At 33.7% G+C, this 72,089-nt stretch overlaps 4 protein-coding genes and 1 long non-coding RNA gene across 6 annotated transcripts; 2 read left to right on the top strand and 3 right to left on the bottom strand.

Annotated features, from left to right (window-relative positions):
* The first annotated feature begins 14,544 nt into the window (after positions 1-14,544).
* Positions 14,545-15,388, top strand: LOC120262398 (early nodulin-like protein 3). Its single transcript, XM_039270499.1, has 2 exons — positions 14,545-14,827; positions 14,916-15,388. Exons 1-2 carry the CDS (start codon positions 14,644-14,646, stop codon positions 15,281-15,283), a joined length of 552 nt encoding a protein of 183 aa, XP_039126433.1. The 5' UTR covers positions 14,545-14,643; the 3' UTR covers positions 15,284-15,388.
* A 4,756-nt stretch (positions 15,389-20,144) lies between these two features.
* On the top strand, positions 20,145-26,059 carry LOC120262509 (zinc finger CCCH domain-containing protein 34-like). Of its 2 annotated transcripts, none has more exons than XM_039270645.1 (7): positions 20,145-20,645; positions 20,734-20,763; positions 21,628-21,699; positions 23,044-23,160; positions 24,088-24,381; positions 25,352-25,594; positions 25,725-26,059. In XM_039270645.1, exons 1-7 carry the CDS (start codon positions 20,178-20,180, stop codon positions 25,734-25,736), a joined length of 1,236 nt encoding a protein of 411 aa, XP_039126579.1. In that variant the 5' UTR covers positions 20,145-20,177; the 3' UTR covers positions 25,737-26,059. The 2 variants fall into 2 exon arrangements, with proteins under 2 accessions (XP_039126579.1, XP_039126580.1); XM_039270646.1 differs by having other exon boundaries at positions 25,352-25,585.
* A 197-nt stretch (positions 26,060-26,256) lies between these two features.
* Positions 26,257-30,839, bottom strand: LOC120262508 (BUD13 homolog). The gene is made up of 8 exons (XM_039270644.1): positions 30,595-30,839; positions 29,641-30,520; positions 29,480-29,544; positions 29,324-29,382; positions 28,780-28,883; positions 28,624-28,696; positions 28,371-28,551; positions 26,257-26,651 (listed from the first exon to the last, which is right to left on the bottom strand). Exons 1-8 carry the CDS (start codon positions 30,800-30,802, stop codon positions 26,566-26,568), a joined length of 1,656 nt encoding a protein of 551 aa, XP_039126578.1. The 5' UTR covers positions 30,803-30,839; the 3' UTR covers positions 26,257-26,565.
* A 1,448-nt stretch (positions 30,840-32,287) lies between these two features.
* On the bottom strand, positions 32,288-40,781 carry LOC120262197 (golgin subfamily A member 3). Its single transcript, XM_039270273.1, is given in 9 exon segments — positions 32,288-32,561; positions 32,563-32,593; positions 32,900-32,981; positions 33,055-33,196; positions 34,173-34,822; positions 34,921-35,764; positions 36,907-39,906; positions 39,996-40,169; positions 40,250-40,781. Coding segments are annotated over 9 exon segments (5,151 nt in total). The 5' UTR covers positions 40,406-40,781; the 3' UTR covers positions 32,288-32,489.
* Positions 40,782-43,447: 2,666 nt separating this feature from the next.
* Positions 43,448-47,663, bottom strand: LOC120262333. Its single transcript, XR_005536757.1, has 4 exons — positions 47,621-47,663; positions 46,532-46,675; positions 44,029-44,158; positions 43,448-43,958 (listed from the first exon to the last, which is right to left on the bottom strand). It is a non-coding gene; the product is annotated as an uncharacterized LOC120262333 (long non-coding RNA).
* Positions 47,664-72,089: the final 24,426 nt, after the last annotated feature.

Below are 72,089 nucleotides of genomic sequence, written 5' to 3' on the forward strand. Positions count from 1 at the left end.
AATGGAAAGCCTGCTTATTTCTACAACAAAGATCAACAAGGGCTCTAATACCAATTGTTGGAAACTATAGTGAGTACTACTACCTCAAGCTTGTGGGCTTGAATGGGTACAGGCTGTGCGAATTTCAGCCCAACAAAAGCTTTCTTAGGTAGGGATGGCACATGTTATGCTGATTCGCACAAGTTGTGTCGGAACTCAATTACAAGGACTATTCTACAACCGAATACTTTCTAGACTAAACAAAACCCTATTGAGCAGACCCAAAATAGGGAACAAAACCAAGGAAAGGTTCTTAGTATTACACTCTAACCCCCTTAAAGAAAGTTCATCTTCTAAATTTCTAGCTTACCTCAAACTTTAACCAAATGGAAGCAACTGCTCCACGAGGCATCCGCAGTGTTGTGCTGGCATAGCTAACTGGAAAGAACACCTAAAAGATTCTTAGACTCAATCTCTATATGCACCTATGCTACATGCTTGACTCTAACTGAATCACTAGATACTATAGGAGCCAATTGAAGACAAGAACAAAAGTACAGCTATTAGTTTAAACCAATAGCTCTTATATCGCTATAATTGTCACCCCTGTCCCACAGGACCCGGCACACTACAACCACTGCGATAACCTGAGGAGGGAAACACACCACTCAACTCTCGAGTCATAACAAGGCTTATAAATTCCTGTACATATACACAATCTAAACAAGAATCACAAATATGAATTTCACAAGGTATGGAACACAACAAATACACCCTAAAGCAAGAATATCAATAGGTAGGCCAACCGAGTTCTAAAGGACATACAAGTCACAAATACACCCAAGGTTTCCAAGGAAATGAGAAAGTGTTCAAGTAATACAAATACATAGTTCATTACACTAGTGGATCCATGTTCCTTGTGCAATGCAACTATGCTACAAAATAAATAAAACACAAAACTCAAAATGAAGATGAAAGAGGCATGCAGTTGCCAGCACTTCACCTCACCATGACGACTGTAAATACTAAAAACTTGAAAAAGGGGAGATGGGTGAGTAACTAATGTCACTCAGTGACTGGATAAGCGAAATTCAAAAATGATATAAACCCACAACAAATAAATCCACATAAACAAGCTTTCACATGTATATATATATATATATATATATATATATATATATATATATATATATATATATATATATATATATATATATATATATAACTTCAAAACATTTCAGCATATATGAACATATCCACATAAGTATATCTATATAGATTCTAAAATAAGCATAAGAACCAATTTAACCAAATAAGGCTTTCAATATTCAAAAATAACAATTTTGACAAAATACAATGATTCAAATGAGATTATAACAGAATTCGTCTCAAAACTCATAACTAAAACCATCTTTCAAGAAAGATATTTAAAGACATAAAAGGAGTTTTCAATTCAATGACCTAATTAAAGAAATCATGGTTTTGCAAAAAACTAAAATGTAAAGCCATTCTCAAAACAATAGCCTGAAAAACCTCTCTGCCATTAGTTGCCATAGCGACTAAGTTGAGAGCCGTCAAGGTCTTCATACCCTTGACGTTGACCCACTGAGACCCCATGTAGTGACTCCAATTTCTCGGTATTACCCTGTCGGGACTTCTTCACACCTCTCGAAAAGGGCATTATAAATGGAACCCTGCACCATTTCTACAGGCTAGCCCATAAGGAATCCCTTTACTTCAGTAGGTTAGGTCCAACCCTATCACCATCAAAACTACACACCATCCGACATTAAGACTGTAGCCCAACACTTCAGTGTATATGTCCAGACCAACGAGTGTCCAAATAATACAATTTAGATTCAACATATCAAAATGTCAATATTTAGGGCAAGCATTCACATTTCATAAATGAAAGTCATTTTCATAACCATAAATGTCATAGCACAAATATCTTTGGGCTAAGGCCTCCGATCACCATCATCAAAATCAAATGATATATATATATATATATATATATAATTATAGGTCGGAATACCTCAAGCCAAGTTTTTTCACATTTCAAAGTCTAACCAACCAAATCCATGGTTCCATGACCCACATTAACTATGTTTTGCAAAATCAATCATGTTTAACAAATCATTCAATTCCATGAATACAAGTAGAATCACATTCAAAAATACCAAAAGCATGATCGTACAAGCAAAAGGGGGTTCCCAACCATTTTTCCAGAGTAAATACCAAAAGTGTCAAAAGAGGACATTGAGCATACTTTTGAAATACATTGCACATATCTTTGAAAATGTAATGATAATTCACCAAAAAAAAAATATGGCTTTTGGCCCAAGTAAAACCCATAACTCAGCATGGCAAGGGATCCAACTTTAACTTGAATGCAAACCTAAACTATGAAATCATTCCAGTTTACAGTTCAAAAGTAATTGCATCAATCGACTTTATAAAACCTCTCATCAAGGTCCTTTCCTTCTATAATAATTCCCAACAACTCACCACGGCACAACACATAGATTTTTTTTTCATTGATAACATTGCTTTTAAGATCATGAAAACCATAAGGTTCCATCATCAAATAAACTAAATAAATTCCTTTTCATCAATCATCAAATAGAATTAATTAATTACCCAAATGTAATCCTCACAAGTTCAATAGATACCTCATCAAGAAAAGAATATGATCTCCAACTAAAGACAACAAGTACAAGATCAGGTATATGACCTCAACTATTTCGATGGAGCATTGTACTTACTACCAAAAAACATCTCTTTAGAATTACCTCCTGACTAGTGAAGAGATATATCATACCCTTAGTGTTATTCTTTTCTCATATCATAGACGCCATTTCAACATTATTTTTAATACCCATAAAATTGTTTCTTAACTCGTTGGGTACATGCATATAGATATCATAACTTAGGTCTATCTAACCTTCCCCACATGGACAATATATACCAAATTTCCACTATTATCAAAAATATACACATCAAGCTTATGAACTTCAACTCAAAAATAATTATGTTTGCTAACATACATCTTTCAGATTAATTATAGCATCAAACTACATTGAAGCTCCATGCACCTTTTTCATAACATCATACCTCAAAACTTTAACAATTCTATAATACAATAGTAATTAGAATCTTCCTAGTTCATACATAGTGCTAAGCAAGTTCTAAACATCAACCTCATATAGACTACCCAATAGCATACATCATTTACACCCATTATTCCTCCTCATTAATTTCACGATTTATAGCCACACATTGTCTTGTTGACATAACAATATAATTCATCAAAACATATTTGATCAACCTCATTTATATCAAATAAGCTCATCATAGTCATTGTAATATTCAAAAATTTCTATTCATTCAAAAGGCATATATTCCAACAGGTTCAAATTCAACCATCACAACTCAAAATCACAATAAAATTTCTAAAGAATTAAGACAATATGCCCAAAGTCATTCTCATAGTAAATGTAGCCTATAGCAACTAAATTAACACCATTTAAAACCAACTAAAACATTAATTTAAAATACAATAAAGGCAAGGAAAACAATTTCATCAAGCAATTAAAATCAATGGTGTAGTAAACCCTTTCAATCAATGAAACATCAATTTGGACAAGATCAAATAGTAAAACATGTTCATTGAATAATTAAAACAATTTAAAAATCCAAAATAGAATTATGCAATACAATTTAACCCACTCACGAACTGTAGGAGGTTAAACTATACAAAGATGTTACTCCTCCGCATGCTCCTTGTCTCGAGCTGAGCTTTCACCATCTAACCAAAACACATACACAACAAGACCCAACCAATAAGAAGCATGAGCAACAAGGAAAACAAGAAGGACAGATGCATAGAGAAGGAAATCCTAAACTTATATGTAATGTAACTCTACTAGAAGCTTAGGTTGACTCAAACTTGAGTCCGATGAATTCCAAAGAATTGCCATGAAGGATAACTTCATTCCAAACCAAGGAAATATAATAAAGGAGTAAGATTCATCAAAGCTACATTATTGCTACAGTGCAATCTAAAGCACAATAGAGTTCATGGATTCAACAAATCTTGGAGGACAAGGAAATACAAACACTCTTCTCAAGTTTCTAATACTCAATATACAAGAATAGCAACTAGAAATCTCACCAATTTCAACAAGTTTAAACCCTAGATCTAACATTCAAGAAATTAAATTCAAGTAGGAGGAAATGGAAGGATTTAGCTTGAATCTACAATCCTACCCTCTCACAAACAAGTTTAGAGCAACAAATCAAGCTCCTCAAGTTCATCAATCACAACCCTAGTCTCATTCCACTAAGGATGAAGAATAAAAAGAAAAACAAGTAAGTAAGATGGTATTACCTCTCTAAACCCTAAAGAGAAGGAGAAAGCACCAACAGAGTTTCTTCCAAAGATGTGGATGAAGGGATTCATGTGGAGATTCTCTTATTCAAGGGAGGATGAAGCTAAGGAGATGAGAAGGAAATAAGGGAGGAGAAAGATAAAGGGTTTATAGGTGAAAATTGACAAGAATACCCTTATAACAACAATAAAGAAGTGTGCGTGAAGCTTCGCATCGGCTTCTCGGAGCTTAGCCCAACAAAAGAAGCTATGGGTGGAATTGGTACAAGCTATGCCATTTTACACAGACTGTGCAGATTTTAGTCTTTACCAAAGCTTGTGAGCTTGAATTGGCATAGGCTGTGTAAATTTTATCCCAACAAAAGCTTTCTAAGCTAGGGATGGCATAGGTTGTGCGAATTCACATAAGCTGTGTCAGACTTGATTACAAGGACTATTCGACAACCAAAAACTTCCCAGACCCAAAGTAGGGAATAAAACCAAGGAAAGGTTCTTGGTATTACAATAGGCATTCTTTCCAATCTCCTGCCTAAAGATCAATGGTGAAACCGAGGGCGAACAAGCAAGGGATCAACCCCTCCTTCCCCTTGGCGCTGAAAAGGCCGCAGTCAGGCTAGCCTCATCAGAGCTTGCCTTGTCTGAACCATACTCTTTTAATGGTAATTTTAGATGTGACACATTTTTTATTGAAGCAAGGTTTGGCTTTCTGCAGACACAATGAGTCCATGAGCTCATTGAGCAAGGGCAATTTCCTTGAGCTACTCGAGTGATATAGCCTACGGAATGATAAGATTTTAGGACAATCAATCAAAATGCTCATGAAAACAATCAAATGAGTTCCCCAAAGATTCAGAAGGAGTTAGCAAATGCTTATGTAGTAGAGATTACATGTGCTATTGTTGATGATATTGGAGATAACTATTTTTTCCTTATGATTGATGAAGCCCGGGATATATTAGTAAAGCGGTAAATGGGAGTTTTCCTGCAATATATGAATAAGAATTAATATGTGATAGAGCGATTCCTTGCTATGGTTCATGTACTGGATACATCAGCCATTTCATTGAAGATTGCCAGTGATTGTCTATTTGTGAAACATGGGTTATCTCTTTCAAGGTTGAGGGGACAAGGATGTGATGAATTTCAAATATGCCAGATCAATTCAATGGTGTGAAGGCATTTATTGTTGTACCTTGTCCTGATTTAGACCTCGGGCCTATTTAGATTTTTATGCTTGCATTAGGGGTAAAATGGTCATTTAGCAGTAGTGGCATTTTGCATGTTTGCATAGTAGCTTTTATGTGAAAAATCGGGGGCAATTCTGTCATTTGGATCCATTTTCTATGATTTTTTTATTAAGAGGGCAATTAGGTCATTTTCTATATATATTAAAAAAATGAATGAGAGAAACAACCTGGCTTCTTCTCCTTCTTCATTTCTTTTCCTTCTTCATTTCTTGTTCGGCTGACCCTAACCTTAGAAGAAATTTTTTTTTCCCGGCGAGAATTTCCGCCGAACTCAAATACCAAACTCCTTCCTCCCTCACTACTGAATCTGGTAAGAATTAGATCCAATGTTTTTATTTTGTATTTCTCCCGTATTTCCTTGTTTTTATAAATGTATAAAAACTTTGAATTCTCCATGGATTTGGTGATTTATAGGCTCAAATTGAAGCCAATGATTTATGATTTATGTATGAGAATGTTATTGAAGAAATTTTTTTGATTTAGTGTTGTAAATTGGGAGAAAACCATAGTATAAGGTTCGGGGGTTACTGTAGCAACCTTGAAGTACTGTAGTACCGAAAATTTTGAGTCTTTTATGGTATTTCTTTGGTCCACATTGAAGATCTCCTTGCCCTGAACTCATTGGAACTAGGTTTACTCCATTCTGATGTCGTTTGGATCCAAAATGATGATGTTTTGCCCTAAAACCCTAAGGTTTCGTATTAGACATGTATAATTGTATTTTCATGCATTTTCTTTTGGCCATCATTCTTATGTTCATTAGAATTTGGATTTCCTGCTTGTATTTAGGTGGCGAAGCATCCTCTAAGGGGAAGGAACTCGCTGAACAGTGAGCGCGTCTCAGGACGAGACGACTGGTTCTGTGAGTGGTTAAATTTATAATTGCATAGATTTAATAAAAGTACTAAAGTATTTCTTCATGTGTTTAATCACATAAATTTGATGATAAATTGGTTTCCTTGATACATATTTTGAGTACGAATTTACTTGAAATGGTTAAACCTAGAATGCTTATACCTATTTATTTTGAAAGAAACATATTTACTTGCATTCCCATATTTATATGCAAATGAAATATGGTTTGATGTATATTTCCGTATTTATGTGCAAATGGAACATGGTTTGATGTACATTTCCTGGTTTAAACATTGTATGATGGATTCTTTGAATTGGAAATTGGAAAGAATTATATTGTGGCATTCAGTTTTGATGGTGACGGCGGACTTTAGTCCGACACTGCAGTGTGGGGTTCCACGGTCCGGCCTGATGGGAGGCGGCGTGGTTAACCCTGGTTTACCCTGGTCAAGAGGTGCACAGAGCCATTGACAAGGGGTTCTTTTATGTGAGAAACCCGGGGCCACCACACGGGGATCTCAGTGGTCAACACCAAGGAAAGACAACCTTTTTAAATTTTTAAAAAGTTTTAAAAACTTTTTGGTGGTCTCATAGCTAGTCGCGGCCATGATTAGCGTGGGAATTATTTTAGGTCAGCCTGTGTTTTGGAGCTATGTTCATTGTGTTTTAAAATGTTATTTGCTTTTGATGAACCTTGTGTTATTTGTTAATATGTTGAATACTTGGAATTGATTTTATATGTTATTATTCGTGTGGAATTACTATTTGAAATACTTTATCACTCTATTACATCTATGCTGACACCACTCACTGGGTAACATCTGTTACTCACCACTCCCTTTCTTTTATCTTTTCAGACTGTGATGATGGACAGAGTTGTGTTGTGCAGCAGTAGAGTGATTTATCTGTACTTTTTATTTAGGTTTGTTATAGTATGCATGTAAAATTTATGGATCCACTAGACTTGACCTTTATATGTTGTTCATGTATTTGTATTTTTTGGTTGCATCTGAAACCTTGGTTTGTACTGTTGTTGATGCTACTTGTGTTAGAGTCCCTAATATCAGGGAACCCTATTGTGATCTTATTATTATTTTGTCATCTAGCTATGTAATTGTGATAACAGGTTTATATTGAGCCTTACGGCGACCTGAAGATGGGGCCATTTTGGGACCCACTTCTTGCCATCGTGGCGGTTGCCACGTGCCCGATTAGGTTCGGGGCGTGACATTTATCTTTAAAGAAATCTATATGCAAGGTATATCCAATGTTTTTCTCATAAGATCCAATTAGTGATTTTTGCTATTGGTAAAGACAAACGAATTGACAATGATTTTTTTCAATATGTTACTATGACTGTTAACGGGGTCGAAGAATTATGCAGAAGGAAAAATCAACTTCTACAACATCACCATAATAGGTTGGTTGAACAATTAGAGAGGGTAGAGATAGTCAATAACAGAGGAAAAAAATCAAGAATCTAACTTAGCAACATCAAGGGATACTTGTTGAGGATCAGACTATACTACTAGTCTCTGGCTAATCTCAAGTGGACTTCAGTGTTAGAGATACTCCAAAATGTGTATAATGATGGTGCTTCTAATGATAATAGGTGTATAACGGCCAGTTTGATTGAAAAATTGGGGAATTGTCAATTTGTGTTTGTGAAACATTTGATGAGGCCTTTGTTGGAAATAACAAATTAGTTATCATTTGCCTTACAACAAAAGGATCAAAATATTGTTCAAGTAATGCGTTTGAATGAAGATGTAAAGCTCGGCGTCAAGACTTTAGGGAGACGGGACGGGAAGTATTTTTGGAGGAAGTTAACTTTTTTGTGGGAGAAACTCAATCATGGTGTCTAATATGGAGGATAATATGTGAATCCATGGTCGTTCTAGACAGGAGAGGCAAGTCATTACTCATGTTCACCATTAACGTATCAAAATATTCTGTGAGGTTAGTATTCTTTATATTTATTATATTTTTGTAAATCTCATTAATTTAGTTTTTTAGTAATATTTGTGATTTTATCATTGTTGCAATGTCAGGTCATTGATTTGATTCCACAAGAAATAAAAAACCACTTTTCAGAAGTTAGCACAGAGTTACTTTTCCTTGTGGCATGCCTTAATCCAAGGGACTCAATTTCCAAATTCAACATCTACAAGCTATTTCATCTTGCAGAACTTTATCCCAAAGATTTCACAATGACTGAACGCATAATGCTTCAGGATCAACTTGCTACTGTCATTTATGATGTGTGGCATAATAAAGATTTTATAAATGTTGGGGACTTAGGAGGTTTTGCTAAGAAGATGGTTGAGACAAGTAAATGTGCTATTTTCCACTCATTTATCTCCTTATCAAGTTAACATTGGTTTTACCAGTTGTGATAACTACTATTGAGAGGATGTTTTGGTGATGAATTTTGTGAAAACTGACTTACGTAACAAAATAGGAGACGAGTGGATGAACAATAGCCTAGTTGTCTATATCCAGCGGGAGGTTTTTGCAACTATTGATAATGAAATGATTCTACAACGTTTTTAGAAAATGTAAACTTAGCATATGCAGCTACCTCCTCTTAATCACTTGCCTCACATTTCTAGCACTAATGTTGTAATTGGTTCTAGTTCAAGGGTGCATAAATAGCTATTGAATGCTTTTTTTTTCCCAATTATGCATTCAAAGTGTTGTTTTAATCAAAAGTTATATTATCTCAATATTTTACATTTCAGAAAAATGCTTATTTAGATGTATTTTTTTATATACTTTGAATTAGCTCCCGTACTAGTAAATCCTGGTTCCACCACTACCAAAGACCCTCACCATCCAAAAAAAACCCAAGTTTCAGGCAGTTACTCATGCAACTTAACTCGCCATGTATGTCCTTTGCATTCTCTCTTTCTGCTCTACAAACTCTCCTTCATGCTTACTGTTTTCTCACAAACATCTCCTTACTGAATTAGGTGGTGTTTGTTTGGAAGGGTTTTAAGTTACATTAAGTTACTACGTTTTTTGAAATCCAGTATTTGGTTCACTGGATTTCAAAAACCCATGTAACTCAATATATATCAAATAGAGTATTTTGTTTTATAATCAAACTAGTTGTAAAACAAAATCTCAGATTCACAAATCCTTCACATGTTTAACACGTGCGGGATACAAATAACCAAAATTATACTCACAAAGGTAACCATAAGCTATCCCCGATCATTCATTTCCTTCAACCCTAACCGCCCTTACCTCCTTCCGGGCATTACCACCGCTCACCTTGTTTCTACTCCTTAGACCCTAATCCAGAAATCCCTACCACCATCGTCCACTGCAGACGAGGATAATTGGAAGCACACAATTATTCCTCCCATTCAACCATGTAGGGCCCTTGGCCCCTCTGACCTATTGTTGTCGCCACCACCCTAGTCATCCACTGCCTGCTATTTCCTCCTGCTTCTTTGAATCCTAATGGGAATCATCCCCGAGGGTGAGCAGAGTGAGAGTAAAATTTATGTTTTTATAATATTAATGAAATTTTGGGGTTTTTCATTTTATCAATTGTTTTTTTTTTTTTATAGTTATCTATGCAGAAGTTAATTGTTGTTTAAATAACTTAATCATTATTTGATTTGGTTGATTGAGATTTTTAAATTTGGTTTTCAAATGTTTCAAATTTGTAGATCGGATTAGCCATCCAACTATATCCAACAACATCCAAAAACATCCAACCACTACAAGTATTCGAAAAAAAAAAAATACTTAGGAGATATATAATACTTGATTTGTGATGGGGTTTCTCCACATGAAATGCTTCCTAATCAATGGGATGTTTTTTTTTTTAAAAAAAAAACATCATCACAGTGTGTGTTCATGTAATACCAACTTATCAATACTGATTTCGTACATTTGAAAACTTATAAGAGGCCTTTTTATTGGATTGGTAACTAAACTTTAAAAAAATTACAACATCTAATAATTAATTAATTAATTTTAATAAAGAATAGATTGCATAATTAATTCATTGAAAAATATAGTAATACGATAGTTAAAATAATAAAAAATAATATAAAAAGTAACACGGAGGGGATAAGAGAATTCTTATTAATTAATAGATTAATAATTTAATAATAATGTTTAATAATAAATTAATTAAATACTATAAGAAAATTAATAATTAATTTAATTATAAAATGATTACTTAAATTAAATTGATAAATAATTTTATTAAAATAACATTAAAAAAAAATTTGGCATGCAGAGTGGTTAGGGTAATCTCACCTTGGGTATACACATTCGTCAAATATATCACCAAATACATGTTTTCTTTTCCAATATTTTCAAATCCATTCATGCAAACACAAAATCTTACTCCCTAGATTTCTTTTTTTTTTTTCCTTTTTTATCTGTCATTTTTTTAAATCAAGAAGCATTTATTATTATTTATTTTAAAATTATCCTTTAACACTTTATTTAATTCTTTTTTGAAATTAAATATAAGAAAAATGTGAAAAATATAAATTAGGGATAATTTTGAAAATATAAGTAATTTTGTATAAAATTTTGTGAAATAACTAAATTTCTTAGTATGTGAGATTCCATTAACCACGACAGATACAAAGGAACAAATAGAGTAAAATACAACATCTACTATTACATTCAACCAAATTTGTATTTAAAAATCCATGTATTTTCAGTTATATTATCTATACATATAAGATGTATGATATGCTTTGAAAGCATTTCAAAGAATAATTATAATTTTTAAAAATATTATTGCACTTAAATATTTGTTTGCATTAATTATAAAATAAGTAATATAAAAGTTTAATTACTTTCATTAATTTTGCATTAAATACTCCATAAAACCTTTTAAAACCAATTATAGCGATTGAAAAATATTTTGTTTTGTGATAAATGTATGCCAATAGGGAGTTTTCAAATCATAATATTTTTTAGTCAATTTGCAAGTCATAATTGAAAATGGCCATTTATCTTATATTATAACTAAACAAATTAGAAAAAATTGAAGATATCAAAATATAGAATATTAAAGAATAAAAGATATTGAAATTTCAGAAACTAGATGTATTTCTTCCCGAAATTAGATATATTTCTAAAATATGATTTTTAATTTTAATTTTTTTTAATGAGCTGTAAAAGAGGTTGTGATATCTATTATTACTCAATTTAAATTTTTTACCCTTTAATTTATATTCTATTTTTTATTTTTTTAATACTTCTTCTCCTGGGTATTGTTCCATTTGAATTTGCTTTATTTATTTCCTCTTAAAAACTTTGTGTATGATGTTATAATCTCATTAATTAAAATATTTTATTTCAAATTATGTATATATGTAATATTGCCTTATAACCATCAAAATTGTAAAAAAAAAAAATAAATAGAAGCGAAGCAAGGGAATTGTAAAAAAAACTAAAGTAGATCCATAATCTATTCCCATGTGTTTCAAAGAGCAAATTTAAATATATATTTTTTATTATATTTAAATTTGTATTTATATTATTTATGATATTAATAATTGAAAATTTTAATCGCATTTATTTATTTATGCATTAATGTCTATAAAACTTTTGACATCCAAGGTATACAAGAGTTTCCATTGTAGAAATTGTTTAATTATATATATATATATATATATATATATGATATTACCTTAAAAAACCCTCACAAAATTTTAAAAACTCTGATGCGAAACTGAAGAGAATGCCTAGTATAATTAAAAATCTACTGTATTCATAATTACATCAAACCAAACGACACTTACCAAGATTGTTATATTGAAACTTGGAAAGAAATTAACCTATATATCTTTAATATGTTTTCATTAACAATGAATGGACATAGGCATGTCAACCAGAAATTGCTATACCACTGGGAGTGTTTTTGAGTTATAAATGTTGGGACTTTGATGAACTACTTGGAGTGTGGGTTGGGACGTGCACGGTGGAACAACCAAAGGTAACTTATTCGTTGTTTGGGTTCGTTGGAGTGGCATTGAAGAAGATAGCATGGGATTATTTGAGACCATCTTTGAGGTCACTAGGAAGGACCAAAGCTCAGGTAATGAGGGTGATGGCCATTTGTTAGATGGCTCTTTGGAAAGAAAAGGTATGTGGTCCCCTTCGGTTACTGTTTAATTTCGTCCAAATATTTGCCAATTAAGTATAGCTCTGACTTTTTATTTCACTGTTTTTATAAGTCACGTGAGTATAAATGCTTGTTAGTATTTTTATTTAAATGTTTTGTACAGTGAGTATATTTTAATATATTATCATGTTTGTTTATCTTCTTGGCTTTAATTATTCCTTCACCCATTGACGTACAATTAGAATGAAGCCACGAAAGTGGGTCAACAAAGTAGCTAGTGGCACTGAATTGGTGATAGTGATAATTAATATATATATGCCAATGGACAAATTAATTGTGTATATATACGCATTTATAGACTATTTGATAATATATATGGAATAAAACTATTCCATATATTATACTCTCTCCTTTTTTTTAAATTATCAATTTTATTTAATTTACACCGATTGAGAAAATCAATTAAAATTAATTAACTACTTAAATTTATAAAAAATTTCATTTATTTTTCAAAACTATTCTTATTTAAAACTCCATTAAAAATTTAAAACTACCTTTATTTCATTTTTTTACCCATTAGTAGTATACATATATGTGCATGTGTTGGAGTGAGTCAATTAAGCGATAAGACTAATGGGACAAAGTGATGAGTAGTAAATATGATGCATAAGCGGAAGCCTTTTACCTAAAACAAGCATAAGAAATTTATTTCTTTTTATTTTTATTTGTATTTTTTTTTTATAGTGTGGAAAAACCATTAAATTTTCTGACAAATTAAATACAGAAGAAAAAAAATCACAATTCAGCTTTGGCTTATATAGCTTAAGCATAATTTTTTTAATTAAAAAATTATTTCCATCCCTAATAATTCTAAATATAAATTTTCTTAAAATATTAGATTACTTATTACACAAAATATAAACATCTTAATATTACAATTCTAAATATATTTTTACATGTAAAAAAAAATAATCTGATATTTTCATAAAAAATAACTTTAATAACCTAATCGAAGATAGTAACCCAAAAATAATTTCATTAAAGAACCAAGGCATAGACTAGTGGTTTTCTACCTTACTTGTGTTTGAAAGATCTTAAATTCGAAACTTCTCAAACACAATGCAATAAAAATAAAAAGGTGTTTATAATCAAGTTGTGAAAATAATAATAATAATAATTTCATGATTATATTATAAATTTCAGCTTTGCATATTGACCCTCTCATCATTTATATTTCATTAGCTCTCTGCTTTTGGCAAGCCACCTAATTCCAAGTTCCAACCCAATTCATGTACATCAATTACACTCAAAAGTCAATATTCAAACTTTATAACAGGATGATTGACCACCTAAAATGAAAGAGACAAAAGAACACATATATACTTAAATTGTGATAATATTATTTATTTTATGTTAATTTATGAATTATAGTTATTCTTGTTAAACTAATTTTTCAATAGACAAATATAAAATATAGACAAAACAATTGTAGTCAATATTATTTATTAATAATTTTTACAGACTTTCTCAAATTAAAACTTATTCCTGGTTTCTTATTTATTTTTAAACTTTACCTCTATATGAAATATTATTGTGCTTTCATATTAGCTTTTTGAATTTTAAATAAAATTTGATTTTTAAACAATTTACCTGCTCTTGAAAACAAAAATAAAGACAAATTTTCTCAAAAAAAAATCCCAATCATTTTCACAAATATATATATATATATATATAATGGCTAAAACAACTAAAATTACTAATCATTTTCTTAGAAAAAAAAAAAACACTTTTCTGCTCAACGATCACCACTTCAAAAATTTATAAATTTAAAAGTCAAAGCAACTCCCCGCTTTCTCAAAACTTGATCTAAGTGAGACCAAGTCCAAGATACACTCAAAACTACCTCCCCCATCTTCTTCTCCCATGATCTCCACTTCTCACTCTCTTCCCTCCTTATTAACTCATCAACATACAAACTCTTCACTCTATTTTCACCTTCACAGAACTATCCATCCAACCAACCAAACCCTAAACACTCTTTCAAACAACACACAAACAAAACAACCATGCCTTCCTCTCCTTTCTCCTTTCTCCTCCTCCTAACTCTTCTCTCCTTCATCCACCCAACACCAATCTCCTCTTTTGAGTTTGAAGTTGGTGGCAATGCTGGCTGGGCTGTTCCTTCCAAAGACACTCAATTCTACAACCATTGGGCTTCCGACAACCGATTCAAGATCGGCGATACCATTAGTAATATCACACACATTTATACATGCATATATTTATCTATGTATATTAATGTTTTGTAACTTTGATTTTATGTGTTTTTTGAGGTTAGATTTCAAGTATGATAAGGACTCAGTATTGGTGGTTGAAGAGGGGGACTATGACAAGTGTGATTCAGCTCATCCAATATTTTTCTCAAACAATGGGAATACAGTGTACACTCTTGATCATTCTGGTGCATTTTACTTCATCAGTGGAATTGCTGAGCACTGCCAGAAAGGCCAGAAGATGATTATTAGAGTTATGGGGCACTCGGAGGGGCCGGGGAGTTCACCGGATGCTGGAAACCACACCGGAACTCATAATGTTCCTTCATCTTCTCCTAATGGTTCTGGGGGTGGTCTTTATGAGGGTTTTCATGCCATGCATGTTTCTCTTCTTTGGGTCTTTTTTATGTTCTTAGGGTCCCTCTTGTTTTAAACTTAGGTGTATGTTGAACATGTTGTGGTTCTCTCTGTGTTAGTGCTGTTGCATGTTTAGTTTATTTTGCAAATAAATTGTTTTTAGGGTGTCTTTTTGCTTAAATTATTGCTATTCTTATTCTATGGTTTGATTACCTCTTAGAAATAGTATTGAGGAAAATAAGATTCCATATGTACGTCATCCACTTTTCTTATTTCAATTATTAAAAGAACTCAAGTGATCTTTGATTTTAGATATTAATTAGGAGTTTTTGCTTTTTTATGTTTTTTTTTCCTTGAAAGAGTTTGAATAACTCTTATGTAAAGATGAGAAATATTTTGGCAAATTAAAGATAAAATTGTAAATGAATTTTTTTTTAAAGAAAAAGTTTTTTTGATAGAATTTGAAGTTTTAGAATATTTATAGTTTAATACTCATCATAAATAGCTCCTAGTGCCAGGGTTGAATAAGTTTAATTTTGTATATTTTATAATTTCTAATTCTGATTAAATTTAAAAAATCTTGAACCAACAGCGAAGCTAGTTTTAGAAATTTTTACCCACCAATTTAGTCAAAATTTAATAAAAAATCATATAATTCAAGTGGTTTCATGGAAAAAGATAACTGAAAACATGACCATCATTTTACTTAGTTGGGGGATTTTGGAGGGGTAGCAAAGGGTGAGAAGGAGTGATGGTTGTTTGGTTGTGACCGTAAAGAGGAGGAGGAGTTTGGAGGGTGCTTCACCCCTCCAAACCCCCTCACATCCTATCCCTCCAAATCGGGGTCTTTTAGAGGGGGTGAAATTATTCAACAAATATTTTAAACTTTAAATGCATATAAAAAGCCCAAAATACATTTTATTAATTTGAGAAATTACCATAATATCTTTTTAAAACTTAATTTCATATCTCATATTAATTTTTGTTCTCTCTTATTTTTTTAATGTGTTAATTTAATAATAATAATAATAGTAATAATATTTTTTAAATAATATATATATATATAATGAGTGATTATAGTATAGGGGTGAGCATTATTTGGAAGAACCGAATACCAAACCCAAAACCAAATTGAATAAGAAGGTTTGGTTCGATTACCGAATTTTTTCAGGTTTGGTTTGGTAACAATTCTATTTAAAATTTGGTATTCGGGTTCGGTTTGGTTTTTTTTTGGGAAAAAAAGTTCGGTTTAACTGAAACCAAACTGAATTATGCTATATAAATAAAACAAAAATTATATGTAGGCAAGGCTTTTGTATAAGTTATACATGATTGATTTATAAGACCATTACTTAATATTTTATAATCAGTCTAAAATGATAGAATAATGAATTAAAAAAAATTATGAATTAATAGTTAAATTAATTGCCCTAGAAATTATTTAAAAACTTTTTTTTATATAATTTCAGTTAAATAACAAATTTTGGTTAATAACCTAACCAAACCGAAAAATTTCGGTATGCTCTCCCCTATTATAGTATTAGTTTAATAATAATATTATTATTTATATAATATTATTAATATTATACAAATAATATTATTACTAATGTTAAAATTAATATTATAAAACTTTGTACAAAATAATCCTAGGTATGTATAAAAAAATAGGAAAAATTACTGTTTACCCCTCAAGAATTTCAAAACTTCCCAAACAGCCCCTGTGAGTTTTGAATACCTCGGACAGCCCTTCCTTTATTGTTTCACTGCCTTTTTGCACCTTGTATTATGAAATTCCATCATTGCCCTTAAACTTTTTTGCATACATTTTTTCATTCTTTTTGCATTTCTTTTTGCTTGTACTCATTTTTTAAACAGAGAACTCATTTCTTAAACAGAGAGTTCATTTCTTTGAACAAAAACCTCATTTCTTAAACAGAAAAACTCATTTCTTAAATAGAAACCTCATTTTGTTAAACAGAAAACTCATTTTTTAAACAGAAACATTGATATTTAAACAGAAAAACTAATATTTACGTGATAAATTAATCCTGGTATAAACACCAATTAATCGTGGTCACTCGTATATATTTAAATAGAAACAACCATATTTAAGCAATTTTTTAAACGTAAACGCGATATATTAAACAGAAACATCGATAGTTAAACAAAAACAACCAAGCATAAAGACGGTCGTTCTTCATTATACGGAGATAACGATATTTACATTAAAAATTTAATAAGTTTGTGAAAAAGAATTTAGGTTAGCATGATTACATTATAACTACAAACAAACTTATAACTACAAACAAAAGAATTTAAGTTAGCATGAAAAGTAATACATGTACTCATTTCTTAAATAGAAAACTCATTTCTTAAACAGAGAACTCATTTCTTAAACAGAGAGTTCATTTTTTTAAATAGAAGCCTCATTTTTTAAACAGAAACCTAACAGAAATCTCATTTGTTAAACAGAAACCTCATTTTTTAAAGAACAAACTCATTTTTTTAAACAGAAACATTGATATTTAAACAGAAAGCCAATATTTACATGACAAATTAATCCTTGGTATAAAAACCAATTAATCTTGGCCACTCGTACATATTTAAATAGAAACAACGATATTTAAGCACTTTTTTAAACGTAAACACAATATATTAAACAGAAATATCGATAGTTAAACAAAAGACAATCAAGCATAAAGACGGTCGTTCTTTATTATACGGAAATAACGATATTTATATTAAAAATTTAATAAGTTTGTGGAAAAGAATTTATGTTAGCATGATTACATTATAACTACAAACAAAAGAATTTAGGTTAGCATAAATAGTAATACATGCACTCATTTCTTAAATAGAAAACTCATTTCTTAAACAGAGAGTTCATTTCTTAAACAGAGAGCTCATTTTTTTTAAACAGAAACCTCATTTCTTAAACAGAAAACTCATTTCTTAAACAGAAACCTAACAGAAATCTCATTTCTTAAACAGAAACCTCATTTTTTTAAATAGCAAACTCATTTTTTAAACAGAAAAACCAATATTTACGTGACAAATTAATCCAGGGTATAAAAACCAATTAATATTGGTCACTCGTACATATTTAAATGGAAACAATGATATTTAAGCATTTTTTTAAACGTAAACGCAATATATTAAATAGAAACATCGATAGTTAAACAACGACAAACAAACATAAAGATGGTCGTTCTTTATTATATAGAGATAACGATATTTACATTAAAAATTTAATAAGTTTGTGGGAAAAAATTTAGGTTAGCATGATTACATTATAACTACAAATAAAAGAATTTAGGTTAGCATGAAGAGTAATGCATGTACTCATTTCTTAAACAGAAAACTTATTTTTTAAACAGAACCTCATATTTTAAACAGAAGCTTCATGTTTTAAATAGAAACTCATTGCACCCAAGGGCATTATAGTCAAATCCTGTCACACTTGCCACAACTTCCCACGCAAGGGACAATTTCGTCCAAAAAAATCCAAATTAACTCTATCAATCACTGTTAGATGCTTGGGGGTTTAAAAAATCATTGTATTCAAAAGGAAGGGGTTTTTATGGATATTCAAATTTAGGGGAGAATATGTGCATATTGCAAACTTTGGGGGTGTTTTTAGCAATTTCCACAAAAAAATATTGTCAATTTTATATAAAAGGACAAATTGGTAAAATGCACACACCTCTCCCCACCACTCCTAACTCCTCCTTCTGACCAAACAAAAAAAAAAAAATATTACCCCTCCACACTCCTCCAGGGAATACCCATGTTAGTCCATGTACTTATTTTATTTTGCCCTTTTAGTCCTCCTACTTCAATTTTAAGCTCTTTCAATCCCTCTACTCTTTGAATGAGTGCAATAAGTCCCCTAAGACTGTTCTAATCATAAAAATAATTAATATACTACACAATTCATCCATAATAATCATTGTAATATACACAATTCAGGGAAATAATACAAATTCTTTATTTTTTTTTATATAATTCATAGAATATATGAACAATAAAAATTAGTAATTGGTATGTTCAAAGTGTATATAGGAGACTTGATTGCACTCATTCAAAGAGTAGAAGGATTAAAAGGGCTTAAATTGAAATAAGAGGATTAAAAGGGCAAAGTGAAAAAAGTATAGGGACTAATATAGGTATTCTTCCTAAAATTTTTTCAAACCCTCCATTCTCCTCTCCTCCTTTACTCCCCCTCACTCCTTCCCTCTCCCTTTGAACCAAACAAAGTCTAAACTTTTTGCTGGTTTAAAACCCTACTAGTAATCAAATTTTTTTTACTTCTTTCAACTGTTCAATCGCCATTTTAATAATGCGGATAACCCACTCTTTTTATTGAAAGATGGTTGATTCTTCAATTTTTCTAGGGTTATCATGATGGTTGTTCAATTTTGCTTAGTATATATATTTTTTATTTTGTACTGTATTCTGTTTGATAATTGATAATTAATTTAAACTTATTTTTTAACATCAAAAGTATATAAATTACAAAAATTTTATAAATCAGGTCAATGATGTGATAGTGGGTTTACAATCCAATTTCCTATTGTGCAAGACAATAATAAACAGTATGATCCATCAATTTTCAATAGTGAACATGACTTTTTACTGTTGGGTTTATTGCATTTGTAGAAAATAAAATCTATCAATCAAATGTACTTTGTCATGTTATTAAAAATATATATATATATATAATAAAAAATAAAACAAATTCATACAATCATATCTGTCACCCCCAACTACTAAACAACCCTTCCACCTTAATAAAAAAATAAATAAATAAATAAAAAGGAAAAAAAAAAAGAAAACTTCATTAGTAAGTTTAATAAACCAATAAAAAGCCTTGACTCATTATAGATTCAGCTAGCCGCCTTCTACACACACTCTTTTTCTCTCTCAAAATTAAGAAGAGAAAGAAAGAAAGAAAGAAAAAAAGAGAATATATGGAAGCTTTCCTCTCTGTAGCACAGAGTACACTCTCCTTCGCACTCCGAGGCCGCTCCAATCCCTCCTCTCATGCCAAAATGGCGGATTTTGTATCAGAACCCACCTTGACCACTGCTGCTCCTTCTCCTGAAGCCATCAATGCCGGATTGAAGGACCTTTGCCTTGATAAAAAGACCCAGCAAGAGCCGGAGGATGTGATTGGGGATCAGGAGGACAATGAGCCCGAGGATGAGGATGGAAAGCCTGATCATGGTGATGATGGTGATGATGGTGATGATGATGCGGAGGAAGAGGAACTGGAGGAGCAGGAGGAGCCTGTGCTTGCCAAAGAGGAAGGGGGCAAGAAGTTCCGATACCCTGTAAGGCCTGGTGAGCCGGCTTGCTCGTACTATATCAAGACTGGGACTTGCCGCTTTGGATCCAATTGCAAGTATAATCACCCCAGACGAAGGAGGAGGACTTTGGTATTGGTTTTTCTGTTTAGGGTTTTGGAGCGGAGACATGATTCATGACTTCTCTTTTGTTTTTGTTTTCTTTTTGGGACTTGGGAAGACAAAGGATTCATTGGAAGCCAATCATCAGGTCAAATTTGGTTTTTTTTTTATTGTTAATTTATGTTGATTATTATTTGTGCCTGATTATGTGAAGTTAAATCTGTTCATCCATTGCTTTGTTTGGATATATGTCTAAACTATGCTGAGTGATCATGTCTTGTTTGTTCGCTTTTCAAGTAATTATTTTTGTGTGAAATATGAGATCCTGATAGAGATTGTTTTACTTGGTGATTTTTTTTTTTTTTATATAATTCTATGATTGTAATTTTGTGTTGAAGATGTTGCAAAGATATGATGCATTGCTTATCGTACCTGTATTGGTTTTATTTTTGAAGGTTGTAGTTTAGCATATCATCACATTTTTTGTCAATGAATTAATGCATAATAAATGTTTGGATAAACTAGGACATAATAGGACAAAAATTTTGTGCAACCTGTTTGGTATTCACAAGGACATAACAAAGAGCCAAATTTTTCCATGTCCTTTTAATTTCTTGAATGAAACAAACCATTTTTATCCATCCTCATCCTTGGGATAAATTTTTCCCAAACACTGGGTGATTTCATATATATATATATATGTCGGTATATTTACCCTTTGTACTTTACAAAGATGTGATACTATAGGGGATTTTGTGTTATCTTGGTATGCATGTTGCAAAAAACATGATACAGCACAACTATTCTGACTCATACATGGCATACCCAAACAAAAACATGACATACAATATGTTTTCTAGGCTAAGAAGGATCACATAAGTTATTTATTTATTTTTTATAATTGTTTATTCTATTTTTGTTCATGTGCATGTGCACTTGTGAGTGTGTCTTTCATTTAGTTGGCTTCTATAAACAAATCCCTGTTTTCCTCTTTTTGAAATTCATCTGAAAGGCTGTTAAAGAAAAGGAAAGGGAAATTGGGAAGGAAACTCTACCAGAGAAGGCCGGACATGGAAAATGCAAGGTTAGCATCTCCTTAACCAACTTGGTGTAATTGTTACATTACATTTTTTTTTTCTTTTTTATAAGACAAAAAATTTGTAATGCTATTGTGATGACATCAAATTGTCCTAGTTTTTCAGTTGTCTAACATATTGTTTAAATTCAACATTTTCAGTTGTCTATTAACCCATATTGTGCTCCTTTTAATTTATACTGGAAGAAAATAGTTTCTTGGTATTTATTTTCAAGCTCCTCTTACATAGGATTCCATTAACAGAGGTTGTGTGCATTGCATTGATTGGCTTCATTATACCATGAGGAAATATTCATTATAAAAAAAGGGTGATCTCGCTAATGACCACTATAACATTCCTTGTGTATCTATGAGAGACAACCCTTGCAAAATGTTTTCCACTGGAAGTCAAATTTTCAAATATTTGTTTCCATAAAAAAAAATAGTTTACAGCTACCTAGTGGCTTTGAAAAAGAGGATTCACATTTTACCACCTTAAAACTCATTGAGGATTTGTCACATATTTTTGGTATCTTCCTGTGTTGCTAGAAAAAGAAAGAACCACAATGATAAAGCATCTGGGAAAGTACATTTTCGACCAAGCCACGAGCTTTAATTTCCGTCATATTTTACTTACCTCCATTTCCCGTCATCTTAAGTTCATCCCAAAGCAATCTTAGTTTCATAAAGGTGTATGTGGATAATCAACTTAGCTGGATCTGTGGTAAATGCGCCATTCTTTTGATTTTTTGGTTTGAATCCTTGAAAATGGGTAAAAGTATACGTTTTAGTTAGCTGAAATGGGAGAAGTGAATTAATCTTATGGACAACATCTGGTAGTGGCAAGTGATCGTAGGTTTTATACTTAGATATTTGAAGCATGCGGATTTGATGCTTTCCTGATTACTTTGACAGAAAAATGGTATAAACTGGTGTCTTTGAACAGAGGCTCCTCATTTTTATGTGTACTTGAGTGTTATGGTTGGTTATTTGGTTGTAAGGTTACATCCTAGCTAGCATAGTTCATTTAAGAAAGTTATTGCACAATTTGGTGGGTGGGAGGATGGTTTTGGAAATAAATGTCTTATACCATCTTCTTTTCCATCCTCTTTGAAGCATCTGCAATCCCACTGTCAAGAGCCTCAACATTGCAAGATATTGAATCTCCACTTCAGCTTGTCATAACCTCTTAGTGGATCTATTTATCTGTATTCTGTTTTCTGATACTCTCTTTTTTCAAGGGTGTTTGCGTTCTAGGTTACAGTTGTTTTTCTGTTTCAATGTCATCTTATTATTATAGTGATAGTGATCATGGCTCATGAGATTCATGACAATGGACGATGGATTGTGCAGTATTTCTTGATGCCAGGAGGTTGTAAGTTTGGGAAAGACTGCAAGTTTGCTCATGATCAAGAAATGAATGAAGAAGGTTCAGTGGAGCTAAACTTTTTGGGGCTTCCAGTGCGACCTGTGAGTCCACTAACCTTCTCTCTCCTTACAATTTAAGTAATATAAAATTTTAGCAAACTCAACTTTTCAAAATTAACCCAGTTGAATGTATTCATTTCTTAGTGAATTTTTACGTTTGAATGCCCAGATAAACACCCTTCACATGATAGCTATCAAGCCTGTTGCACGTTTTGACATTTCAAAACTTCTGCTGAAAAAAAAAGAAAGAAAAGCCTATTGAATTGTTTGCTTACCTCTGTCAATGAAGTATTTTGCATCCCTGCTGTAAGCTAAGTCTTCCGATTCTGTTATAATTGGCAGCTGACCACACAAAGTGCTGGTTGTACCTTATGTGAATCATTGAAAACTTAGATGCTTATTTTTGTTTTATTTTTATATTTTATATTTTTATTTTTTTGTTTGTATGTGTAACTCCAGACCTGACACATCATCCCTACTGGTTATTTGATCATCACTGTTATTTCATACTGTATATGAGGTGTATATCTAACTATCTAAGACTTAAATAAAAGTGGAATGCAAACTAAACATATTATCAAGACTTGATTCAAGCCAAAAGCTTATATTTTCCAAATTAATCGCTATAGCACTACTAGGTACTTTAATATACTCCCTTAATATGTGGTAGTCTATTTTAACTAGTTTTGTTGCAAATAAACTAAACAAATGAAGCTCCAATATCACATTAGATGTAAACTAAATATTTTATCTAGGCCTAATTCAACCCAGAAGCTTAAGTTGGCTCGATTCAACCCAAAAACTTGAGCTGATAGGATGAGAGACCTAGGCTTATATATTCAAATCTATAATTTTTCAAATTAGTCATTGTGGGACTATTAGTTAATAAGATAGATTTAATTGTTAATTCATGGTTATCTATCTGAGCCTTTCAAATTTGAACTGATTTTTGGTTCTTCCCTTTTGTAGGGGGCAAGAGAGTGCTCATATTACATGCGCACAGGTGGTTGTAAGTACGCAAATAATTGTAAGTTTCACCATCCTGATCCTATTGCTGTTGGTGGGCGAGAGCCACGAGACCACCCTTCAAAGTATAATCAAGGACATACTCCAGTGGTATCACAGCTCCCTGCAACTTCTTGGCCCATGCAGATCGGCTCAAATGAACCAGTTACCTTCTTAAATCCGTCACCACATTTCATGCCTGGGATGATTTTACCACCTCAAGGACTACACCCTACCCCAGAATGGAATGGGTTTCAGGTACATATCGCTAACTAATAGCTTATACAAGAGGAAATTATGACAAAATGTTTAGATGTCTTTGCTATTCTGTAAGGAGCTTTTTGATTCATACTGTTGTTTTCTGACAGAATTTTCTTTAAACAAAAGAGTATTTATAACTGATATTATTTAAACATGGTTATGATGGAATTTCTTTTCTCGATAATTAGTGAAATTATTAATGTGAAATATTAGAAACAGTGATAAATGATATTGTAGTATTGATATTCTTTTATGTATGAGTAAATTGGAGAACATGTTAGTTAAACCTTAAAAAATTTGCTGGGCTGTTGCCATCTCTGTCAAATTCTCTTTAAACACATATAACAATCATCTTGAAGTATAGGAAACATGTCTGATATATGCTACTCATTTGGTTACTTATTAATTTGAAATATTACTGATGATATTAATGAATTATATTGTAGTATTAACATCCTCCCATGCAGGATTAAATTTGGAAAATGTCGTTAAATCTTAAAAACCTGTAGTGGACAAAAAATAATCTTGAGATTTTGGCATATATGTTGACATATACTAGTTATTGTCAGTTCCAGCGAATATTCAAATATTCAACACCTAATTTACTAGATATTTTGTCATTGTAAGCATGTAAACTCTAGATCTAGCTCTACCTTGTTTTAGTAGGGTTTAGTGCATCATGTAACCTTAAGGAAAGACCATCCGTAGAATTCTTTCATTTGATGGCCGTTCTTGAAGATGTAGTTATTAAATTGTTAAATGAAAAGCTTTGATTATTTTCTTTGATACCTCTGATTATTTGTGCAAAGTAAAAGGGATGCAATTATTTGAATTCTTATGCAGTTATATAAAAAGTTATACCTGTGATTATTAATTGCCACCATGTATGCTCAAACTGCAAAATGAATAATGGTATGAAGATAAATTAACTTTCCTTTTTTTTTTTCCTCTGAATTTTCTTCCTCAGGCTCCAGTAAATCCTTTTTATCTACAGCCGGCACCACCACCACCACATCCTGAAATGTTTGTACAATATGCTCCCCCAAACCCTGTGCATCAGCAGGTATATATTGATGAATTTCCGGACAGGCCTGGCCAACCAGAATGCCAGCATTTCATGAAAACTGGCTCTTGTAAATTCAAATCATCATGTAAGTTTCACCATCCAAAGAGTCGATCCGTCAAAGCATCACCAAGCATGGTAAGACCTGTGAGTTCCGTCCTTTAGTTGTCCTAACACGAATCAAGCACTGAATTTTACAATTTTTCACGTGTTTTCATTCTTTTATAACAACACTAATGGCGGAACTATTACTTACTTTCGAACTTCTTCATTCCAGCATGCAGCCTAATGAATGTGTTTCTCAGAGGAGGATTAATTCAACTATACCTCCTCGAACATTCCTTGAGATTTTTCCTGGATTTGCTGCTGGAGCTTAAAGCTGTTCGGAACAATGGCTTGGTCTTGCACTCTGAAAAGGGGCATGTGATTTCATCTGTTGTAAAAGTACACAGTTAAAGAATGATGACCGACCTTGTTATGTTTCTCATGTAGATTACTCGTTTCTAAGTAACAACATTATGCTGATATGTGGAACACAACACTTTCGTGCAATATGTCCTATGTACGATACAGGGAAGGACAATAAACACAACTCTTGACATTTCAGTTCAACTTTACTTGAACCCAGTTGTTGTGTTGTAGCATTTGCTAACCTCAAATGATGAATTGTCAAGATCATAAGTGTATCATCAATCAATGGCATATTGTTCGAGCATGAATGAATTACTAGTCTGACCAAATTTCAACTCTGAAGAATAATATGTGGAAATGTAATTATTAGTCTGACCAAATTTCAACGCTGAAGATTAAATATGTGGAAATGTTCTCTAACTTTCATTTATTTCTGAATAATAATGGTACATCAAAAACACCTTTTGTTACAAAGCCACGTTTCAATTTTCATAGATCCCATGCAGTGCTTTGCTCATTGATGGTCTGTTTAACAGCTCCAAATGGCCCTTCACAATGAAGTTAAAACAGGACACTTATGTACAGCACAAGGTTTGAGGCTGAAAAATAAATTGAGTGTACTTGTGAAATACAAATTTCCGAATAGTGGAAGAAACTGAAGATGACATCCTGATTGAAGTTGCAGATGGACATAATTGTGTCATTTTTCACATATCAGATACAGACCAAAGATAAGCTTCACTCTCTGTGGCTCGTTTCTCATTCTGTCTCTTGAAAAATTCCTTCTCAGATCCTGTAAAAGAAAGGAAAATAATTAAGCACTCATGTACAATGCCTATGAAGCCCATGACGCAATTTCAAAACATATGCTTTGTAGTGCTAAAATAACAAAACAAATCAATTTTTAAACAACTAAATATTCACAACTGAAAACCCGACATGACAAGTGCTGTGTTTCTCCGCAAGTTGGTCATTGTTGGTCATTGGCATACCATCAAGGCATTTCAAACTACAAAAAAGGACTGGGCAGCGCTATAACAAAGCAATGAAACTTAAACATGTAGAGGACTGTTTTCTGGATCATGATTCTTGCTGTTTTCAATGTGTCTCAGACTTTTCACTGCACCAATTCAGACTCTTCATAATGTTGTCACAAAGGCTTTTTCATATACATAGACCAAATCTATTTTTTTCAACTGTAGGAGCTTCATAACTTCCCATGAATAAATTCACTTCTATATGTAACTTGTATTATTTTACCGTCATCAAAGTATTTTGTACCTACCATTTTATTTATATTCTATTTTTTATATTATAACAATTGTTTAAAGAACTACCTCTAAAACTTGAATTTTAGAAATGGTTATTCATAAGTAAGACAAACTTTATTATGGGTTAAACCTTCAGTCTATGGTCTGTCTATTTCAAAGCAAAATAATTTTCTGTTTATATGCACACCTGATATTGAGGTATATACATCTAGTTGGCATTAAAATTATGTGTCTTTTAATGAGAGTTTAAATATATACCCTTTTACAAGATCAAAATTGCAATATATACATGCTACAAACCATTTAACTATTTGCATAAACTCTAATGTTTTATAATGGCACAATAGCAAATATAGAATTTTGAGGAACATACATGGAATTGAACGATTTTGCAGATGACACACACACACACACACAAAAAAGCCATTTTCAAAGCATACAACATTTCTAAATTCCCTCCATGTTAATAATTTGCAAGGGTGATTTTGTCTAATCTACCCTCAATATTAATAATAGATGCTTCTCCATGATAGAGGCAAAGGCATATATATGCAAAACAAAACACATTTTCCCATGGAAACCATTCAGCTTCATGTAGCTCTTATGGAATAGTGCAAGTCCATTAGTGCAATACTAGTCCTGCTGCATCCAATAAGAAGCTTCATCTACAAAATCAGTCCTCTGAACAGTTTACTCAAGATACCCAAACTATTCCCCTTTAGGTTGTGTTTGGATTTTAAGGGAAATAAGGGAAAAGAAACGAAAAGAAAAGAATTTAATTAATATGTTTAACTTAAATTTTCTTGTCCATCTTTTTGGTTAACAATACATTAAAAACAAATTTCCGTGTTTAACTTCTTATTAACTATTTTCTATTTTCCTACTGTCTCCTAACATGAACACTTAGTCCCAACTAAATTCGTTCCCTAGTTCCCCCCACTCAATTCATACATTTTCTAATTAGGTAAATTTCCACTTACCCCAATACTTTGTAATTCTAGCATGTACAAAATTTGAGAATTTACCAGAAGTTTCACTGACTAAAAAAATATCAGATAAAAACATGCATCAGGAAATTCCACATAAAAGAATGCAAGGTAAGAAAGGCATAAGACAAATTTTGCACAGACAACAGATAAAGCAAAAGGATTCTAAAGTTAATTAAAAAAAAAAAGAAGAATCAAAGAAAAGGGCGGCAGACATAGCAATAAAGGAAAATTTAAGATAGCAATAGCTTGTACCATTGCTTCGATCCACTCCATCCCAATGCCGACCTGGTCGAATTCCATAGCGATTTGGAGGGAAATCCAGCCCCCTTTTTAACCAGCTGTGTTGTGGAATTGTTTGGGGAACAATAAAACCTGATTCTTTCATCTTCTCATTTTCACCAAGATCTTCTAGAACAAGCTCTGAGTGTTTTCGCTGCATCAAATAGTCCATCTGTCAGGTTAATATTGCCAACAAAAACAACAAAATTGCATTTTGAAAGAATACCTTAACCAAATGCGCCATTGGATCACCCCATCTAACTCTCTCCTTCAACATTGCATCAAGTTCAGGATCATCCCTAAACATAGAAATATGTTAACTACAAGTTTGCACAATAAAAAGACAGTCTAATCATCATCTAGCAGAAGAAAAGGTGACCACCTAGTTCGTGCAAAGGGTTTATTCTTCTCAAGTTCTAGCTCTCTTGCTAGGGCTTCAATTCCTCGCTGCTGTGCAAGACCTTTGCCCCATTCCAATTTCTTTTCCTGTTAAAAAATACAGAAACAAATTGCATCCTGTACAAGTTAGTCCAAGAAGACACTCAGTTTGAATAGCAAAACTAAAAAAAAAGCTAAGACCCAGATAAGCAAAATGCAAAAATAGAAAATAACAACCAGGAAATGCACTTGCAATCAACCCCTTAGCATCAGGTTCTACAATGCATTCAATGAATTCAAGAAGGACAAGCTTTCGTAGCAGTCAGTATCATCTATTTGTTCTAAATGCCGACACATTTATGATTCCCCATCCTATATAAATTCACAAGGAAGCTTAGTACCACGAAATATTATTTACATTATGTTTAGGAACAAAACTTTCTATGTGTACATTTCTAACTATTCTAGAAAAAGAACCAATCAAAACTAAGCATTGTCTAAGATAGTATTTTCAAGACATCATGAATTAATAACTTGGAATCACAAACCTTAGGTTTCTCTTCTGGTTCCTTTGATTTCAGCTTCTCCTCCTTAGATATACGTTTCCCTGAAAATGCATTGTTTGCAACCAGTCAATCTCACACAAGTAAAACCATAATCCTACAAAATTACACAGAACTTCAACTGAAGCAAGAAAATCTTACCCTCCTTGTCACGGAACACAGGTTCAGCGCCTCTTCCACTCACAGATGGATCCATGGCCGCAAATCTGCAGGCACAGGGATTTAGCCACACAAATCAGCTACACTATATTGAAAGCAATAAGAACCACGATTAAATGATCAAAATAATTGAGAGCTAATACCGAGATAACTCCTCCTTCTTCTTCCTGTCCAGCTCTTGTTTAATCTCATTGGCTGAAAACAACCCCGCCCTCGCTGCCTTTCCCTCCTTTGCTGCAGCTTGGTCCTTCTGATTTCTACTACGGGGGGAAAGATCATCATTTTGAGAATTCAGCCGACGTCGTGGCGGCGAGAGATCGCTATCTGGCCCCTTCCGACTTCTCCTAGGAGGAGAAAGGTCAGCATCCTGAGATCTTCGGCGGCGAGGTGGGGAGAGATCACGCTCTGGATCTTCCGGCCGGCGGTGCACCTGGCGAGGTGGTGGCGAGAGATCGCTCTCTGGCCCCTTCCGACGTCTCCTAGGAGGAGAAAGGTCAGCATCCTGAGATCTTCGGCGGCGAGGTGGGGAGAGATCACGCTCTGGATCTTCCGACCGGCGGCGCACCTGGCGGGGTGGCGGCGAGAGATCGCTATCTGGCCCCTTCCGACTTCTCCTAGGAGGAGAAAGGTCGGCATCCTGTGATCGTCGCCGGCGAGGTGGGGAGAGATCACTGTCGGGATCCTCCGAGCGGTGTTGTACCTGGCGAGGCGGAGAAAGATCCCCACTTGGAGATCCTCGAGATGGAGAACACTGCCTGGCCATTCTCCGGGGCGGCGAGGGATCACAGACCGGCTCAACATCACGCTCCGGCGATGGCGTATCAACTCTACGACGGCGCTGGCGAGGAGGTGACAAATCAGGACCATTCTCTCTGGAATCCGACTCCTGTGGAGGTTCTGAAACCGAGATCCACCCGCTCCCATCTTCAGAGATTCCATGATAGGGTTTCCGAGCCCTAATCGCCTCCAATCTCTTCATCCGCTTCACCTCGATGTCCTCCTCGATCTGAGGCTCCTCCTCGCCTGCACATCAAAATCAGATACCAGATTTGAAAGCAAACCTAAAAAGAGGGAGGATCTAGGGTTAGGGTTTGTACCAGGGGATTCCGGTTCGGACTCTTCGACCTGTACGGTCTTCTGCCATACAGGGTCTTCATCGACGATGAGAACACCGGCGGTGGTGGAGTTAGGTTTGGAAACCTTCTTTTTCTTCTTCTTCTTCGTTGTCTTTGCATCATTGGCCCCGGAATCGTAGCGCTTGAGGTACTCTTTGAGGGAGAGGGAGTTGGAGGCGGTCGCCGCCATTGATGGAGCTTGGAGGCAATTGCTCTGTGATTCTGGAAAAAACAATGTGCATTTTATAAAGAACACCTTTAAGTTTTCTTTAATTACAATAAACTCTTGGTCTTGAATTTTAATTATTTTATTATTTATGTGTATGCATAAATAAAATAAAAGATTTTTATTTCCCTACCACTGTGTGTATTTTTTTTTAATAGAATCAAGTATCAAGTTTACCTCTTCAAATTCATCTTTTTTTTTTCTTTTTTTTTTAAAGCAAATATAGTCATTCACTCTGCGTAAACTATTAAAATATATTATAAATTATATAAATATTATTTTTTATAATAATAAAAATATTTTTTTCCCAAATGTTATTACATAATATAATGACTATTAAAACATTTAAGGGGTAACAAATGTAATTATATATATATATATATATATATATGAGACACAGGAGTATATATATGTAAAAAAGGAAAAAAAATCCCTTGTATTAGTATTCCATGACCAAAAGATCCCTAGTTTAAAACACAATGTCCTACACACCCTTATTTTTTTTAATTTATTATTTTACTTTTATTCACATCAAACCCTCATAATCTTCTCATAAGCATTTGTTTAGAAGTTTATAAAAGTACAATATCATTGAATTTCCTTATCAAGGTAGGGTAAATTTTAAGAAAACCATTGTTACGTGTACTGTTCTCCTAATAGTATTATTTTTTATGCTGTTTATATATTGTTTATTTAGAATTTTATATTATTTTTTTATACTCGTATATCCCAGGCCGTATACTGCTCGATACCGTTTATATTCATTAAAAAAAACACTTATCACCTATTATTCAAAAACTATTGTTACAAGACCAGAACAAGTGAATGAGCTGCTACATAACGGCTTTATTATCAAGTCAATACATACAAAGGAAGAAATTTAATTAACTCTGCAATAAAGTTTTAGTATTTCATTCCCTCCACTCAAAAAATAGAGATAGGTTTCAATCCTACATATGATTTGCCCACGATTGTCATCATCATCATCATCATTATTATTATTATTATTATTATTATTATTATTATTAAACATTAAAATATTGTAAAAAATATATACATATGATACTAAGGCATTTTCAAGATTGGTAAATCAGGTAGAGGTCTTTCTAAAATGACACTAACAAAACTTGAGAGAAATAACTTTGCAATTGTCAAATTTTTGCAAATTTATTTAACATAAAAAAATCAAACCGAAAATTTTGTATAACCACAAAACCCCAGGTTTTCCATTTCTTATTATGTTTTTACATCAAGTTTACATCAAATTTTATAACAAAATGGACGAACCATACTATTTAACACAAATCCAAATGTAACAAGCAAACATATATTTTTTTTAACGAAAGTGGGCAAACCATACTAAACCCTAAACCCTTCAAAATAAATTTCCATTCACATAAGAAAAGAATTTTATCATCGCAGCTGACTGTTCAACAACAAATACCCAAATTGAGAGTACTGTAAGAATGAGCTCATATTATTATATTGTATGGCCATTTATAAGAGTCTAATACAGTTATATGTACAAATTTGTTTCATCGAAAAGCGAATAAACAAAGAATGATGGCATACGAATTGAGTGTAAAAAACATGAAACCAAAAAACTTATGGTACAATTGATGCTTCTGAGTTGGATCTAGTGGTGACTGTGCTACAATATGGTACCCAAAACCCAGACATGCAAGAGAAGACAGTAGGCTATAAGTCCCAACCTTGCTCCCGGGCCGAGACATCAAAATCCGACCTCCAGAAACCCTAGAAAGATCCCTTGTTAGTATTTTATTTGATGTTTTCCTCACTTTACAAAAATGATAACAAAGTACAGAAAAAATCAACCATCAAAACAGTGAATTTGTCAACAAAATGAGATCAACACAAAAAGTTTATTCCAGTTCTAGATAAAACGAAGTTAGGGCATGCAGTAAAGGATTTCAATTTAATTCCAGGAAAAAAAGTTTTTGATGCTTTGATCTCGAAGAGGATGTTAAATTTTACTTAGTAACAGCAACGAGTTGATAAAAATATAAAAGAGGATTTATATAACATTCGAGAATAGCTTACCAGATTCCATCAATCCTATCAGCTACCAACTTCCCTTGCTTTGGTATGAGACCAGATGTGTTTAGGGATTTGAATACATGCCCTGAAAGGAAAATAGTTAAGTAGCCACAATGGGATTATCTAGGGGAAGAAAATCAAGTGGGAAAATGCCAAACCTTTCTCATCGGTTTCTTGTGGCGTGATTAATCTCTCTGCCTCTGAGTCAATGCTGAGGACAAGATGGTCGGCAGAACCCTTTCGCATGGCTCTAACATGAGCAGCAGCAGGGACAGAAGGTTTCAAATTTTTCCCAACCGCCTGAAAGGTTCAACATATTAGAGCCCAGCATGCAGAACAAACAAAAATTTGGTCTTCTGAATTTCATATCATAATTCATTTTTCATTTTTGTATTAAACCCCTACCCTTAAAGTTTGGACAATTATTCGTTTTAGCCCTCTGCCAACATGGCAGTTAATGTGGCCATACACATGGCATGGCCCATTTGCATGAGTCCATGATGGACGGAGGGGCAAAAATATAAATAAATAAGTAAAAGCCCTTCATTTCTACTGTAGGCACAATCATTTTTCTACTAGTGGCTTTAACCCTTCATTTTTCTATCACTAATAATATTATGAACAATACAGCTACATGATAAAATTATATTCACCAAACCAAATGTTGACACAAAAACGAATGCAACTTTTACATTGGTACACAATGAGATTCTGCATCCTAACCATTTGAATTATTTTTAGTATGATCTAAAAGCATAATTAAGCAACATAAATCAATATCAATATAAATGACGTAGGCCAGGAGGTGATACAAGTAAAGATGAGGAGCTTGAGTTTTCTAGTTTAAATAAACTAACACTGCAAACCAGTAATTCAAAGGAAACGTTTTAGCCATCAGCAACAATTTAAGCAACCTAGTGGCACAAAGAATAAAGTTTACAAGAGGAGACAAAAGTAATTAAGGCAGCTATCAATTAATCCAAATTGAAAAGGTATTGACCAAAGAAATCAAAATCACTAATAACCAACTATTTTGACATTTACGAAAAAGGAACCATAAACTCTAGTTAAAAATCATCATGCTCATCATCCCTTTAACATTTCAGAGACTGTGCTGGGTTTAGTGTCAGAAATTTATATGCATATGTGTGCATAGATGGATGTATGTGGGTTGTATACTTCACCATGAAATATCAAAACTTCAGTGTACTCACTCTGTTTTTGCTGAAAATTAAAAGATAAGATATGCAAAATTGAAAAGACAAGCAAATCTTACAGCATCTTCAATTTCAGATATCTCAGACCCAGTTGCTGTTGATGGTTCGAAGAGAGCCCTTTCTTTGACATTCTCAGGATGCAAAAGGTGAGTCTGGAGCGATTCTTCAAGTGAGTTAACCTTCGAAGATAGCTCATCCACTGCTTTTTCCTTTGCCTGCAACTTAGCACCAAGCTCTTGTATTCTAGACTTTGAATTTTCACATTCTATACTTAAGCCCATTGTCAATCTCTCTAATGCAGATAGTAGCCCTTTTCCAGAACCTGTTTTCTTGTCCTCAATTGGCTCATTCTCTCCAAACATCTGAATGATCTTCTCTAAACCAAGTGTCAGCTCACTAAATTCAGCCTTCTTTGATTCCAAATCTTGATGATCAGTACTCATTGTTTCAATATCCTTCTTCAGATATTCAATTTCATGGGCATGGGATTCAATTATTGACTGCATATCATTTTTCTCATTAATGACAGAATCCACAGTATGTTGCAACTCCATGACTTCCTCTAATACATAATAGAGTTTTTCAACAGGAGTTGCAAAATGAATTTCTTGATCGGTTGATTGTAACCTTTTGAATGGGATCAACAGCTTATTTACTTTGTCAATAAGGATTTCAACCTGGTCTTCTGAGAATAACTTCTCCCTTATACCTTAATTAAAAACAGAGATGATTAGAGGAAAACATGTGTATAGGAATTTAAGAAATAAACTGGACTTCTATAAGATAAAGTTGGAGGTTTTGAATTACCTGTTCCTTTTGTTGTTAAAGTACCCTGCAATGCCAACAACTCTGCTTCTCTATCCTTAAGCACATCCTCCTTTGCCTGAAATTCCTTTATCTGAAGTCTCAGCTCACTGCAAACATTTCCCAATTCTGCCAGATCTCCTTCCAACTCAGAAATTCTTTCTTCAAACTGATGCTTATCTTGAATTGCACTTTTAGCAGTTAATTCTGTTCGTTTAAATTTATTTTCTAGATCATCAATTGAAGTCATCAACACTCTTTTTGAATTTACTAACTGATGGAAATCAGTTCTGACTCTTCTCACAGCAAGTAATAAACTCTGGGCCATCTTAGCATATTCCCCAGCACTTTCCTCTTCAGTTTCACCACCCTTTACTTCTTCCAATATCAAGTCTAGGCTAGAACTATACTTAAGCTGATCTGAGTCTGAGTCCAAGTCCACCATATCATGGAATTCAGTTTGCAGTTCTTTAGTAACATTCATGCATGTAGAAAATAGTAACATCACATCTTTTTGCAAAGACGAAATTTTAGAGTCTCTAGCCTGCCTCTCTGCTTCTAAACTGGTGACATTTAGCCTCAAGGATTCATTCAGCTCAAGCACATTAAAAAACTCATCCCTTGCTGTTTGTAAAGCCTGTGATGTAAGGGCAATGTGATCGTCCATGAATCTAGAAAGGCCTCGAAAATTGTCCCCAACAAGTTTGGCATAAGCATGGAGCTCTTCTAGAATCTTACTGAAGGATGGGGAGTCAAGGTCTGTTATTGCTCCACTAACTACTTTGTTATCAATGAAGCCCTCAAATTTTTGGAGAGAAGAGAGCTGATGCATATCAGTACCTTGTTCCTGCAAATTTGTGTATTATAACTATGATTCGCAAACCCTTGAAGTAAATAAATACACCAAAATAGAAAGCCAATAGCTAAATTCATGACGCCCTAACAAATCAAATAGGCAACAAAACTTAAAACAACAAATTTCATTAGATTTTTTTTTTTCTTATTTTAATTGTCATATACAATGGGGTGAAGAAAGAGAGGGTTAGTACCTAGGCAAAAATCAATGGTATGGGCAACAGTCAATGAACAAATTTGAATATCTTACATCAAGCTCCATCTAGTCTTGCAAAATATAAGTTTCCTCCACAAGATAAAACATACTAACAAGAAATTCTTCCACTGGTAATTTGCTTTTGAATATACCAGTATAAATGTTCATAAATAAAAATTTTAAGAAACTTTGTTTTTAGTGCTAATAAGATAAATAGTTCATTGAAAAAAAAAAGGTAGTCATGAAGATGAAATGAATTAAAACCATCTAATTGCATAAATTTCATTTTATGTAGATATTACAGAACCTCCAAGGCCACTAAAATATAATTGTCACTGTCCCCTTTCTGGCCATAATGATCTTGAAGTGGATTCAGGTTCTCATGAAGCTCAACATACAAAAGAGTACGCATAACACAAATAAAGATATTTAAGTAGACGCAAATAGTCGCTTTTCATCAAGTGTTCTATAGAATTCAACTCAAGAACATATCAAGTAGAATTGCAATGAGAATTAATAAGTAATTAATAAGTAAGAACAAATGATCTAGTAATCCAAAGAGTTTAGTGATTATAGGAATTCTCCGAATTACTGAAGATATTAAATGCCAGAATATATAATTCAATCAATTCTGCATTAGTTGCAGAAAAGCATGAGCAAATTTCTGTTAATTGTTTTTTTTTCTTTTTAACGTCTAGGACATTTAATGCATAACCAAAAGTAATTATTGTTAGGAGAAGGAACTCTATTTCATTATTACCAATGTGCCTCCCAGCTTTTAGTGAAAAAGAAAGTCATATGAAATTGTAGTCTTTGCAATTGTTCAGTTTTCTTAAATTTTCTAGAGACTAAACTGCAGGGAGAACTGCAACAAATGATAACATAAAAACGACATATGATGAATGACCAAATCAAAAGATCCAGTTCCATAGCATTACCTCTAAACTGCGACTTGCAAGAGATCCTTTTGAAGCAAACTGGTTGTGCATATCTTGAAGTAGAAGGCCCATGTTTCTCATGTTTTCAATTTTTTCCCTGAAATCTTTAGTCATCAATGTTATGAGGCCTTCAGCATCCATAATCTTCTTAAGAATTTCAAGGTGATTTGCAAGCTCCATTGACTGATTTTCATAATTGCCATGAGTTACAGCCAACTCTTGAAGGCACTTAGATAATTTAGCATTTAATCCTGTTATCTCCTCGTTGCTCATAGACTCCAATTCATTCTTCTCATCTACAAGAAGAGAGACTTTTTCATCGGCCTGTGACAAAGCCTCCTCTAGTGATTTTATAGCTGCGGATGCATGTTCTAACTTGCTTGCCTGCACAAAGTTTTCCTCTTTAATTTTCTTAAGCTCTTGCTCTAGTGAGGTCACACCAAGTTGCATGTTCTTCTTTTCTTCAATAATAAGAGAAATATGATTCTCGGACTGTGATACTTTATCCTCTAAAGACTTTATAACCTCAGAAGCATCAGCTAGGCTGCTTTCTTGCAAGTTAGCTTTCTCCTTTACTTTCTCCAGCTCTTTCTCAGCATGTGCTTTAACAATTTCAGACTCACGGATGTATGAGGCAATCCAGTCAACCTTTTCCACAGGTTCATGGAAGCTTTCATTAGTAGGAATAACAATGCATTCTAAGGAATCAATTAATCTTTGTAATTTATTGTCACTTTCCTTTAAGGATAGTTCAATTTCATCCATTTGACCCTTTAAAGAAACAATATCTGATTCAAGCTTTTGAACATGTTCTGGATAAGCTGACAAACTCTTAATCTGCTCCTTGAATTCCTTGATCAAAGAATCTTGCTGCTGCATTTCTCTTTTTAGCTTCTCGATTTCAGCATTTTTTTCATCTAGAGAAACTCTGAAACCCTCACGCTCTTGCACCAGACCCTTCCCCTTCTTGACTGCCATGGAAAGCTTCTCCCTGATGAGAGAAGATTTCTCCTCAACACGTTCAAGTTCTTTCTGCAGAAAGCTTTTCTCATCTTTCAAGGTAATTACTTCATCTGAAGCTCTCCTCAACTCATTTGATAAGCTCATCAATTTTGATCTATCATTCATCTCTTCTTCTAAAATGTGTTCACACAGCATTTGTTCAAGATCTTTCACATACACCAAACTTTGCATCCTTTCAAACTGCTGAATTCCAATGCTAGAGGTGTTAATCTTAGCCTTTATTATATTTATCCAATTCTCTACCATGGCATCCATGTCACTATAAGGTTGATCCCCAACTGCAGTTCCAGACAGTTCCAAAAGAACTTTCTGCAATTCTTCCTTCTCAGATGACAAAAGAGATAGCTTCTCAACAATATTTTCATGTTTGCTTCTGAATTCTGTGAGTGTACTTCGCAAAGAATCGTTCTCCAGTTTTTCTTGCAAAAGAGATGTTGTTAGGTTATCAATTTCCTCATGCAACTTTGACAACTCTGATTCATGTGACTGCACAACTGCCTGTGTGTTGGCCAATTCATCTTGCATATTTACAATATGGCCCTTAGCCTTAGAAAATGATTCGCCTAGCCAATGAATTTGAGATTCTAGTTCATTAGATGGGCAACCTTCTAATAATTCAATGGAATCCAAGGCCTCTTTCACTTTGCGCCTCTCAGACAATAAGGCCTTTGAAATCCGTGTTTGATCAACAAACCATCTGACTCTATCAACAACCTCCAAGGTGAGAAAGTCTTCAGGGGTATCTATCTGTGACATGACTTCTTCTATTTCCTCAAGGACACTTTCCCTGTGTGAAAGTGAGCCTTGAAGAGAATGTACCAAATTTTGGGCATTGTTCAGCTCATCCGATATGCCTCCAGCAGCAACTAAAGCATCAGATTTTTGCTGCAATTCCTGCAAGCATGCCTCTAATTCATTGTTCTTTTCAGCTAATGACTGCTTTAACTCCCTATTACTAGCTTCCATGGTTCGTAGATCATTGGATTTCCCTTGCAAATCTAGTAGGTATTTCTCAAACTCACTTGTCTTCTCAGCAAGTGACTGCTTTAGAACCTCAGCATCAGCTTCTATGGTATCTAAAGCACTGGACTTCTGCTGCAGCTCAAGCGAGCACTTCTCAAGCTCATTCATCTTCTCTGCTAAGGATTGCTTTAGCACTTCAGCCTTTGCTTCTATGGCATCTAAAGCACTGGACTTCTGCTGCAAATTAAAAGAGCAATTCCCAAGCTCACTAGTCTTCTCAGCTAATGCCTGCTTCAATGAATCCCGATGTTGGACCAATGACTTACCCTTCGTCACTGCAATGCTAAGCTTCTCTTTAGCTGCTGCCAACCTGCTCTCAGTCTGCTCCAGATCCATCTTGCTCTTGCTAGCTTCAGCTTTTGCTTCTTCCCAACCTGCTTTCATCTCATGTATCTGTTCAGCCATTTTGATATTTTCTTCTTGAAGGCGATTTGCAGTCTCTTGCAGTTCATATTCCTTCCTCTTACTTTCCATTAGCACATCGCGAGCAACACCGAAGATGAAACCAGAATCATTATTGTAAGAGGCCATAAAATCCGGCCTGATATCTGCCAAGCACTGCCCAAGCTGTTGGACCTCATAGGAGAAAGCTTCCATCCATTCATCTCGAAGCGAATGAAGGTAAGAAATGATGATATCCCGAGACATCAATGATACAGAGAGGTTTGCACTAAGATCCTCAGTCTCTTGATCCTTCACATAGAGGGCAGCATGAAGTTCCCTAATCATTCCCTCAGCATGAAACTTTTCATGAAAAGCACCACTCAATTGATCCACATACTTGGCGCAATCACTTAACATCGAATGCAACGGTGTCGGAGAACTTAGAACCATATCCCCTTCTCCTCGTCCACTGTCCTCACCACCAAGCTGCTCAATCAGTTGCCCACCAATCATCTCTTGAAGTTGGTTGCGAAGGCCAGCAATCTGCCTCCCAAAAACCTCCCTTTCTTCCTATATTCAAGAAAATCACATTTTTCCAAACTTTTGTTGACCAAAATTTTAATATTTTTTTTACAGCAGAAGAAGGGGAAGTCAGGAACCTTATATTTGCGGCACTCGGAGCTGACTCGGGCTAGATTTTCTGGCGACGAATGCTCCTCCGAGCTCTCCCCGAGATCAACCATGGCCATCGAGTCCCCAAGGTCAATCCCCCGCCCACCAAGCTCATCCGGCGCATCAACAAACGTCTCCTCCCTCCCCCCATCCGACTGATCCTGCATCAATCCACCAAAAACCAACATCAATACACGAACCTCAAGCCAAGATCCAAGAGAAGAAGATAAAAAAGAAATACCTGGCCGGGGACCTCAACGAGGACGCCATCACTCGTGACAGACTCATCGGAAGACTGGGGAGAGACAGGGCTGGCCTTGTACTCCTCTTCGCTATTAGACGGGCTGGAGGAGCGGGCCTTCGGCGTGTCCTCGGAGTCCGACGAACTGCCCGACATTGCCAATCAGCAAGCTCTGAAATCCAGCAAAATCACTAGATCTAATCCAATTGAAGATCAATCCAAACGGATCTCATGGATTGGGGAAAAACCCTAAGCAAAATCGAAGAAAAAGGGATCGAAATCTGGGAAGGGAGGTGAGCGACATGGATTTAGATCGGAGGAGGAGAAGGGGACTATTCTGGTGTTCCGCGGGGAGAGATTTGAGTTAACGTGTGACAACGACGGCGGCACGGTACGCTATGAAGATGCTGCCACGTTGAGACCCAATCAGTGGGCCTCATGTTCCATGTCAGCAAATTTAGGCACGTGTTTTACTCTACACGCCCCGTTGACATCTAGGCGATATTTGATCGGAACCGTTTGTGAGTGGTTCAAAAACTCGTTGTTAAGTTCATATTAAAAATGAGCCAAACTTGAGTTTTATTTTTAAGTTTGATTAATAAATAAAATAAACTTGAGCAATGAAAAGCTCGGCTCATTTTGACTAACAAATAATTTATTTATATATATAAAAATATACATGTATATTAAGGTGTATATGTGACTACAGAGACAGAGAAACGTCTCCTCTGTCACCGCCGGGTCAATAGACCCCTCCCACCCTCATCCCCCACCCCATTCCTCTCCCTAATGTGTGGTGCTATAGAGAAGCTGGTGTTGTTGTTCTAGATTTTGGGAGTTGTTAGGTGGAGTGTGAAGGTGATGCTGTGCTGACTGCTGAGTGCTGGTGTGCTGTTCTCTGGATGGAGACAGAGTGATGGAGAGGGTTCGCTGCTATTCAAAATTAAGTTAGTTAATTTGTAATTCATGGACAATCGTTTGGTTACGTGGGGATTAGTTGTTGTACATGTGGCTAATGAGTGTGTGTGCCTCGGGATTGATGTGAGAGGGATGGTGTGTGTTCAGCCGTAGGATGGGCTATTATTTGTGGCCACACCTTGATGTTATAATCTGGCCCGTTCATTTTACATGTATAGATGGGTAATTGTAATGAAGGGAATTACTTTGGTCTGAGAGTGAATAACAGAGGGTTTTCATTGTTCTTCTTCTTGATTGTTGTATGTGTTTCTTTTTGGTTTTTCCTTGGTTTATTTCTCTGTACATCATCCTCTCCCGAGTTTCTCTACTATTCTCACCATTTTTCCTTCGTTAACTAGTTGCCCCTTATGCTTTGTCTGTCCACTATTCTGCAGGGTCATGACGTGTGAGAGGTGAAAGATTTGGTAGACTTTGAACTTTTATCCAATTGAGAGAAAAAAAATTAATTAAATTAATTAAATTAATTTATTAAAAACATAAAAAAAAATTATATAGTTTAGATGATGATAATAACAATTTATTTTAAATATTGTGTGAAGATGAATGAAGAGTGTGTATTGCGTGTTAATTCCTAAAAATTGATGTATTTCATAAATTATAAATTAATATATTTTTAAAAAAATTAAAATAAAAAAATATATAACTTTACAGATAAAATTTTATTTTTTGTTTTTTTAATGATGAGTCCATGTTGTAGGAGTTTATTTAATGTTTTAATCAACCTTTGTTGGTATGCATCGAGATTCGAGATCGTGTTGAATTCAAATGGATCCATCACCTGTCTTACACGTGTACACCAAGACCTTCAAGTATTAACAGTAGACTGGTCGTAATATATTTACCTATTTTTAAACCAAACTTTAATACAATAAATATATTTTTCTATAATTTATTATTAATCTTGCGGTATTTTTATTTTGTGTTTTAAATATTATGCATATTGTGTTTATTTTAAATTTTTAATTAAAAATAATTATGTTAATTAAATATTTTTATTTTATACTTCACCCCTCCTCTTCGCAATTTCTGGCTCCACCCCTGTGTGGCTATGTCGTTGTTGTCATTATAATGACAACAATACAAAACTTATTTATATCAATAAAGAAAAAAATAAGTATATTTAAAAAAAAACTTTTTTCTTCAATATAGATCATTGTGTGGCTATAAAAATTTGCTATTCTAGTTTTTATACAAAAAAACTAAATTTAAATATATACAGTATCACACACTTCTCCATTTATCATCCGAGTAACAGTGTTTAGGAGCTCCACATTGATGATTGTTTGGTCTACATTTCTCTTTTTGAGTCTATATATGTGTAACACTAGGTTGATCTAACTTGCTTGCATCTGTCTCTCAATCATTTCAGACAGCAGTCTTTTTGGCAAGCCAAGTTCAAGGAAACAAGGAAACAAGAGTATGAATGATTCCTATATCAAAAGATGAACGTCTGGGTAATGAGTCCATAAAGCGAGCGCATACATTTGTCTTCTTTTCATTTGATATCATTTTTCATTTATCTAAAGAACAACTAGGAAATACAAAGAGAACATGGTGGAAAATAAATCAAGAAAATATCAGAAAAGTATATTGCTAATCCATCTGATAAGAGTTCAAAATATATTTTTCATATAAAAAAACTACATTCTTCTTTAGTTCACAACAAAAGACAATGTTGAACAATTAGAAAGCATTTATTACTTACCAAACTATGTAAATCTTTGGTAAAAAAAATTTAAAAAATAAAAACCATACTAGCTATAAGATAAGACATTAGAAATAAACTTCTCATTGAGCATGGATAAGTTCATGAAAATTCAAATGGATTTTTAATAAATTGGTTGAAAATATTGCAAAAATCATTCTAGTTGAGTCCAAATGCATTCGAATCAATAAGGTCCATACAAAGCTTTGTTCACCAATCACAGTTTTTTTACTGTTCAAAGGGAAACAAGAAATTTTTAGGGGGAAAAAAACAAGCACATAAATGGAATTAGCTGCAAATTTTGTTCACTCAAGAAATTTTTAGTTTAAAATATATTGCTAACCCATCTGATAAGATAGTAAAATATATTTTTGTTCAATAGTGTCTTTCCCATCTGATAAGAGTTCAAAAAGGGTCTTTTCATTCTTTAACAATTCAGTAAAAAGAAAGAACAAAGTTAGATACCATTCAGACTTGACCAGATCACAATTAAGACACAGTTAGAAAACGTCACTACCATAATTTCCCCAAAATTTATAAATCCAAAAGGTAAACTAATGCACTAAAAACATTGGATGGTTTTTTAAACAAGCCAATGCATAAACAGGCCATGATTAGCTTTTGTTTTTATATAAACAGGCCAAGATTAGGCTTTGCTTTTCCGCTCAGAGGGCCTCTCCATCTTGGTTGGTTTTTTTTTTTTAAAAAAAAATAAATTTAATGGACTACACTGAATCATGAATCCGCAGGGTGGCATTAGGTTTTATTTCAAGAGATGATAAGGGCTTTGGGTGCCCGGTGAGCCATAGCTAGACCACGACATTGAGATACTGAGATGCTTATAAAAAAAAAGTATTTGAACAGTTAAAAAAACAAATAAATACCCAACAAGATCACTCACATTCTGAATAAAAATAATATATATAGATATATAGAACAAGCGAGGGAAAGAGAGACACCTGAATAAGATGCAAAGCAAACCTCAGCCTACCAACGTGGAAATCCCACCCTTTCTCATGGAACATTCTGCAAATAAATACCCAACAAGATCACTCACATTTACAGTCAATGTTAAAACCATGGGTTAGGAACTCACCTTCCACTAGACAGTCTAGACCATTGCAGTTATCAAACTTTGGCAAACAAACGGGCATGGGATCTATTAGATACCATCATAGCCAACATTTGTATGTGCTACCCGTCCTTGGAAAGCTCACAATGCAAACCTACAAAAATGCATTACTTCAATGCATATATAATTTGCATGGTGAAAATGAAAAAACAATGAATCAATTACACACACACACAGACAAAATGAGTAGCGATAACAAACACACATAAAATAAAGATCACCACAATTGTTAAACGATTCACACAGATAAAATAAGTACCAATAACAAACATACATAAAATAAAGATCGCTACAATTGTTAAACCATGCACAGCCGTAATGGAGGTTGCCCTTCATTGTTATCATTAAGGAAATGCCCAGTGAAATAACCTGTGAAGCAATTTTTCCAACTGAAGTGACACCAGAAAGAAATAGAGTCCATGTTTCAATGTTTCCATCAGAAAAAAAATCGTAGATGGTGGTAAAGGGAATTAGCAGAGTAACAAATAGGCAACCACTTCATTCTAAAAGCATTAAGTGAGGTAGAGAGGTGAATAATTGGCAACTTTAGATAAGATTTCTATAAATTTTATAGATAGATTTTTTTCCACCAATAACGATAAAAGCATACATTTCAACGAACAGAGACTGTATAATGATATACATTGGAAACCAGCAAGAAAAGATAATAATATATGTGTGTGTGTGTGTGTGTGTGTGTCGGGGGAAGGCCATATTATTTGTATGATTAGATGGTTACATATTAATCACTCATATTTCTTAACCAAAAATTTCATAAAAATTATGGGCTCAACGATGCTCACTCTAGAGTCTAAACTACTTGCAATTCCATATATTTTTGAGCTTTGATGTAGTAGCTTTTCACATTCAACATTCAACAATGAATAACATTGAATAACAAATACATAAGTAAAGAACCATGTCAACTGCCTTAACATTACTACCCAGTCACCTACCCAATATTATAAAAATCTATAAAACTGTTCACATAAGTAAACTCACGGTGTACTCTCGGGAAGCTCTGTAACAAATTGATTAGGCCCAAATTTCCAGTCAGCCGAACTACCAGATAATAACTCCAAATTTGAACATAATAGAAATCATGAACAAGAATACCAACTGTATCAGCAAGGCTCCACATGCAAAATGAGATCCATGGCACACAACATTTGACATGGTAAAATGCAGGAAGAAAACAATGTTTAAGGAATATTTAAGCAAATAAAAATTAATCCCATTAGTTTCGGTCTTAAAGCTTACCTCTTATAGAAACACCTACGTTATGAAATCAACAACAATCTATGATTATCTTATCTTAAACAACATCAGATTGACATCTTAAAGGAAACAGAATTTCCTTTTATTCAATGGTACATACCCCACCCAATCCCAAGAAATTCCTATTAATCAATCTCTTTGAACCACCCTCACAAACCAGATGACATCTATAGAAATTCCAAACCCAAGAAAATAATAGCACCCCCATTCTTGCTATGACAAGACCTAAATCCACAACCTCAGTCACATAAAACCAAGATTCTTTCAATCAAATTACTATAAATAACAAAAGATCAAAGACCTATAACAAGGACAACGTTCACTCAACCAAACCTTAAATGTCACATCAACAAAACACCATCAAGAAAGAATCAAATTGCAAACATTAACAACAGTACAAACCCTAACTTTAAAAGAAACTATCAAAACCTTTAAACAAAGGCTATGTTAAATAAAAAACCCTTAAATTCCGCATCAACAAACCACCATCAAGAAAGAATCAAATAGCAAAAAGTAACTATAACGCAAACCTTAACATCAACAACCTATCAAAACACTAAAACCAAGACAATGTTAAATCAGCTATCCCTTAAATTTTGCATTAGCATACCACCATTAAGAAAGAATCAAATTGTAAACAGTAACTACAACACAAAACCTAGTATTAGGAATGTCAAAACCCTAAAACCAAGACAATGTTGAATCAAAATAAATCTTAAATTTCACATCAGCAAACCACCATCCAGAAAGAATCAAATTTCAAACAGTAATGACAACAAAAACCCAACCCCTAATTAAGAAACTCTCAAAACCTTAAAACAGAGACCATCTTGAATCAACTAAACATTAAAATTCTCATCAAGAAAGAACCAAAATGTGAACAGTAACTACAACACAACCCTAACATCAACAAACTATCAAAACCTTAAAACCAAGACAATGTTACATCAACTAAACCTAATGCACTAAAAACATTGGATGGTTTTTTAATTATTTATGGTTTTTTAAGCTTTGGATTAAAGAAAATCCAAAAGGTAAACTAATGTACTACAAACGCAGTGACAAACAGACAACGTTCTCTGCCTATGCTCTGACAATACCAACTACATGTCACATTTCTATCTGACATTCAATTGAGATAACAGGGATAATATATAATATAGCAATATAAATGAGTGAAAAAAATAACCATAATTGATGACAATTTGTGAATATTGTGCTTGCAAATAGTATGAGCCTTTGTATTTTTTACTACTGCCTATGTGAATTCATTCTTTATCCAGTCCTCTCTGAAATTCCAACCGGCACGGCATATATCAAGGATGCCGAGAATCTGTGACAAATGCATTTGCAAAAACAGGATAAGTTATACATATTATTAAACAAAGATTCAACATGCAAAGAAATTTGTTTAAAATAAACAAACTGCTTCCTCCGCTTTAATAGTTCATTTGTCAGGAAATAAGGAAAGTTTCACTTTCTTAAGTTCACCACTTCAGTGTAAAGATAATGCATATAAAAGACCACTTTAGGGATGTTTCACTTTCACCAAAATGAACATGGAGAGTTTGACTTACAGTTTCACTTCAAACATAAACACTAATATGGAGAACACTATATTACATCTTTCTGATGCAAATATCATATCTAAATCAAGCATTTAGGTCAGTAAATGGAGAATATTATATTTCTTATCTAAGCAGCTTCTCGCAATAACAATATATTACCTTGATGAACTGAACATGTAAAATACCACCCAAAGTCATCACTAGGTTTAAGTCTATTTCTAAGCAATGATGGTATGATTTTGCTATATGCACTAACTAATATATATATATATATATATACATAAAAGGGTTGCTTACTGCTCCTCCTTTCCATGGCACGAATGATGGCTCAGTTGATTGCAAGTAACAATTACAGTCATGAATCATGCCCTTCAACAAAGCTTTGGATAAAGGAATTACATGACTTAGGATAGGAAGAAACTATTATGACAATGACTCAATATTCAAGGGTAATATCAAAATTCAACAAATGGAAAGTGTAAAAATCAAGCTGAAAAATACACTTCGTAGTTGACAAAGCAAGAAAACAAAATCAGAACTCTTGTTTAGTCCTACCAAAACAAACACGCATCATTCATGAGAAGGGACAACAAAAAAGGGCAGAGGTTGATAAAAGAGATGAATAAAACAAAGAAAAGAAGAAGAAGCAATTACAAGGAATAACAAAGAGAGACAAAATGAGAATTGAAGAAAATAGATCAAAGAAGTACCTGATTCAAAAGGCTAAATGATGATGATCATCATCATCATCACCATGAGCATAACCATCATCACCACCACCACCACCACCACCACCATCATCATCATCATCATCATCATCATCAACTGCTTCTCCTCTTTGCTTGCACTCATCATCACTGGACAAATGGGCAAGCCAGCAAAGGCCATGGAGATGGCCATAAACGTAGATGCAATACTCGAAACCACCATCATGGGATCCAAGCCTGCGAGTGGCACTACGAGGGATGAGCCGTGCCGCCGTTATGCTCCAAATCCGAGCGGCGCTGCGCTCGTCGTTTATGCCGATGTTGCCATCGCAGGAGGGGCCGAAACAGGCATTGGAGGAGCTGCGATTGGCCGGAGGAGGGATGAGGGTAGGAGGATCGTCAGAATCGTTGCTAAGGTTGGTGCTGCAGTGTGCTCTCTCAATCATTGTGGGTTCATTGATGGAGAGATGGAGATCATGATGGAGAGAGCATAGATATATATATATATATATATATATATGCTATATAGAGCGAAGCAGTCACACGAACCAGCCACACGAATGACGTGGCTGGTCACGTGGCTGCTTCTCTCTCTGAATTTTTTTTTTATATTTAAAGATAATGTCACCAAACTCTCTCTCTATCATGTGGCTGGTTGTACGTTGCTCCCCCCTCCTCTCTCTCTCTCTCTCTCTCTCTCTCTCTCTCTCTCTCTCTCTCATTCCATCTCACTATCTCAATCCTGATTTGCTTCTTCTCACCATCTCAGAGGCGCTGGACCAGATTCCAGGCCCATAGACGCCGAGATCGGCATTAGACTGTAGTACAAGAAAGAACTCCGCATACACGGTTGCAGCCACTCCGTTGGTCTAGAGAATATCACCACCCTTATGCTTCACTCTAATCTCAAAGTTTGCTTCCAGGTTAACGAAACAGTTATGCAAGGTGTTGTCGGTCACACTAGTCTGCCATTTTGTGACTCAGTCACGGGTGAGCACCGAAAGTTGCGACTGCTCTAGCAGTGTGAGCACGCTGCCACCAATCACGATGGTGGTATCGATGGGGGCTACATCACGGAGTATAGCACTCGAATCGGTGTCCTTAGCCCAATTAACTAAGCCCTGCTCCGGCAGTCCCGAGTGGTCAGTGCTCGATGAAGAGTCGGGTCGTCCAAATCTTGGGGCCGTATATGCCATGGGTGAGCGGATCATGGGATTGAGAGAGACACGAGAGGGAGAGAGAGTGATAGAGAGAGGAGGGGGTAGCGACGTACAGCCAGCCACGTGATAGAGAGAGTGGTGATATTATCTTTTAAAAAAAAAATAAATAAAAAAATAAAAAATTCGGAGAGAAGCAGCCACGTCATTAGTGTGACTGGTTCGTGAGACTGCTTCGCTCTATATAGCATTACATGCTATATTGAGCGAACAAACCACACGAACCAGCCACACAACTGATGTGGCTGGTGACATGGACTTTAGATTTTTTTTTTTTAATTTAAAAAAAATAAAAAACTAAAAAGGGGAGACTAGGGCATCTCTCTCTCTCGGCGACCGCCGCTTCCCTCCCCTTCTCTCGACGGGCCGCTCAGCCACCTCCTCCTCCCCCGTCGCTTCCTCTCAGTTGCCGCCACTTCCCTCTTTGGCCACTTCCTCTCCGGCCGCCGCCGCCACCGCGTCGCTTCCTCTCCGGTTGTCGCTCGCCTTCCTTCGGTCGCTTTCCTCTCCGGCTGTCGCCGCCGCCGCTTCCCTCTTCGCTGCTTCCTCTCCGTGCTGCCGCTTCCTTCTTCTGCCGCTCTCTCCGGGCTGCTGCCGCCATCGCTTCCCTCTCCGATTGCCGTTGCTTCCTTCTTCGGTCGCTTCCCTCTCCGGTTGCCGTCGCTTCCCTCTCCCACTGTAGTTCTTGTTTACTTCTCCGAACAGAATGTTGCAAACATTTGCTGCCAACCATTATGTTTTCTGCGAACTTGGAAACATCCCTGGAAAATATTATGTGTATTTTTCAAACAATGTCTGGTTAATGCTGGAAGTGCATTGAAGTTGTGTTGACAATTTTGTGATTTTATTTTGCTCTGTTTTTATTTATTTATTATTATTTTTTTTTATGTTCTTCAAATTTCAATTCCAATTGCTCCTTTTTACTTCTAACTGTGGTTGAATAAATATGCCTGTTTGGTCTTTTCCAGGACAAGTATAAACCACCCACTCTGAGGTTAGGCTTGTTCTTTGAGCAAAGATTTCTAGCTTAGTAAAAAGTAATGATCATCATATCAGAAAGTCATCCCCTTTGAGTTTGGGCTTGTTCTATTTTAATAAAGATTTTAATAAAATCTTATTTCATTATATGATGGAAGTCTAATTAGAGGGAAGAACCAGGTTGTTGCCCATATTATAGTTTGAATTACCTAAAAAATTCCTATATGTTTTCAAATACCCAAACAATCTATAAAAGATTAAAGGAAAAAAAAAAGAAACAGAAAATTAAATGAAAAGTAGAACTTAAAAAGATTAAATGGATTATTTAGAGAAAAAAAAATCCACAGAATTTTAGGTTATTTACCATAACATCCAAATCCAAACACTAACACATTGAACAAAACAGAGATTGAGTTCCCATAAAGTTGGTATTACAAACTTAACATCTACCACTTAATCCCTGATTAACCACACTGGAAAAATAATACCAAAGATCTCTGAACATCGTCCCGAGTTTCATTATCGCTCTCATGATCTTCCTTCTTATAGTTATTTGGCCTGAGATCAGGACCGATATCTCGTACCCAACTGGCAGCATAAAGCCTAGAGGCTTCCTTTAAGACCAACCACCTTTCTTTCCAAGTTAGCTTTCTCTGCTTTATGATATGCGGAGGATCGGGCAAGGACGAAGGGAAAGCGATTTCCTTGAGATCCTATCGAACATAATCATACAATTTCCGACAAACCATCCTCGAGAACCGGAGAGGGAGCGGCGGGGAGGAGGAGGTGGCTTGAACGGCCGAGAGAAGGGGAGGGAGCCGTGGTCGCCGAGAGAGAGAGATGCCCTAATTTTTCGAGAGAGAGAGGACCCCAAGAGAGAGATGCCCTAGTCTCCCCTTTTTAGTTTTTTAATTTTTTTTTAAATTAAAAAAAAAAATCAAAAGTCCACGTCACCGACCCACATCGGGCTTGTGTGGTCTGGGTTCGATGTGATTTGTTACAGCTCAATATAGCATTACTCATATATATATATATATGGGTATGAAGAGGCGGTGAGCAATGGCAGTGAAAGGTGTGGGAGAAGTAGATGAAGGGGTGAAGAGGGTTTTGTTTATGTTTTAATATCTTTTGTTTTTTCATATATTATTAAAATGTATGAAAAAAATATTTATTATTTATATTTTATAATGTTCCAAGTTTAATAAACCTTTTATTCATTAATTATTAATTATTTAAATTTAAATATTATAAAATTACCAATAAACCAATATAATTTAGCATAAAACTTATTTTTTTATTTTTTTATATGAAATACTTATAATTTCATTAATTTATATAATCAACATTATCTATAATTATAGAAGGGCAAGTAAAAACCATCATTCATTAATTATTAATTATTTAAATTTAAATTTTAGAAAATAAACAATAAATCAATTTAATTTAACATAAAAATTAATTTTATATTTCTTTATGAAATACTTATGATTTCATAATTTATAATGAACATTATTCGTTATTGTAGAAGAGCAAGTAAAACCATTATTCATTAAATATTTATTATTTAAATTTAAATAATAAAAAACTAACAATAAACTAATTTAATTTAACATTAAAATCAATTTTCTATTTTAATATGAAATACGTATAATTTCATTAATTTATATAATGAATATTATCTTTTAATTGCATGCACTTTTTTAAATATATCAAATATATTATAATCCAATGTTATAAATTAAAATCAAATATTTATTTACTCAAATATTTCTTTTTTAGTGGTTGTAGTAACGAATGTTAATCTTTTAAATATTTATTTCTATAATTATTTATCTTAAATCAAATAATCAAATAAAAAGTATATGTTACAAATTAATTACATAAAATAATAATTTAAGTAATTTTCATAAATTTGTAAATCAATTGATTAATTTATATATCCAATTGATTTCCATTAGTATCTTATTTTTACAGATGTACTTATAATTATAGAGTAAATTATCATAAAATTATTTTTTTATTTGTTTTATAATGTTTTATTTTTTTAATTTAATTATTATTTTTAATATCAATCTCAAATTCAATTATGATAATATTATTATAATTAAGTCATGCTCTACTTAACATAAATATAAAAGTTAGATAAAATTTTAAGTAATATATAGTTCTACCAACGAAATGAGATATCCGTCAGTTAGTGTCTGATCCATTTTAATACTTTTAAAGGTTTGTTGGTATAGATAATCTATAGCTACTACATTTGACCATTGCTATAAATAAGTGTAAGTATGAAGTAGTAGTTATACCAATGAAACAATATTCGTAAGTAAATGTCAATTTATTTTGACATATTGAATGTTCCCTTGGTATCAATACTCTATAGCTACAGATTTGATCGTCATTTTAGATAAAAGTCAGTGTACAATAATATCTATACCAATAGAACAAAATCCGTCAGTAAATATCTAATATATAGTGACAGTTTTAAAGTATTGTCTGTAAAACCCAAGGGTTTAATAACCGGACAGGTCGGCGAACTGGTTGACCAACCGGTTCGCGGTTCAACCATTTCTTTTTTAATTTTTTTAAATAAATAATGATATATGAAAAAACAAAACAAAAAAACCAAAATATTCAAGCATGCAAGGCAAGCCGGAGCCATCTGGCTACTCCACCATCACGCCACGTAACCCCTATGGATCTTCTTCTTCTTTTATTGATAACCTTGTCCTTCGTCTCCGCCCTCTTTCCCATCGCCTCTCCCTCTTCGATCACTCTCGCGCTGTTCACTGTCGACCCCATCTCTTTCTCACCCTCCAACATTGTCACCATCTCGCATGCTCCCGCTTCCTTTCTCCACCTCAAAGCAACCTGTTTCCCACCGGTCTCACCCCCAATCAATGCTCCCAATCCTGCTCTTATGGCCGGTCCGATCCTCCCTCCTTCGATTTCCATACCATTACCGACGTTTTCGCCCTTCACCGCCACGGATCTGCCCACTGCTGCCGCCCCAACCCTTCAAATGCCATCACTAACATCGGCTTCCTTAGTTACTGCAACTCCACCGGCTGCCACTCCTACACTACCAACACTGACATTGATATTGCCTTCCTTCATTCCCATCGATCAACCCTCTCCTGCCCTGAAGCTCTCGATGTCATCACAGACATTATCTCCTTTGGCTGCCACACCTATGACCTCGCTGCTGCCCCGCCACTCGTTACGCCGACACCGTTACACCGGCATTGTCTCCCCTTATGGTCGCTTCGATCCATCCCCCGACCTCGACTTTTGAGCCACCAACCTCCGTCGCCCCTGCCCCAACAGACCCAACCCAAATCTTCAAGCTGAGGTCCTCACCCCTGCCCGGTCGGTTCGGTCAAACTGGTTCACCGGTTCCCGGTCCAAAGCTGGCTAATGACCGGTTCAATTATGACCCAGTTCAAGCCCTATGAGTGAACCGGACTGGCGGCCGGTTCTTGGCTGAACAGGGTTGAATCAGCAGGTCCAATCCGGTTTTTAAAATCCTTGGTAAAACTAGTCTATAGCTACAGAATTTAACTGTTACTATAGAAAAGCCGTTAGTATATGACAGTTTTTTTGTAGTGTTTATTATTACTATTATTATCAATATTATTATATAAGTCACATATTTGTAAATTGTAATATTTAATTAATAAGAAATGGATTTATATCGTATAACAATATGTATAAACATACAATAACAAGTAACAACTTAGAATAATAAGTATGGACGTACAATATAGGATGTAATACTCTAAACGAAAAAGCCAAATAATAAACATAAGCTTAAATAACTAAGCGACAGCGCAAAAAAATAAATAGGAATGATTATTATAAGCGTAAACGTAAAACATATAGGCCATAAACATTGTATGTTTTTAGTTATTGCTATAAATTATTAGTTATTAGTTATTATTTTACGTTATTGCTAATCTACTCCTTTTTACTATTATTGGTTTTACGTTTACACTTATAATAATCATTCATGCGCATAATTTTGTGTTGGCGCTTCGTTATTTAAATTACTATTTATTATTTGGTTTTTTTAGAGTATTACATCCTATATTGTACATACATACTTATTATTTTAAGTTGTTATTCATTATTGTATATTTATAGATATCATTATAAGCTAGTACTTATTACTGAATATCAAACAAAGAACAGTACAAATAGTTGTGTTGTCCTCTACCCACTTGTATTGTGTTATGTTTTTGTATTGTTCTTCTTTGCATATCAAACAAACCCATATAGTTATAAATAAATTAGTTTTTATAGGCAATGAATATATTGGATTAACAAATAGATCATATACTAGTGAATAATAATTGACATTTATACGGGACATCGTTACAATATTAAAGATTATTTAAATGAGATATGACTAACATATTGTGTATGCGCTCAGACGATACATGACCGCGTCGCATGCAGGAGTTCAAGGGCTCGAGCGCCTCGGTGGGGGTTGCGAACGGGTTCAAGGAAGCAGCACCCCATGCAGGGTTTTCCAGGGCCAGTGCCTTGGAAGAAAAATTTTATTTAAGACCCAGACCCATATGAGAATTTTTAATTTGTTGTAAACCCCTCCCCCAAAAAAGGAAAATAGAACTGACCCTAAAAGCATATCATTCTTTTCTTATCCCTTTTCAACGTAAGACACCGCCACACCACCCATCCACTACCATCATGTTTTTGTGTTCTTCATCGTCAGCCAACCTTCATTCTAGGGCTTGCTTTTGCTTCGAAGTGCACTAACGAGCTTCTCATTTGAAAAAAAGAAAAGATAAGTCTACCTTCTTCATCCTTTTTTTCTTTCGTCTCTCTTTTTTCATCTCTCATTTTGATTTCAGATTTTTTTTTGTAGGATGTCTACTCCTACATCAATTAATGAATCGTCTGCTAATGTTAGTCCCATTAGAAGTGTGAGAAATTTCGATGATGCTGTTAATGAGGCTAATAATGTTGAAGTTAATGAATATTCCATCAATGTTGAAGATGATAAAGTAGAAGAGAATCCATATGCAGCCAAAGAAGAGAAAAAAGACCTCTAAAGTTTGGGATGAATTCAAAGAAGTTACTCTCTCAGATGGAACAAAGAAGGCATAGTGTATTCATTGTAGGCATCAACTTGGCCTATTGAAGTTGGGTGCAACAACTTAGTTTATTCGGCATTGGAAAGTATGCGTGAGACGACAATTGGTATTGAAGGGACAAAAGCAGCTGACTTACTAAATAAATTTGGTAAAATCTGAAAGTATGAATGCAATTCAAAACTGAAAAATATGACCAAGCAAAGGTGCGGCAAGTCTATTCTCATATGGTTTTATTACATGATTTAACATTTTCATTTACTGAGAATGAAGTTTTTAATCATTTTATGAAAATTGTTACCTCTAATTGGGAAAGAATGAGTAGAGGACTTTCAACAAAAGATTGTATATTTGCTAATGAAATTGAGAGAAAAAAGAGTATCTTCATTATTGAAAGAAGTTTATAGAGTTAGTATCACTACTGATTTGTGGAGATCTACAATGCAAGATGTAGAGTATATGATTGTTACTTTTCATTTTGTGGATTCTGATTGGAAATTGTAAAAACGTATGTTACCCTTTCGTTCTATTGTCCCTTCACACATTGGTGTTGCTATTTGTGATGAGTTAGAAAGATGAACAGTTGACTGGGGTCTTGAAAAAAATTGATGCATGTGCCAATTGATAATGCTAGTTATAATGATCTTGCTGTGAATTTGTTAAAAGATAATCTGAATTCGAGCAATCAAAATGCACTTGTACTTGACAAGGTTGTCAGACCCGGCCCGGGCAATGACTCGGCTAAGCCTAGGGGTCAGGGGTTAATGGGTTCAACCGGGTCAAACCGGGGTTGAACCGGGGTCAATAATTAAATATAAAAAAATATTATAATAATTAATAATAAGCAAATATAATATTAAATCCATAATTATATTATAAAAACCTACTCAAATTTGATATTTAAATTGATAAATGACCTTATATACAGTAGAGTTTTCTAATTTTGTCATTTATTTTTACATTTTTAAATATTTACAAATTTAATATATTAATATATAATTATCGAACTTCTCTCGGTGTTATTTATTTATTTATTTGTTTATTGGTTGATTTTTGTTAAAAATAAATAAGAAATTTAATTCACTAATTCTTATATCTCAATTGAGTTTTTTTATTTTTGTTTTTAAATTTTTCTTATATTTTTTATTTAATTAGAATACTTTAATTTTATATTTTTATAATAAAATTACACTCATTTATTGTTTTATTTTCTTAATAAATTAAACTTTTAGAAAGTATTTACATAATACATTAATCTATTTTATTTTTAAATGTTAATTTTTGTTGGTATATACATATATATAATGTAATTCTATTTATTGATTATAAATTATAAATTAATATTAATAAATATATACGATTTTGTGGTTTCTAATGAGAAAATAATAATAAATTATTAAATATTGTAAAAAAAAAATTAAACATTGTGACCCGATTGACCCGGCCGGGTCAACCGGTTCCCGGTTGAACCGCCCGGGTCACCGGGTTAACACTGGGTTTTTTAATACCCGGGTCAATGGGGTATGCCCGGGCCGGTTCCCGGTTTTTCCGGTTGAACCGGCCGGGCCGGTCCGGGTCTGACAACATTGGTACTTGATGAGAAATTATTTCATTTGAGATGGTGTGCACATATTTTAAATCTCTTGGTTCAAGATGGGCTTGGTGAAATTAGTGATATAGTTTACAATGTGCATGAAAATTGTGAAGCATATCAGTAAAAGTGTGTCTCATCTTACTATGTTTAGTGGCATTACTAAGCAATTGAATCTACCAAATAAGAAGCTCATTCTTGATGTTTGCACAAATGGAGTGCTGCATATTACATGCTTCAAGCTACTTTAGATTTGAATGATGTCTTTCCTAGATACCAACTAAGAGATTTAAACTACCATTGTCATCCGAAGAAGGTTGGAGTAAAGTCTAAACTATTTGCACATTTGTTGAAGAATTTCATTATCTTACAAATGTCATTTCAGGTTTTCAGTATCCTACTTCAAATTTGTTTCTCCTTAAACCCACCATTGCAAAGGAAGCTTTGTCTATAAATGTGAAAAGTGATGATGATTTTATGAGGCAAATGACAAAAAGAATGATTAAAAAGTTTGATAAATATTAGGGGGACAATGATTTGTTGATTTAGATTGCAGCTAATTTAGATCCACGGAATAAGATGACTTTGGTTGAATGGGCTTTCCTTTTTTTCTATTTAGTGAAGGTTGTTCCAAACAAGATGAGTTTTGTTTAATCATCACTTTACAAGCTTTATAATGAGTAAGTGGAAGCTTTCAAGGCCAAGAATGACATAGAAACTCAAAGTCAACTTTCTGCTCCTATAACTTCCTCTTCACCCAATTTTAGTGTTGGTAGATCTAGAGGAAGGGCTGAATTTGTTAATGCCATTAGAAATGTGGGTTCCTTTCAATTGGTAAAATTAGAATTAGATTTGTACTTGGAAGAAGGTGTTCACATACTCAATGAAAGCATTGATCCTCCATTTCATGTCATGGAGTGGTGGAAAGCTAATTATTTCAAGTTACGGGTTTTTTGTGATGCTCTATCCATACCAATAACCACAGTACCTTCGAGATATTGAGTCGCATTGTAATTCATTAGACCGGCTATGGTTGAAGCATTAATGTGGTGGAGATTGATTGAGAGTTTATTATGGGATTCAAAGAAAAGCAAAAGTAAGTAAACATAATTTATGTTTTTCTATTTTTTAAGTTGATGTAAGATGATTTTTAATGTTTTTTTGCATTTTGTAGGAGAAGAAGGAAGCCCTTGAATTTCTTTTGAAATGAAGCCATCTTTGACAAGAAGAAAATTAGTAATCAATATTGATAAGAGTGCTACATTTTGTATTAGTAATTTCCAATGTAGTCCCTCGCCCTGCTAGTTATCTCAGTTATCGTCAAGTTATGTTGACATGATGACACATGGCGTTTTATATTATTTACTTCGATGAGGTGACACACATGGGTATTAAATAATATAAATGAATGAATAAAAAAACCCTATGATAATAATACAAAAATTTAAGTCGAATATGGATCCTTCTAATTGAATACAAATTAGAGAACTTCACCCCCTTTCTTCTCTAAGCCTTATTCCTGAGAATGTGCCAAGTTCTCACCGGAAGTAAGCTCGCACCCTTAACTCTCCACACCAGCCAAGCTCTCATAGTTTATTTTGTAGTTCAAAGTGATGCCCAACTAAAATTTGTTCTCGTCTCTCACTCAAATGTTTGGCATGCATGAAATCATGATCTTGGTGACAATGGGTGGCAACTCCAATGGAATCCAAATCAAAGTTTGTTAGGATTTTTGCTTGAATGGTATTTTTTCATCTAGATTTTTTTTGTAGCAATTTGATGTATATATTTAGATGTTTGTTTTGATTGTATCAAATTAATGTGCAAACTCTAATGCATGTTCAATAAATCAGTTACCAAGTAGCTATGCCAACCAAAAAAAAACTTAGCATTGAATAGCAAGGTGCAAATTCTTCACTTCAAATATCCAACATTAATTTACTGAAGTTTGGAAGACACAGTAAATAGAACAAAATGCAGGTCTTGTATTGTAAACATCCAACAAAATGCAAGTCCTACACTACAAAAATCCAACAATAAAAAACAAGATGTAGGTTCTGCACTTTAAAAATCCGACATTAATTTATTGAAGAATTTGTTCTTCATACATCCAGATTGAACAATGATATACAAAAAAAATGCAATTTTGATTTTATTGATATACAAAAAAAATGCAATTTATTGAAATTTGAAATAGAATTAACACATTCCAACTTCATTGACATATAACATTTGCAAATTATAATTTTTTTTTGCATACATTACAATTGAAGTTTGATCATCTGAAGAACATTGCACAAAAGGATTGTTTCATATATGCTGACCAACTGAAGTTTAAAACAAAACTTAACAATCTACCATTCTACAAAAATGCAACAAAAACTAGTCCAAATCAAACAAAACCCTAACTGAAACACATATAGGGAAATGGTATCAAATCTGAGGACTTCTTACACTTGCAGCCCTTGTCATTCTTTGTTGTGTTGATAGTTTTGGGCATTCAAATGTTGTAGATAGTTGATAGTTTTCAACTTGATTTTTATGTGCTCTCTATTCAGTAGCCTTCACATCCCTTTTCTACTTGGCAACTGCAGATTTACTAAAGAATATAAATTAACAACAAAAACAGAAATTCAATAATATGGTGAGCTAGGTTCAATAAGAGAACATATATTACTATGAGTGCACTAGAAGTGATGATTGAAGGACCTTGTTCCCTTTCTCTTTGAACAATAACCTCACCACTCGGGTCATTCTACATCATATAAGAAGCACACTTCATGTCAATTCATCAATTATATACAATTATTTACCTATTAAGACAAGTATCACTTACCCCCAATCTACTTATTTTTACATTAGAAGCAACAACTCCCACTTCTCGCTCTGTTGGTGTAGAAACTGTCATCTTTTTTTTTTCTTTGAACTAGTGGACTTTTCTTCCCCTTTGATGGTTGTGCGGTAACTATCTCCACATTTCTAGTAGTTGTTATTGGGGTGACTCAACCTCGATGGAATTAGATAGGACTTGGAGTAGGACAACATATTTGCTAATGACCATTTAATTAGTGCAAGAATAAAGGCTTAATAATTTAGTGAGATATAAAAAAATTTACCTTTGTTAGTTTTTTGGACACCTCACCTTGTTGTGACCCTTAGCATGGCAAATGCCACACTTCATAACCCTACCCTCCCTTGAAATCTTTGTTGCGCTTCTATTTTTCCCTTCTAATGATTCTCTCTTTCTTGTTTTGTAGGTCTGCATGCATCCTTTTATCTATTGTTGGTAAGAATGGTCCTCTATCACTTATAGGCCGGAACATTCTTTTTCTCAATTGGCTTACAAGATATTGATATGCCCTTATATATGTTTCCTTGTTGAACCATTTAGGCAAGTAATTGATTGGGTCTAATCTAGATAATGCAATCGGAGCCAATGGATGTTGAGGCGGGATCCTACTTTTTCCCATTTCTTATAAGAACAACTATGATTGGATAATCTTACAACATAGCCCTCTCTTATATGATTCACCAAATCATCCCAAAAGATCTTATAATATACACAACATTTAACTTGCCATTTTGCACTATTATTCCTCTATTCTTTCAATCCTTTTAACTATGTTAGGCCCACAGTCAAGTTGGCATTTCATAGTAAAAGCCCTCTTGAGAACTATCATATTCATCACATATTATCTCATTTCTTCAAACATAAAAATGATGGGTTTACCTCTGGCTTGTAACTAGCGATAACAATACTCTATTCAGGCACACAAAACTTGGTTCAGACTTGTCCAAAATAAAATAGATCTAGACAGAGGTTGTGCTAATGCAGGTTGGGTCCGAACATGGTTTGGTTGTCCGGATTTAAATCAAGGCTAGGCCCGCCCCAGTAAATTTGAATCAAGCCCTTATATCTATAAAATTTTTAAATACACAATGTTAGCCCAATTGTCCTACCCCAATTTTTTTAATTACTAATTAAATATTAATATATAATATATCAAATATGATGACAATTGATAATATCTTGAATTGTGATTAACAAAATCTAAAGTGCATCGTGCCTCATGTCTCATGCATCCCCTTTTTTTCTTCATAACTGGTTAGAATAAAATTAGGGCACTCCATCACCAGTGACGCTCACACTCATAACTCCCGCCTCCAGTGACACTCATGTCTCTAATCCCACTATATCTTGGTGACGAGATTTCTATCTTCAGATTCTCTACTCTTAAGGTATCTCTCTCTATTTATCTGTTTGACTGCCTCTTTCTCTATATGTCTCTCTCCATTTCTCTATCTGTCTTTCTTTCTCTCTATTTCTCATAGTCTCTCTTGTTATTGCTATACTATAGTATTTTGCTATGTCCCAACTTAACTATTTTTAGGCCTTTGTTTAGAAATTAGAACACTTTTGTTGATTTCAAAATTAAGTTCACTGATTTTTAGTTTAAGTTATATTTTTCTTTCACCATTCATACCCTATATTATTGTTTTATTCAAATTATTTTGTAGCATTTGAAACATGTCATCTGCTGAAGAAAGTGATGCATCTTTTTGTGTTTTTGAAACTCAAGGTAAAAGTAAAAGGCCAAGAAAAAATGCATCTAGTGTGTGGAATGACTTTGTTCCTCTTTCCTCTAAATCATGTTGAATATGGTGAAAATTTAAAAAAGGGTTGAGTGTCAACAATATCACATTGCACTTGTAACTAATAGTAGCTATGAAACTAATATAATGAAGCATTTTATTTTGAAATGTCCTACAAGAACAAAATCATGATGTGGGGTAAATGTTGATATCTTCATCATTAGAAAAGGGCAATATTGAACTTAGGTATCAAAAGTTTAATCAAGAACAACACCGAGAGAATATAGTGATGGAAATTCTTTTGCATGAGTACCCGTTTCAGTTGTAGAGCATGAAGGTACTAGAAATATCCTCTCCTATCTTAACCCTGATGTCAAGCATATCACACGCTATACAATTAAGGGTGATGTGCTAAAGTTTTATAAGAGTGAAAAAAGAAATTATTTGATATTTTATAATTAATATCTGGGAGGGTTAGTCTTACATCTTATTTATAGACATCCATTATGATTGATGGTTATATTTTCTCACATCTCATTTTGTTAACAAATATTGAGTATTACAAAAGAAGGTTTTAAATTTCCATTACATGCCAACTCTATGAAATGGGATTGCAATTCCTGAAAATATATCTTCTTTATTAAATGAGTGGAATTTGGAGAAGTTGTTTTCCATAACTTTGGATAATGCTAGTTCCAATGATTCTTTTGTTGATTTTATCGAAAGTCATCCTTGCATAAGGAATGGATTGCTTCTTGATGGTGAGTTTTTTCATGTTCATTTCTATGCGCATATTTTGAATTTGATAGTTCAAGAGGGGTAAAAGAAATTGATGGTAGGATTTACAAGATTGGAGAGAGTGAAATTTGTGAAGGGCTCACAATCTTGAAAGAGGAAGTTCCATGATTGTGCTTAAGAAATGGGCATCAATTACAAGAAAAAGGGTTGCATCAAGATGTTAACACAAGATCAAATTCAATGTATCTCATGCTAGAGTCAGCTTTACATTATCGAGATGCATTTAGTCATTTTTCATTGAGCGGTTCTAATTATCTTTATTGTCCTACTTTAGAAGAATGGAATCACATGGAGAACATGATCAAGTTTTTTATAGCATTCTATGATGTGACGAATATTTTTTCTGGCACCTTGTGTCCCACTTGAAACTTGTTCTTTCTTGGAATGTGGAGGATCCAATATATTGCAACAAGAAGCAAGAAATCCCATTCTTTTTAGAAGTTCATCACTGTCAATAATGCAATCAAAGTTTGATAAATATTAGGGAGAGAATTTAGTACTATCTTGGCCATTGTAGTGATTTTGGATCCTCACTATAAAATGGATATTATTGAATTTGTTTTTATGAAACTCTATGGTGATGAAGAAGGCAATAACAAGGTGAAAAATATTTGCGGGAAGCTTCAAAAGTTATTTGGAGAATATAGCAATATGGATTTACAAAATCAAGGTAGCTCTTATACAATCCAAACAAGTCAAGATCAAGTTATTGACGGAGATTCAAATGATCCATTAATAGTGAGTACTCAGTTTTACAAGCAATTAAGTTATTTAAATTTTGTTATTTTTTTAAAGACTTTTGCTTTTAAATTATTGATATGTATAGGCCTATGAAGTATTTCAAAGTAAGCGTTTATCTTCATAAGTTCAAAGTCAAAATTGGATTTGTATTTGGAAGAGCCACCATCTAATAGGGGAAAAAATTGAATGTTTTACAATTTTGGAGATTTGTTCAATATCGTTATCCACATCTTTGTCAAATGGCAAGTGATATTTTGGTGATCCCTATTACCACAATTGCTTCTAAGTTTGCCTATAGTTCAGGAGGTAGAATGCTTGATCAATATTGAAGTTCTCTTACTTAAAATACTGTAGAAGCTTTAATATGTGGACAGAATTGGTTACATACATTGTTGGGTAAGTTTGTGAAATTTTATTATATCAAATAATACTCACATAATATTTATATCAATGCTAATACAAATGTCACAATTGTTGTGTTATTATCTAGGCTATGGAAAAATGAGGGATTTTGATAATGGTACTGATGGAATGTTGAAGATGACCTTATTGCTCCAACTTCAAATTAAGCCTCAAACGAAATTGAGATTGATTAACTTTGAAAATTGCATATTTGAAGTTTTACATATGATTTTGTATTATTAAGACATGGATTCTTGGGTGTTACTTTTGGCATGCTATTAGATCAAGGCATGGATTTTTATTTAATACTTATTAAGACTTGGACTACTGTATGATTTAATTTGGATTTTTTGGATTGTTGGATATTTTTTTTTTGTATTTAAAATGGATTAAACTATTTTTGTATAGTTTAATATTTGAATGAATTTAAATGTATATTATGTTATTCACATAAAATTCAGACATCCGAATAACATGGTTTTAAAAAAAATTCGGGTCTGAAGGAGTTAAATTTGTCTGGATTTAAAACTGGGCCGGGTCTGGGGGAACAAATTTAGCCATTTATAGAAATAGTTGTTTGGACCGAAGAAGGTTTCATACATATTGTTGTCAATTTTCTCACATTTGACCACATCATTCAAGTAAGAATGGCACAAACCTTTGATTAGCCACTTCTCTAATAAATCCTCCACAACAAGTTCTTTCCCTTTCAAATTTCTTATATTTGTAGTTGCTTGTACACCTCAGGTTGGTTAGTTGTCTTTACAGTGATCCAAAACTGTAGTTGTAGTTCTTTACTCTGGTATTTCTTCCCCCACCTAACATAGATGTATCTTGCACACACCCTATGCTCAATTAATGATAGAAGCATATTTACAGCAAGGATTAGTCCCTATACAAAATCAGAGCCATGTATTAGAATAGAAAGAAATTCAAATAAAGATGCATTTAAATTAAATTTGGACTCAAATTGTTACAAACCTAATGCATATCATTGACCATAGACTATCCAAGCCCATCTCCAATGTATAAATCAGATCGAAGGTGTTGAATAAACCATGTCCATCTCTCTATCATTGTTTCTTTCTCTACCATAGACCATGCAGTGAGGAATATTTTATTGTTCCCATCTTTTCCAACTATAACTATTAATTGACATTTCATTAATCCCTTTAGAAAACAACTATTTAGCCATATGAGCCTCCTACAGCCAACATGAAATCCATATTTAGTAGCAACAAAGCATATATACATCTTTTGAAAGACAAGCAACTAATTTGGATTCCTCCTTTTAGATACCACAAGTACATTACTGCCAGGATTTAACACCTTCAAGCCCATAGCATAACTGTTAATTAATACCTTGAAGTCCTTTATGAACTATTCCTCAAGTTTTTAATTACAAACCCCTTAGCTTTATTTGCACACCTTATTTATTATAAATGCACTTGATTTCCTCCTAACCATTGACCTCATGTGTATTGGCCTAATAAAAGATATGCCATTGATTACATCCTCAAATCTTTTAGCAACAACTTGGGATGTCACCCTTTTGTTTCTAGTTATCTTTAGAAGACATGAATGTTGACCCACATAATGTATTACTATAAGCAGCTTTCTTCTATTGCACCAAGAACATAAATTTAGCCATTTACACCCTTTAGCTGAACACCTTGCCCTCACCCTTACTGCATCATTCTGTTCATAAATAAACTTATACTATTTCTTAGTAGAGAAACCAGTAAGCTCATTCTTAAACTGCTTTAGGTCTATAAAATTAAGGTCTAAGCAAAAATCATCCAATGGGGTGCAAGGACCATAAATTTGCTCCTACAACAATGCCTCTTTACATGATCTACATTAGAACCTTTACTTGTATCTTCATAACTGCCAATATCTGATGACTCAATGTAATCACTTTGATACCCGGAAACCTTCACACCCTCAATTGCAACTTTTTCACTATTTCCCATCATTCCATATGCAATATTATTAGGGTTTTCTCCATCAACATGTTCATCACACTATCCTTACCATCCTCTTGCATTGACTTTTTCAGCTTGACATATTTACTCACAATATCCCTACCTTGCTTCCTCTCTTACTCTACATTTGAGATATAGTCTACAAATGGGGAGTCTGTTAATATCTCCTCATCATAATCACTTGAGTCATTGCCATTATCACCATGCTTATTTACCACATTAGAGTCCAAATTCACAACAACATCCTCATTTCCCTTGTTGGGATCCAATTCCATAGCATCTTCCTTACTTTTCCTAGTAGGAACCAATTCCATGACACTCTCCTCATTTTCCTCATTGAGATTCAAATCCACAATAGCATGATCCTTTTCCTTGTTGCCACCCAACTCCATAGATGCATCATCATTTTCTTTCTTATCACCTAACTCCACAACACAAACATCACTTATTGGCATCAAAATCTATAGCACCCACCTCACCTTCCTTATTGGCATCCAACTCCACAACATTCTCAACATAAACATCTACAATGCAATGTTTCCTTAAATGATCACATAATGCCACAATGTCTTCATTATCACAAATATTATTCAATACTTCCCCATCACCCACAAAGAAGAAAAACATCTTCTTTAGTACCCTAAATTCTGCATGTCCCTAACAAGTCCTAATAACATAACTTATTATGGTCCACTGCAAAGTCATCCTCTGACCCATGGACATATGTTACCTCTCCATGATGTTGTATATTATACAAATACAAACTCTTTATGAGAATTTCAATACAACTTAGGAGGATGAGGAAAGAAGATATAATACAATATTAGTAACTTTATTGATTTCTAAGGACTAATTATAAGTTTTCAAGTGAAAGAATAAAAATAAAATCCAAAAGAAGCAAAAGTCTAAGCGAACTACTGATCCCATTATGGCTCCCACATATAAAAACAAAAAAACTTGAATAACTACTTTATAGACTAGGACCATTAAGTGGGTCACCAAATTTTGTGGTCTACATATCTATTGAGACAAAGAGACAAGCAAATTATAGACTTAGTTAATGGACACACACACACACACAACATTGCAAAATAAGCATACAGTAGGACCAAATAACACAATTACATAGAGAATAAGCATTACTTTAGAGTAAAATATACCAGTATGGTGGCATACTTTTGAATGCATGAATAATCAAACTTCACAATAAATAAGGGTCACTACATTGCAAAATAAGCATGCAGTAGGACCAAACAACACAATTACATATAGAAGAAGCATTAATTTTGAGTAAGATACCAATATGGTGGCAAACTTTTGTATGCATGAATAAACAAACTCCACAATAAATAAGGGTGAAATACATTATATCAAACTTGTGTAAGATGAAAACAATTAAACAAGAAAAAAATAGAGAAGTAGTGGATTAGAGCATAAAAAAAAACAAACCCACAAGATAAATGTGTGCAAAGAGTTGAGAATGTACTCTCTAAGCATGAAAAACTATTGCACATAACATGTTCATTGCATAAGGACATTGAAAGGATACCTCCCCCAAGGGGACTAGTGTGTGTGTGTGGGTGTGGGGGGTAGGCGCACTTGTGGTTAGAGCTTAGCCAATGTGGAGAGTGGAGGTTGCTATCCCATGCTATCCCATGGTTTCGTAAGAAGGTCCTCGATATCATGGTGTGTGTCGGTTGGGGTGGAGACTGTGATGGTAAAAGGTGAAAGGGAGGAAGATGGGATGGGGGTTTGGTAAAGAAAGGGGTGAAGTTCTCAAATTTGAATCCAATTGGAAGGACCTAAATCTGAGTTAAATATTTTATTATTATTGTTGTTTTTATTCATTCATTTTTATTATTAAATACCAATGTGTGCGACCTCACCAACAAAATGATATAAAATGCCACGTGTCGCCATGTCAACATAACTTGATGGTAAATGAGACGGCTATCAAGTGAGGGACTACATTGGATTGTTTAAAATGGTAAGGAATTTAAAAAATACAAATTGGATTAGATGGACTAAAAGAGCACATTTTGATAAGTAGAGGTGCTAAACTAAGAATCATACCTAAAATTAAAGATAAAAAGAGTTTTTATACCTAATTATGTGAGGATAGAATTGTTTCTTGCCACCAATAGGTCTTTTGATAATAAAGTTATCAATTGTTAGTTCCATTAAGGGTTATGGCTTATTAGATTTTAAGGTTTCAATCAACACACACCATAATAATTAAAAAAGGAGACACATACAATTCATAATACAATTCTGCACCATGTGCATATGTCTACTAGGCCAAGCCCAGAGAATCAATGCACTAAAAGAGGCAAAAACACAAGTACAATGGTCATGCAAACACCTTCACAAGGAGATAATCGTGAAAACAGATCTTACTTGTGAAGGATCGCCTAACCAACTTTCCATGCGATCCAACCTCCTGTCAACACGACACTTCTTCACTAGGATCCTATCAGGAACACCCTAGATGATAAGCTAGCCCTTTGCCACAAGATTGACCGATGCTCACAAGACTACCTTCTTAAGCCTCTCTCTTACATCCTAAATTCTTGAACTGAGACTTATATAATCCTCCTTGTGTACTGCCTCTTAAAATCTTCCTTTTCTATGTTGATTCTCTTCAAAATCATGTTTCAATCGAGTTGCAACCTAGCCCACCTACTGACATTGGCTGAATTGTAACTCTACATTGCAACATAACCTCAAGGTACCTCTAACCCTATTGATTGAGTATGAGTTGAACACTTTTGAATCCTCACTATCTTAGATCAACAACAGGTTGAATTCCTATGCTATGTCAATAGGACCCCTTAGGTGGCATTTGGTACATGGGAAAGTGCTAACTTTACTTGGAATTTTAAGTGAGGGAATCAGTTAACTATGATTGGTTAGGCTTATTCCTGAAATATAACATTACTATAAGAAACCCATGAAAGCAATTCTCTCAACATGTGGTGGGAATGGATAGTGATATTCTCAAAATAACCTATAGACTTTCAGCATATTTTGTCTCCCACTCTCCTACTTTGAGGTGTCTTTCTACACAACAGGTTCTTTTAGTTTAGCATTTCTCCTCACATCGCTTCGCTACACAGTTATGGTTCTTTTTGAATTGTGAGGTTAAAGTTGATAGGTTTATTGTTTTTCTTTATGTTATCTATGTATTCACATATATCTCTGTGTTTATTAATCAATAGTTTGTTGTTTAAAATTTATGATTTTAGTAGTAATGGAATCAAAAAAATTTGTGCATGTGTTTATGTGGTTTGATTCATAATATGAGTGATTTGCTTAACATGCATGTAGATTGCTTAAGATTGATTGCCCTAGCGAACAATATAGTTTAGTTTTTTCAAGGCCAGAAATTAAACACTTTTTTTTAATCTTTCATTCCATGCTGATCTTCATTAGGAAATTTGTGAAATTTGTGTTTAATATTAATTAACTTTATTTTTTTTAGATGTAAGATCCATGTTTTCATTGCTTAATTATATCCATTATATTAATGGGGTAGGAAAGAAATCAAATGATTACAAGATATGCAAATAAACCTTATAATTACATCGTAGAGTTTTTTATATAGTATTTCCAAATCAATTGATTTATTATTCTATTTGAAAAAGCGTTTTAATATGTATGTAAGGGTAATTGGTTATTATTTTAATATTAAAAATGTTTGATAAATTGTTAATAGAAAAAAATAATGTAAGGGTATTTTTGTCATTATGACAAATGTTCCCAGGAAAGTCTTTATTCATGAAGCATCAAGAATGTTACTTTCTTGTCAATTTAATCAAATTTTCCAATGTAGATGAAACAAGGAGATATTATTGTCCCTTCAATCATATGTAATTTTTCTTTCAATTTTTTTTCCATGAACCCCTTTCCCATCAATTAAATTTGATTACAATATTCCCATGGTAAAGCCCCAAACCAAAAGCCACCTAAGGGTCTTTAGGCACATGCCCAGACTTAGCACTCTTCAATCATAACACAATAGGCTCCATCAGCTGTGTTCTATAAATATAGTCTTTCAATGTCTCTTCTATGAATTTTCCCAAGTTTGGTCCTCATTCAATCTTCTCTTCAATCCAAATTTGGTCTTCAAGCAATCATGCCAAATATCATCTCCTTAAATATCATTTTCCTTATGTGGATTTATTCAAATCTTCTCCTTAATTAGCTTTCCATTATTTATTTTCAAACATAATCTTCAGTCATCTTTAATTAATTGAAAGCTTTCTATTAGCTCCAATTCAAGTCTTTACTACTCCAATTAGGCTAACCACTTGCAGTTTAAAAGTCCTCCCAAAGATAGCTTCTCCAGCTTTGACTTGGCTAGTCTCCACAATCTCTTCTTGCCCAGCATAACAACTAGTTTTTTTAAAATATTTGCCACCTCATCATCTTGCCAGCTTAGCAACACATGTGACAAATAATACTAACTCACTAGGTCACTTATGTACACCAACACTAACATCCATCAAATCCAAGCTAAAATTGATTCTATAGTTATGTTAGAAATTTGCAATGAAGGGTATTACGAAGAAAACAATCACAATATTCATCATCCTTACTTGGAAGAGAACATGGTAGATGAATATGATGATTATTACCATTGCTCAATGAGACTATCAATTGTGAGGATCTTATTATTGAAAGCAAGATACTAAAAAAGTTTAATTTTGAGGGTTAATAAGAATTCTGAATGTAGTGACCATTATTATTCTCTCCAATTCACCATTGCTTAGACATTTAAAAGGAGACTTGGCGGTAAACAACATTTAGAATCCCAAGCCAAAACCTTGAAGTGTCCTAAAGAAATTAAAACTAAAATAGTATAGTGCCCTCTATTTATTTACGCCTGACATGTTACGTACAAAAAAGGAAAGTTAAATTAAAAGAGTAAAAGGAAAATAGTTCTTAGAAGGTCAAAACTATTTATGATTTGTGATTAGAAAGATATACGAACCAATATCAATATGGAGTTAAACCTCAAAGCCACTTAATTATCTATAAGTTAATTGAATGACTATCTTTTACAATAAGGGAGATACCATGGTAAATTTTTAGAAAATCTCTATTTATGGTTTGATTTGGGCTAGTTTATGGTGAAGTTTTGACCTGATTTAACCAATTGTTTATCACAATAATAATTCATGCTAAAGTGAATTAATAAAGAACATCAATAAAATTAACCCACAAATGCTTTAATTTGGTCCAAACATCTTTGTAGTTAGGGTTTTCAATTTTGGTGTATAGTGTTCATTGGGATAAATCTCTAAGGATTCACAAAAGAAGGGCCCGTTTGATACGCAAAGTTTTGAGGTACATCATAGCACACGTTTCTTTGTTCTTTGTTTGATTTATAAATTGGTTGAGAGTACAACACAAGAGGTTGTTATAGTACCGAACAAGTGGATAAAATTTTTGTACCACCAAAACCTCGATACAAAAATTCTATCGTGGTACAACACAACCAAAAGACTAAATTATCCTCAATAAAAAATAAAAATCACCACATACCACATACCACATCCCACGACACTAATTCTCCGACCTTGCACCTCCTTCACTTCCTCCGCCGATGCACGCCATTCTCCATTTATACGATCCTCTTCTTTCTCTCCATCTTCTCCTCTTCTCCCCCTTTTTTTTTTTTTGTCCTCTCGTCTCTCAAAAATTTTAGGGTTTCCAAGGTGTTTTTATTAAATAGAGATTTGATTCATAACATATATATTTTCAAATAAATAAAAGTGATCATATTTAGATATTGAAAAATTAAACCATATAAAAAATATACATAAATATTTTTATTTTTCTATCCAAAAAATTAAAAATAAAATTTATTAAAAAGAAAATATAAATCCTTTTATATCTTTACCCATGCATGAATCATGGATAAGATTTTCTTTGAAATATCAAATATATATTAGCGGACTTATATAAAAAAAATATTATATAAAAAAATTTGTGTTTATTATTAATAAACAATTATTTTGCATATATTTTGAAAATACACAAATATAATTATGATTTAATAAGTTTATTAATTATAAAAAAATTAATCATGTTAATATTGATAATGAGAGAAACTCCAAAATTTATTTTCTTGTCAAGTTTTTTATTGCATAACAAACATATAGGATAGTAGAAAGGGTATCATAAGAATTTATAATATTTTGTCCAATACTTAGTGCAAATCAAACGGGAATAGCACAAGAATACAAAAGCAATAGTAGTGGGCAATGAAGAATATAGATTATCAACAAGAATGATAGATTATACTTCTTGATTAATTCTTGGCATTTTTTATTCTCTGCTTCTAATTTTCATTTTTATGTTAATTTTTTTTAATTATATGTCATGGATAGTATTGCAACATTTATAATATATTTTGAATTTGTAAAAGGAAAAAGGTATTTTCAGTTTGTATTATTTGTATTATATCTAAAATGATAGTAAAATAATATTGATTAAGGATAAATTTTATCCAAATAAATTTAGTAATATAATTATGCCATGTTAGGATGTTAATAGTTGTGCTTGTAAAGAAAAATAATTTAATTTTTTATTTTAAAAATAAATATTATTGGCAATTGCTTGCTAGCTCTATTATCTTAATTAATCATGTTAATTTTATTTATATAGTATTCTGTGCCGGAGCAATATTGAATTTTTATCCTGTAGACTCAGTTATGTGGTAACTACCACAGAACCGAGACATGGCTCAATCTTAGCCATGGGTTTATAAATTTTATTATTTTTTATTATATAATCTAGGGATATATTGATAATTATCTTAAAAGATCCATGCCCTTTACTTTAAGAAGTTATTAAATCGAGGCAATCCAACGGATGAGGTTGAGCCACATCTCGGTTCTATGATAAAAATCATGGAACCGGTTCCGTGGGATCATCTCTCAGCAATATTAGTGACCATCAATATTTTCGGAATCCCAACCGACTTTAACCTAGAGAAGATCATGGGTCAAGGTTCAAGGGTTTGAATAGGAGATCAATAATTTTAAT

This window comes from Dioscorea cayenensis, chromosome 5 (genome assembly GCF_009730915.1).
Source record: "Dioscorea cayenensis subsp. rotundata cultivar TDr96_F1 chromosome 5, TDr96_F1_v2_PseudoChromosome.rev07_lg8_w22 25.fasta, whole genome shotgun sequence".
Classification (NCBI taxonomy): Eukaryota; Viridiplantae; Streptophyta; class Magnoliopsida; order Dioscoreales; family Dioscoreaceae; genus Dioscorea; species Dioscorea cayenensis.

What these genes read in the sequence shown, in the direction of transcription:
- LOC120262398 (XM_039270499.1), top strand. Translation starts at nt 14,644, where the DNA reads ATGCCTTCCTCTCCTTTCTCCTTTCTCCTCCTCCTAACTCTTCTCTCC. An exon ending in CAAGATCGGCGATACCATTA is followed by an intron (nt 14,828 to 14,915) that starts GTAATATCACAC and finishes TTTTGAGGTTAG; the next exon opens with ATTTCAAGTATGATAAGGAC.
- LOC120262509 (XM_039270645.1), top strand. Translation starts at nt 20,178, where the DNA reads ATGGAAGCTTTCCTCTCTGTAGCACAGAGTACACTCTCCTTCGCACTC. An exon ending in GACGAAGGAGGAGGACTTTG is followed by an intron (nt 20,646 to 20,733) that starts GTATTGGTTTTT and finishes GGACTTGGGAAG; the next exon opens with ACAAAGGATTCATTGGAAGC. An exon ending in CCGGACATGGAAAATGCAAG is followed by an intron (nt 21,700 to 23,043) that starts GTTAGCATCTCC and finishes TGGATTGTGCAG; the next exon opens with TATTTCTTGATGCCAGGAGG.
- LOC120262508 (XM_039270644.1), bottom strand. Translation starts at nt 30,802, where the DNA reads ATGGCGGCGACCGCCTCCAACTCCCTCTCCCTCAAAGAGTACCTCAAG. An exon ending in AAGAAGGAGGAGTTATCTCG is followed by an intron (nt 29,545 to 29,640) that starts GTATTAGCTCTC and finishes CTGTGCCTGCAG; the next exon opens with ATTTGCGGCCATGGATCCAT. An exon ending in TGGAGTGGATCGAAGCAATG is followed by an intron (nt 26,652 to 28,370) that starts GTACAAGCTATT and finishes TTTCTTTTACAG; the next exon opens with GATCTGAGAAGGAATTTTTC.